Raw genomic sequence first — 65,394 nt, forward strand, 5'->3', positions numbered from 1 at the left:
GGGTGGGTAGGGAAGTGGGGGGTGCTATGGGGGACTTTTGGGATAGCATTGGAAATGTAATTGAGGAAAATATGTAATAAAAATATTAAAAAAAAGAAACTCCTACTCTTACTTGTAATATAACATTCTATACTTTTTATTTAACTCATAAATATGTAATTGTTCTTCCTATTTGCCTGAGATTTACTCTCCTGACTCAGTTCTATGTTTATGCATGGGTTCAGGTTATGGGATGTTATATTTAAGGTTCTAGGAATTACTTGACCATGTCCTTTCTTCATGTTTCATTGATTTATTATTTCATTATTAAATAGTCAATATCTCTTTATAAAAAAAAAAAGAATGGGAATGGGTGGTTAGGGAAGTGGGGGGGGGATGGGGGACTTTTGGGATAGCATTGGAAATGTAATTGAGGAAAATACGTAATAAACAAAAAAAAAAGAAAAATTAAATATCCACAAGCAAAAGAATGTGCATTCATGGAAAAAAAATAGATGCAGTGATCAGATCTTTTTTGAAATAAAGACGAAAATCTAAATGATACACTATTTACCTGGCTGGCAATTGATAGGCATAACGTTATATTTTAGGTTATGAGATTGAAGTGGTGGCATAAAGTCTTTACTTGAATCAACTTAAAATTGCTTAACGTATGTGTATGTGTCCATAAAAAAAAAGTTATGTGGGTGTATGCACAAGTCTCACAACTATGCAATCCCCAGTTGCTCTTACCTGCTTAAATGGGTTCTTTGAATGGAACACAGTTTTTCAGTCTTTCACAGTCAAGACCAAAACAAATGAAACAGCCATGGCTATTCAATTATATCTTTCCAAAGGTCCTATGGCTTTCTGCCCTTTTTCTACAAAACTGAAATATATTGAACTAAAAAAAAAAATTGAAGGAACAATTTACAGAACAGGTACCTTAGGTAATATTTATTTCTCAGTGTTACAATTCTAGAATAAAAGTAAAGCCAGCTAGTTATCATATATTGTATGAACACAGAAAATTATTGAGAAAAGGGACTGAGGAATTTGAGAGTTGCAAACAGTGTTTCTGCCCCATCGTTTATAAATGTGACAGAAGTTAATGAAATTACAAGGAAAATTAACTTATATCAGCTTTATTTGGATACATTTCCACTAAATGGAAAGCTGTTTCTGTCTTAATAGAGAAATATGTGGCTAATCATATTGCAACTTGACATTCAAAGACACACTGATATGCATGGAAAGCCTCTTCATTTCTGAGGACAAGAAGATGTGTGGCCAATGGAGGAGAAGAGCTAAGAGGGAGGGACTGAGAATAGTGGAGGGAGAGGAAGCTGTAATCAGGATTTGAAAGTTTTATAATTTTACTAATACAATGTAACATCAAAAAAGAAAGAGAATAACACTATATAACAATATCATAGCTTCAACTAAATATTTCCAAATCAGAGTTTTAATAATTTATATGAAATGGCTTTTGTTAAAAAACAAAGACATCATAAAAAAAGAAATAAAAATTTATTCACTAATTTCAGTAAGCTGGAGAACTATTCCTGTGCTCATGAGAACAGTAGAGATTTCCTTAGCACTTATTGACTCTGAAAAGAAGAACCTGTACCTTACATGATCAGCACAGTCAGCTTGATGCTGTTGGTGTGAACAAAATTGAGTAGACTGTGATGATGTGGTTATATGACCTCTGGCCATGCAGTTTGTTTATTATGCAGTAGTGTGAGCCACAGAGAGCTTCCAATATTTTCCTTCATTCCCACCAAGTATGGCAGGCAAGAGGGCTGGTCCGAGGTAATGAGAGCAAAAAAGCTATCTTTTCCCTATCTCTACCTGGTTATAACACTTGGAAGAACATGACCAGCATCTCTTCTTACAAGTACAATAGAGTTGGTCATGGCTTTGAATATTGTGTATCAGATAGCCCCTAGGACATCAGAACAGGAATGTTGGCTCTGCCACTTGATTGTTGAATCATTCAATGAGGTAGCCAGGACACAGCTGGGGAGCTCTCCCTTGGGTTATGGGTGTGGCTCAGCTACTATGCAGTCATAGATAGATCCAGAACCTTGATTTTCTCCTTTCACATATTTACTTTATAATCTGCTGGAGTATATGAAAGGTCCAGACCTGAAGATCCAAAGCTGCAGGATGGCCATGGAAGAAAGAAACTGTAGATTTATTGAGAGTGACATACATCAGTAATCTTTGGCTTACTCACACATCTAAGAAGAATATTCATAAACATACATAAATGAGAAATAAAATGAAATAAACCTTGGAAAGTTGCATGTTTTATATTGTGCCATAATTTTAATTTTTTTTTTTTGTAAATTTCAGAAACTTTCTGAGAGAAATCTTAAATGATCCTCTGAACATTCATAAAGTTCCATTTGCAACTATTACCATTTCCTCAACAGCAGTCTTTTTCTTTCTATGATTGGGGACTAATAATATGCCTGTTTACTTGTGTATTGTGGGGTGGTAAATAAATGAGTGACTGATGATGGATGATATGCAGTCTTTGATTTTTTTCAGGGGAGAGAGGAAAAAAATGTCAGACGTTTACACTTTTATCTCAGATTAGCTTAATAGGGTGGTGCTTCATTTTTTGTTGCTATGAAAAAAAATTCCAACCAAAAAGGATAGTAGAAAAAAATGCTCATTTGGTTTAGAATTTCAGGTTATAGTACCTCATGTCAAAGAAGTTAAGGAGACATGTCTTAAAAGATGTCACCTGACAAGAGCACAGAAAGATGTTTGTCCTGCCACAGTACTTTTGCCTTAGACAGAATCTCTAGTGTAGTCTGTCTTCATTCCTCTGTTATTCATCAATGATAGGATTACCTTAGTTTGTTACCAGTAACTGCAGCCAAAACAGTTGACTTTGGTTTCTGTATAATACTCCTGCCTCTTCTCCTCCATCCAGATGATCTGTAATGATATGTTTTGCCTCACACAGTCCCATTATATCATCACATCTCCCACTATTTACATAACCAACAGTAAACTTACCTAAGAAAGTGTGTGCAGAACAATGTTCATAGGATGAAATAATGAAGATAAAGCTTAAATTCCTCATCTCCCCTGTATGCCCGTGTGTCATCTTGAGACACACCATCGAACATGTATGCCATTGTGCTGTGATAGATGCTTGTAATAGATGTGTATCCAACTCCAGGGGATAGAAATGGATATTTTAAGGTTACCAGGAAATAAGTATTTTGGCTAACTGCAATAAATGATCAGGGGCATATGTTAAAAGGAAAAGTAGGTTTAAAACATTGAAGACTTAGTGAATGCCAGGGCAAATGTAACAATGTTTTCACAAGGTTACTAGAATCCAACTTGGCTATTTCAAAATGTATCTTTACAACAATTAGGGATTGCCACAGGTAAAATAGTAATGTGTCTTGCTGAGACACCCATGTCTTGAGGTATTTATAGATAATCTACCCATAGAGAAGTGACTCACTAAAGTAATATTAATTTTTATTAGAACCGTATGAGACACAGATGATATAACAGGTAGTTTCATGTGAATAATATTATTTTAACTTGTGGTTTGAATATCTTTGCCCCAAGGAGTGACACTATTAGGAGGTGTTACCTTGTTGGAGTACCTGTGGCCTTGTTAGACTAGGTGTATTACTGTGAATATGGACTTTAAGATGAGGATCCTAGCTGCTGTGAAGTGAATCGTTTGCTAGCAACCTTTAGATGAAGTAGTAGAACTCTCAGATCTTTCTGCATTATGCATACCTTGACACTGCCATGTTCCACCTTGATGATAATGAACTGAAACTCTGAACAGAATGCCTGCTCAAATTAATTGTTCTCTTTAGAGTTGTTTCATTCATGGTGTCTGTTCATAGCAGTAAAACCCTAAGATATCTATATTTTAGTAATTAGAAAATAGCTTTTCATTTTCTGTCTGACAATATATTTGTATAGATGTCTCTATGTTTTATTTTTCCATAACACCTTAGTATAATATTAACTCTAACGATAATTCAAAAGAAGATATCCTGGAATACGTGAGAGACATGAACATGGCACACAGCTCATGAATGTAGTTCATCAGAGAAATATGAGGAAATTCCTTATTATTACAAAAATTCCTGGGGGCCTTGATCTGGACCCCAGAAAATGAAATGAGCTATTTATTCTGTCAGTCATGATGAGACTTTTCTAGAAAGCAACTTGAAAAATTAATGTGTAATATGACATAGTGATGCACTCTAAACTTAACTGCAAGTAACACATTTAAAAGGAGCAGAGAAATTATAATGAGTAAAACAAGATTTAAAGGTATCAGGAAATACATATTTTGGCAAACCAGAAGAGCTATAAATGCTTAAAATGGTATCGTTAAGCAAAGTTAAAATTATAATTATATGGAAGAAACATCAATATCTCTATAGTAGCTAATGGATCTTTTTTGAAACCTGGTTTTCTTGATTTCTTGTTACAGGCAATCCATTTATAATTGGGGATATGACCCACTATTGCAGTTTCTTTATGCAGTCCAAAATGGCTTAATCAACAGATGGCATTCACATGCTAATGCATAGAGCAGAACCAATATTAGATGCTTTGTGCACACCACAAATTTTAAACATACATAAATACAATAATGTCCCTAGAATGTTACTTTTAAAACATTGTGGATTTTCAGAACAAAAGCACCAGACACCATTAAGTTAATATGATCCTGACAATATTCTTCTCAAAGATGGTAAGATCAACATCTCTTCCAGATTCCTGCCCAGTACAGGTGTTTCCTCAAAATCTTCCTCCAAGACAACTTCAAAGATGATAGACGTTGGTGTTCTAGCATCAATGATTACATCAGGTAGGCTAGTAGCTGTCTGGTCACAGATGTTCCCAAAAGGATTGAACACTGAATGAAAGAACCAGCTCTCCCAAGACTTGACCAATATCCCTATTTTCTTTGGGTCTCCAAACACATTGTTGCCTCCACACAGCAGGAAGCTTTCTGTAGAGTACAATTTTCTCATTCCTGTGAGAGGTGTGGTAGATTTTTTCCCCAGTTTTTCATCTTATAAGAAGGTTGGTTGCAGTTTGTTGATGGTCAAGGATGAAAGAAAAAGTATTAAGGAATCTCTGTCTCACTCTTGTCTCTCATTTCTCTTCTGTGTAGTGTTAGGGTGTGAACAAATGGTAATTACGTGGTAAAGGAAAAAAAGGTAGAATATTGTATCTACATTTAGAATATGAAGATGACAATAGTCTGGAATTTCTTAGGTTGGTAATGATTTTTGTAAGATCTAAGTTGTTAAATAATTTAGATAAACAACAACATATCTTTGTTATTTCCCCAAGAAAATCCTTTCCCAAGGTCAGTGATTTAGACACTGCTATTGCCCAATCCATTAGAACTTTGAAGAAGTGCCTGCTTGCTAAAAGAGGATTTATTTTTCTTTATCTCTGGGAAGATCAAGTTTTTTGCATTCTATTAATATAGAACTGGAACCCCTTCCCATGTCAAAGTCAAGCTGGCTACTACGACTTCTTTATTGTTTCCTGGAAAACAGTTTTGGCAAATTATAATTATTCTTTTCCCTTTAATTGATCGAGTGACTATTTTCGTTTCTTTTCTGTGCCTATTTTCATGTTCAGTTAAGTGGCTTGTCTCCTTATATACTATGCCCATGATTAAATGTTTAATTTGATAATAAGAAAGCTTGAATTTAAAATCCTTATTTTGAGCTTCAATACCTATAAAAGCTACTACTATAAACTGCTCATAATAAGAACTTCATGTTGAAATTAATTTACCTTATAAATGATCAAATCCTTTAGTGCATTCCAAACTACCACTGTAGTCATGCTCAGAATTGATGCACTTAATTACAGGAATAAGCCTAACATTAATCGCTGAATATGTTTTGCAGCTTAAGCTTAGGATAACTAACAATAAACATGCAATATTTTTATATTTAGATAGACTTTAGACAGCTAGGTAGTTCTCATACACTACAGAGATCTTGATAATATGGCAGTTAAGATATTTTAATTAAAAAAAAAAAGCTTTTTGTGATAGAGAGACACATCATGTCAAGACAATGCTCTGAATCTCCTCCAAGGAAGATGATGGGCAAAAGTCAATCTTTACCTTGAGTTTGCTACAAATGTGTGAAAACTGTTCACTAGAATATAAAGTCCTTTTACCTTGACTTATGGAATACAGAGTCAAAATGGTTGATAAGCAAGGTACTGGATAGGCAATTACCCACATTTCCTAGACAAGGTAGGAGATTCCTCCAAATTTGTGCTTCACAGTCAGACATTCTGGACACAGCTGCCAAAATTGATGTCTCTACTGACACATGTAAACTTTCAGTGCCTGGCACAGAAGCCATTATGTATCTGACTTTTTTATGTTAAAAAGAAGCTGCACAACTTGCTTACTCAGGTGAAAATTTTCCTTCTCAGTAATTCTATGAATTTAAAAAGTAGATTAATGATAGACATCCCCAAGTAAAGAGCTTAACATTAATCAGCAAAGTACTGATAATATTATGATAGTCATAAACCCCAAAACTAACATTTCCTTAGCTTATCTTCTAAGTATAAAATTTAAATGCACTTTTCATTGTGCTCATTTGACTTAAATCCTTTACAGAACTTTGAACTAAATAAGATAGAATGGAAACAATTCGATCAACGTTGTAAATACAAATGATCTACACATTGTAATAATATTTCTTGCCATTCTCATGTTTTCTTATTGTAAAATGTTTACAGATATTACACATAAAGTCCCTGACTCAGACCAAAAGCAGGAAATGTTGGGATTGCCTATACCAATGCATATTGTATCAACTGTCTTGAAGGGTGTTTTGCATAATTCACACTTGTTATTCACCACCAAAAGCACTGCAATATGTTAATTTTGAGTGCTTATATATGCAATGCTTTCATTTTAGCCCTTTCCTTTTTCAGTTAGTTGGACACCTGTGATGGAACCTGTGGGGATCAGCATAATTTTTTTTTCATATTAAAAGTTTCTTGCTTCATATGGTTAGCCAATTCATCCCAAGAGAATATCAACACTGAGCTCTTGGTGTTTGTAGTCTTTTATGAAGTCATAGTGCTTTTGGGTAGTGAAGAATATGAACAAAGTTATTTCCCAATTTGTTTTTCACTTGAAGAGAGGGCCTCATCAGTAGACTCCATGGGAAAAGATAGTTTAAAAATTCTCAATGGCATTCTCAATCCCTTGGAATGATTAGTGTGACTGACTGAGTCATAAACAAATTCAAAATATTTGTTCATATTCACAAAATCATAAACTGAGCATTTATGTACTGGATACTGTTCTGAATCAATCAGTTCCATGTACTAATAGGATGTTCTCCTGTATTTTTATCTTCTGTCTCTTGCAAATTCCCAAATTTATCTCTGCTATTATGTTTAATATCAGTAGATGTTATTACATAATTTCTGAAGAATTTCACCATGAAGGAGATGTTCTGCTTGGTGCCTTTTTCCCCCTGCATACTTTCTACACTGAGAAGAAAATGCCACATTCCACTCTACCATATCAATATTTGGACAATTACATACAGTACGTACAATTATTTATTTATTAAGTTTAGAATGTTCATGACTTAGAGGCTGTAGTCACTAAAATTTACTTATTGTTTATTTTTTATTATGACAAATTCACTCTTAGGGTTTCTAAAATCTTTTTATCAGTTTTATTTTCCTGGTAGATTATTTTCCTCATTCGGGGGAAAGGAAATGGAAACTTTAACTGTATTCACTTTAGTTTTCTTCTTTGGATGTTAACCATAATCTCTTATTTGCCATTCATGTTATGTCACAATGTCTGAATACTTTTCAGTGTTATGATTTCCAGGTAGAATGATTTATTCCTCATCATTACCTTGTTGTTCTTAGTAATTTGAAAAACTTGACTGTACCTGTGATATTAGATTATGTCACTAAACACAATAAGTTCTGAGTGTTTGTTGAGATACTTGAGTGAAGAGGTCATGTGTGTTACATGCAGTTGATTCCAGAGTTAACAATGTCACAAATAGTTATGAATATTTCTGTGCTCTGGAGACATTTGGTCTATCTCTTGTTTTATTATTAGTGTTTGATAATTTACTTTTTATTCTCAGCTTTCCTGTGTTCACCTGTTTACTCCAGGTGTACTTATTCTCATTTTAATGTATGTGTCTACCAAGACTTAGTGACTATGAGTTTCATCTTGGTGCTGTTTCTTAGCGTTAAATACTCCAGGTTAATGGATAGTGTCACACAGGTATTGCTGATCTGTACAAAAATATTCATGTATGTTTCTCAATAAAGTAAATAAAATGTTTTATGCAAACCAGATTTTTCCTTTCCTAAGAATACTTTCTTATATCTGTATGGATAGGCATGGAAATAGAACAATACCACTTATAAACTCCATTACAATATGTGTCAGAAATCAACATGTAGAAAATGACCAAAGGAAATACATGAAGGATTTTAGAATCTCCAAAAATGAATTTGTCAAAATAATAATTAGAAAAATATGGTGTAAAGGTTATTTATGCTCTATGATGCACTGTGGTTGTTAAAATTTTTTTTGAAGTATTAAGGCATTGAAATAAAGACAATGGAGGTGAAAAATGTTTAGATACAAATTAAATCTTAATGGTTTATTTGTTTGACAAACTTATTCTGAATTTGTAAAACATATCAAATACAGGTATATAAAAGTTGTTATTTGAATAAAATATTTCATAGCATTTCTAATTTTTAAGGGAACCACATGTTGACTAAAAAGAAATCATAATGTTTTCTCATATGCTTAGTAGATAGGGCAACTTTGGATATTGGATAGGGCCTCTTCTACATTATTATAGTTAATGCTCCTCATGAATTCACATTTCTGGTGCCTTATCTTCTCAGCAGTTCTGGTATCAATGTGTATGTGTATGTGCTTCTCTTAATATTGTGCAACAGCAAGACCTTCACTGAAAAGACTCTACTTCCTGATATGTGAGCAATTAGTCTGGTTTAGTCATAAATAAGAGGATTGATTCCTGAGAAAAACACTGTTCTTGCACAAAAATCAGAAAAACCTAAGCTAAATTAGGACACAATTCATTCACTTTTATTATAATGTATTAAGTGTATTTGTTGTATATACTGTTCCTTATGAGTATTGAATAATTTTAAGAGAAAAATGGCTTAGTTTATAGTCATATGCATGGTACAGTCTTTTCAAATTTGTTATCACATTCATTATTTGAATAAGTGTACATTCTTTTGATGTAGCCCACATTTGTAGGTGAAGGTAAAATTGTTCTTACAAATCTTCTCATCCTGGAATATGTGTGCTAAGATAAAGACTAAGTCCCCAGGTAAAGCACTAGGATCCTGCAAGGTATAAGTCATATTATTGGCCAATTTGTTCAATGCATTGGTTAATATATCCTGAATATTTTCAAGTCAAACTGAAAAATTTCTCTAGTGGTTTATGAGAGTGTATTATTTTCCTTCACAGCAAAGATAATATGGGTTTGAACATATACATCAAAATTAATTTCAAAAATATATATTCAATTTTACTCTTCATAGTTTGATAAAATTGATGTATCATAAGTTATTTAATTCTAGGCTATTTTGTTTTTAATATAGTATTTTAGTATTTTACTGGAGCTATTCACCAATGTGAATAATTTTACATATTAAAGGACAAGCCAATTTTCTAGAATATTTCTCATGCAGAAAATGCCATTCTGGATCCTTTCTACCATGTTTTCCCTCATGTATATTAGTGATAAATATGGCTGTATTCATAACTATATTGTGATTCTGATTCAGCTTTAAAATTGATGTCACTCTTTCTTTGAATTTCAGATATGAAGTTTTTCAGTTCAAAAACATAGAATGATTTTGCATGAAAACACAATTCCTTCATGGCCTTATTTTTATTTGAATTAATTATAAAAGTTCCTCCTTGGAGTTTACCCTGCTATAAACACTGGCCTTCATTCATCTAATTTCCACTTTTGATTGGCAGTAATGTCTTTTTTTGTAAGCTCTCTTTTTCTCTGTGTGTATTCTAATGAAGATATAACCTGAACAGGTATATTCAATCAAATTTAAAAATACAATGAAAAAGAGATCATAGCATATACGGCAGGCTTTGTGGCATAAGTTTGTTTCGCAAGTCTTCACTGTGGTAAAGACTGATTGTCCTTTTTGTCAGCAATGTAAGGATTATTTTACCATTAATCTTACAGGAGTGGATTGTGCAACCAACTAAAACATTCACATTACATAAGTAATAAGATATGTGCAATTTTATTTTATGTAAAATATTTACTAGGGAAAATTAAAATCTTTCCTATGGAAGAATATTTTATCTCGAGTAAACTATTTCACAGCATTCGTTAGTTACCTGCAATTGTGTGTTTGTGTGTGTGTGTGTGTTTCTTCTCTAAGTTTAAGCTCCTTCTGAGCATTTAATGAAAGTTGAGTCCATGAAATCAAAACGAGAGAAAAACTGCATAAGAATTTGCATAAATAATGAAGAGAGAAATGATACAATCATTTTATAATCTTAAGAAAATAAAGATAAAATTGTTTTATTTTCAAAATATGTTTATTATAGAGCATTTGCATTATAAGTTAGGTGTGCAAAAGAGAGGGATAAAATCTGTTTTGTTTTGTTTTTTTATGTTGCTTCTGATCATTGTTCTGTGACTGTAGATTTTGAGTTCCTCTGCTCTATTAGTAGTGATTACTACTTAATTCCTCACATGTATGGAATTATCAAAAATCATATGTCTCTTTAAAGATTTAAATGAATTTACTTGAGTATGTAATATTTATACATTAGAATATGTCATTGATTTTATTTATCAAATTAAACATCCTATTTATCAATTCTTTTCTTTTGAAATATATTATTTCATTTATATTTGTATCTGCATTTATTTAAAATTAATATTTGCTAATATTTTGTCATTTTGTTTCTGATATCAAAGAACTTTATTAATCATTCAAGTAAAAAATGAAGTTAATTTCAAAACACATGCATCCATTCACAATATAGCAGCATAGGTAATTTCCTAGATATACTCAATTAGGTACATAAAGCCATTTACCTATAGCCAGGCTGCCAGGCTGGTGATCTTCCTTTTTATGTTTCAACACCTTTATTACTTGAAATCATATTGATATTATTATGATTACCTTTTCTCTTTCTTTTGTGTGTATTTGTGTCTTTGTTTATGTGTGAATATAGAGCTTTCCATATTTTCACCCATTGATTCCATTAATTGTATTGGATTCTCAAGGTCTGGATGTTTGTGAGCTGCGTAATACTATTTCTGCAAATCAAACTTGGATTCTCTAGGAAAATGTCACCCTTAATTGCTGAGCAAGTCCTCCTCCCCACCATAAATTTTTTTCTTGAAAATCTTAATAATGATAATATATTTACACGTATTAGCAATTCAGTGCATGGATCATATTCTCTAAAGCCCTCAACAAATCCAGTATCAACCCTCTCTGCCCATATATCACATCCCCAACTTTAAATTTTGCCAGAAGCCATCATAGAACAGGGTAATAACTACCAGGTGATCTTCCTGAAATGATTTCACTTCAGATTATATGTATGATGAAGCTCCAACAAGTAATGTCTAGGAATAAATTAGTTTAGGAAAAATCCCTGCTGTAAATATGCTTTTCTAGTTATGATCAAACATACATGACAATCACTAGGTATTTGCCCACTTCTTTGATCAGATCTCTGCAGATTGAGAAAGATGTACTGTCTTGTCATGATGCTATATAGACAAATAGATGACTTTTAATTCTTTTTTTTTTTGTTAGATATTTTCTTCATTTACATTTCGAGTGATATCTGGAAAGTCCCCTATACCCTCCCCCCGCCCTGCTCCTCAACCCATCCACTCCTGCTTCCTGGCCCTGAATGATGATCCTATAAGAATTCATGAAATTATATTGTTGTTTATTAAACTTCTTTTTTATACTGGGACTCCTATTAGGTCCTTTTCTGATAGTCATAACTGCAATGAAAACCCTGACAGTCTCATACATGTCACCAGTTAATTGCTTCTCAATAGGAACCACACTTTCTACTACTCAGAGCACATTCCAAGAGGTTGTAAAACAAGTAAGCAAAGGTCATAAAAAGGGAACTATAATATATTATAGGTGCCAGAGCAGAACATAAAATATTGACTGTGTTTATCTATATAAAACTTCACTAATAACTTAGTTATGGTTTTTAGCTTTCAGTGAACCTATGGAGCTGTGACAGGTGATGAAAGCTTAGACACATAATTACTCCTAATGGATATGCATGTAAACATTCTCTGTTGTAAACGTCTATTTCAATTTATGATTTAACTTATGTGTGAACTTGTGATAAAATTTTTAACATATGATCATGTATCTTGGAAGATATATAAGTTCTAAGGACAAAGAGAAGGTTTAGAGGAACTGAACTGAGGAGACTATTTATGTACGTATGTATGTATGTATGTATGTATGTATGTATGTATGTATGTATGTGTTTATTGGACAGAACTCTTCTTAGACAAAGAGGAAAAGAAGAAAAAAATTCACTTGCATCACTTAGGATCTTTCTGCTTTTCCTGATTTTCTCAGATACCTTTCATTAGATATGATTTTCAACTTAGAAATAATCTATATAATCACTTTTCAAAGTGTCCCGTTTTCTTCCTGAGACATTTGATTAACAGACTGAAAGTTTAGTGCAGCACAGTTCCTGATGATATAGATCAAAGGCCACATCACTTCATCCCTAGGTGCCAGGCTACTGATGTAAATCTCCCAAACCAGCAGCTTTTTACCCTTAGAAAGAGCAAGAATTTTTTTCAGACATTTTAGAAGTTATGATCAGTGTTTCAATATAGTTACAGAGGTAGAAATTCTGGAGACCCTCAGACTTTAAAGCCGCATTAGAATCCTACTCTGTGCTCTGTATTTACCCGATCTAGGTTGGGAGGCTCCTGGCATCGAAATTAGTACATTGGAGCATGAACTTTGAAGAAGGTAAGTCCACACAGATAAAATTATCGATTGGACCTTGCAATCCCCTTGGCCAGGGAGTGTGTGATTATGGTAGGTGAGAAAAAGGAGTAGATATTACTTACTGGCATCAACATAAACTGATATTGGGTACCATAAGCACTGGGGTTAAGCCAAGAGCCATCAGATTTTACATGAAATTGCCTGCTGCCATCAGTAGAGGTGGATTGTAGGTTGGGTTGGTTGATTTTCATCACTGCCCAGGGTAAGCCAGAATCCATCAACTCTGGATTGTGGGCATTTTGTGTATCTCTCACAATGGAACAAAGAGAATCTACCAACAGCGAGTTCTTTAGAGATATGATTAAGAATATTCTTAAAGGAAAAAGGCATTAAGGTTAGCACTACCCAGCTGACTGATGTTCTTCATTTGTAAAACGGACAGTCATTGGTCTCCTGGAAGGAGATCTTTAGATATGGATGCATGGGAGAAAACAGGGTTAGATATTAAAAGAAATTTACAGAGAATGTGAGAGAGATTAGGTGTACCCCTTACAACATTTGCTATTTGGTCTTTACTTAGGAAGGCATTGGCAGATGACAAAAAAGCCATATGTGCTTATGAAACATTAGATTCACCTCCTTGTGAGGAGACTACTGTTTGGAACAGGACCTAAGAACAATGTTTATTCCTTGACAAAAATAAATGTCTGAGAAAAGCAGCTCAGGAGTGGGTAGTGATAAATCAAAAAAGGAAAAATCAATCTCTGAGGAGGAAACTGACACAGAAAAGAAACTAAGAAAATATCATAAACATAAGTGGCCTACCTTGCAGAATTTAAATATAATTCATTCCATAAGACTCCCTGAAAAATATAAAAGGAAACCTGAGAGGTCTATCACATTTTCTACTGGTGTGCTCCAAGTTCTGTAACAGGGTAGATTGTTAGGCTGTTTCCCAGTAAGTATGGAGAATAATACACAGAATAAGGGTCTCTTATGGGAACCCTTAAAATTGCTTGTGACTCTTCATGATTAGTTTAAAATAGATATAGCCTTCCTAAATATTGATGATTTTTTTCAGTGGATAGATATATAAGAACTTGCCTCAAATAGAGATATCTACGATGAAAAAAAAAGAGAGAGAATGGAAGAGTTAACATCTGAAATATTTATGGGAGTGAGGGAATGGTTTGAAGAAACAAATCACTAAAAAATGACAAAGAAAGGACTAGTAAAAATAGCAGCTGCAGTTCTAAAAGCTTGGAGATTCTTGCCCAATAGACACAAATATCAAAAGGCTTGCTAATATAATACAAAAGCCAGAAAAATATTTTCAGGACTCTGCTACCCTACCGCTAGAGGCTCTGAAGCATAAGATATTGTTTTAAAATATCTGGCCTTTGAGAATGCTACAATCCCTAGCCAATCTCTTCTAAAGATAATTTAAAAAATCATGAAATTTATTTAAAGCATGTGCTGAGGTTATTATAATTTCATACTTTCAAGGTGAACCCATTACAACAAACTCACAAGCCCAAAAATGGATTGGTGGCCTGAGGCTGTTGAATTACCTCTATTGTTTGAGGGGACTGAGATAGGTTCCTTACAGTTTCCCTGGTTTGAAAAGATTCCTGTGTTATTAGGTATTACATTAGCACCAGATAAGGCAATGCCATTTTTATGAAAGCAGTTTGGCACTCTTATGCCAGTGGTATCCTTTGAGACCAGAATACCCAGTTGGATTTCTGCTCTTAGTGGGGCTAGGAGCATTAACATTTATGGCACTTCCTGCCTTACTGGGGCATTATTTCCTTGTTACTTGAATAATTTTGTGAGCCAAGCCTGATTAATTAATTTAGTGGAAATGGGTCCTATAGACTCATTTGTGTGAATGCCTGGCCAATAATGAGTGGCCGTATTGGAGTAGCTGTGGCCTTGCTAGACTTGGTGTGTCCCTATGTAGGGGTGTTTTAGAACTCTGAGAAGCTCAATTGTACCCAAGGTCTTTAGTTCTGCTGCCTATGAATAAAAAATTAGAACTCTCAGCTCCTTGTCCAAGACCATTTCTGCCTGCACACTGCAGTGCTTCCCACCATGAAGAAATGGACACAAACTATGAATTGTCAGTTTTCCTTCATAAGATTTGTAATGGTCACTGGGTGCCTTCACATCCACCAAATGCATGAAAGACAGAAATTGATACTATAGAAAGGATTATTTCTTTGAAGGGCAATATTTTTATGTTTGGCGGAATATTGGCTTTGGGACTTAATTTTAGGAAAACAGTGAAATTCTTTAAGTGCTGCTTAATGAAACAACCAAAAAAGAATGTGGAAAAAGTTGTTGCTGATTGTAATTTGACCACTGTGATCCTGGCTCAAGTGGACACAGAGGAGATTAATATTAGTGTTTCCTAGAGATTGCTCTTCAGAGATCTTGGAAAAGAATGATTCTGTGTTGAGAGATGGGAGTGTAGGTGAGTGAGGTGGAGGGAAAGAGCCTGCATCAAGCCATATTTCTTCTTATGCTCTGGGCAGGCAGACACAGGCAGGCTGCCAGATGCTTTTCACTCAGTCCCAGGTGGGCATCTGGCTGTGTGAAGCCACTGGACTTCACTGACAGGGGCTAGACAAGGGGCAGCCCCCAATACAAGGGACCCCCGGTCGACACCCTCTCTCCTGGAGTTACAGGAGAGAGGCTCCCAATGCAGGTGAGAGTCCTTAGTCCAGTCCGTGGCTGGAGCACATAAAAGCCTTCTGATGGGTGGTTAGACACAGCTCATTAGAAGAAAACCTATCCCATCGTCCAAGCACAGTGGGCCTTGATGAACAGAGACAGTCTGTGGTTTTAGACAGTCTATGGTTTTAGAGCTTTATTGTAGAAAAGCAGTGGGAAAGAGAGAAGGTAAAAGAGAGAGACTGGCCATGGCCAAGAAGAGAGAAGGAGAAAAGGAGAGAGAGAGAAACAGAGAGAGAGAGAGAGAGAGAGAGAGAGAGAGAGAGAGAGAGAGAGAGAGAGAGAGAGAGAGAGAAGAAAGATTAGAGTGTAAGAAAGAGAGAGTAAAAGGGAGAGAGGGTAAGAGAGTGAGAGAAGAGAAAGAGTGAGGCGGGGCCAAGCTTATCATTGCTAGGTAACGAGGAGGAGTCTAGTGGGAGATAGTCTACGTGACTAAAAGCCATGCTTCTCCAGTGGGGGCTGTGAGGGCAGTAACTTCAATAGGAATTTTGAGTCCAGGAGACATGAGGAAAATCCTACTGTCACATGTAGGTGAATTATTACCACCGGGTACTGGGGCTCCACACCTCGTCTCAACTGGAGACCAGACTGTCTTTGCATAGCCCATTGCCCCACAATTCTACATTTTGACCTAGTAAAAAAATGACTGTGAAGCTTAAGTGTAGAGCTATAGATTTACTCCATTGGCAAAGGAAATCTCAATACAGCCTCTTATTGACAGTTGCATGTGGTCATTAATATTTAAGCATATGAAGACATAAAGAAAATTACAAAGCTGAGAACCAAAAATTCACAATGTATAGATTGAAGAGAAAAGTGTACTAAAAACAAACATTGATCTAATTCCTGTGTTCAAACACATACAGATTTTAAAGGAAAGCCTGATGCTAAATGGTATAAAGGTAGTGAAAATCTCTAGGCATAATTCTATCTAGCTATGTTTCCAATTTGTGAAAAGGAGTTTGTAGCCACAAGTCTTGTTTACAGATTGAGTTTCAATATCCAAATTTGAAAGTAAATGAAAGCAACAAAAGTAAAAAACTGGTGAAAAATTAATTTTACAAGGGAACCATTTACCTGCCCTAGCATGCAGCATAACCTCGCAGGTTCAGCCATGTAGTTATGACATTAATAATCAAAGATTGAAGGAAGAGGTTTTAAGATCTTTCTGTGAGACTAAGGACATGTGTTAAGGCCAGGATTATATTAGGAATGCCTGTGCAAGGAGGCTTAGAGAAACCATTATGTCAAACTCCAAAGGAAAAGCCTGAATTCCCTCATGAAGCTGAAGATGCAAGAGCTGTGGTCTAACAGCTCAGGAACACTGCTAACAGGGAATGGAAAAATCCCAAGAGAAAGAAGTGTCAACAGAGATGAAAGAAATTGGAACTGTAATGAACATTTTGAAATCAAACATGGGATTGCAGGTTTTGGAGTTTGTTTGGCTTGATTTTGATCTTGCTTTGATCTAGTATTTTCTAACTTTTTCTAACTATATTCTTTTTCTCAAATTTGAAATGGTATTGTAAATTCTGTGCCATTATATGATGGAAGTATGTGATGTAGTTTTTTATTTTAATTTTTTTAGGGCTATTACATTGCATGGTCGTATGAATTTTAGAATTTTAGAATAGACTTTGAAGTTTGTACTTCAAAAAAAAAACTTGAGGCTGTTTTAGATTATAGGAATTAAATTGGATTAAATGCATTTTGCAATATTTTATGGCTGTAGAACTATCATGGTCAAGGAGTGGAATTTAGTGGTTAGTACAGGAATGACCCAATAGACAATTCTGTTTGATGTTTTGACAATGTTGAATGGTACTGTTAGGATGTGTAGCCTTGTTGGAATAGGCATGGACATGTTAGAGGACAGGTTTTACTCATTGGTGGGGTTACATGTCTGAAAAAAATAAGTCTAGCCAGCGTGCCCCAGTTTCTACTTTTGCTGCCTGTGGATTAAGATGCAAAACACTCAGATAAATTTTGAAGACCATTTCTTTCTACCTGTTCCCACTAAGATGATAATAGACTAAAACCCTGAAATTGTAAGCTAGGCCAGTTAAATGTTTACCTTTACCTTTAGCCATACTCATTGTGTTACCTCACAGCAATAAAACACTCAGAAGAATTCCCTCTTAGATAGGGGTTGGATTTCTTGGTGAACTCCATTCTTCTTGCTGGTGCTTTGATTCACTTGACCATTCACAGGTAACTGCCATTTTTAACATTCAATGTGGAATCATAAATAAAACTTTCCAGTTGTCTTGAGAACACATTTTTTCCCCTGAGGTTATTGATAACTTCTGGTCCTTAATTACTTTGCACTGCTTTTGCACTAAATTTTTAACCATTGGGGAAGGAGAAAAATAAATACAATTAAACCTTAATGAAGTTTGTTTTCTGTGACCAACGCACTTTGACAGAGAAATTAAGTTATACATTCTTGTGAGTAGGGATTTGGGGCCTTTTGAAGTAAAATGTATTTTTTTCACAAAAGTTATTATTAAGTAGATGAAGAGATGTTCCAGAGAGTAGAACTCTCCAAGTGAAAGAAAATGAGTTCATAGCCCCTAAAAGATTATGAGTACATGCCTGTAATTCAGTGATTATATGGAGGGTAGGAGAGAGAAACAAGGGAATCTACAATGGTTTGCTGTGTAGAGATCTAGGCATATGTGATAAGAAAAAAAAAAATACAGCAGTTAGATATTATGGTGCAAGTCTTTATTCTCAGTACTCTAGAAAAAAAAAATGACAGGTATTTCTGAGTTCAAGACCAGTGTGATATACACAAAACCTTACAGTCAAATCATAGATGTTGTGTTGATGAGTAAATCAAGCATGCAACTGAGCACTAAGTTAATGAAATTCATAAATGCATAAATACATAAAATGAATAAAATATACTACAAAAGGTGAATAGCTAGGAATGAACCTGGGGTTGTCTTGTTTTGATTTCATATTTTCTGAGCTCCATATAACTGTAGATACTAAGAGACAAGCATGCACACAGAATCACATAAAATCACCATAAAGAGACATTATAATACAAATATAAATAGCATGGTGCTACATTCATTTAATCACATCTATTCATATACAGAAGCAGAAACAAGCTTTTCTTTATTTTATTTTATTTTTATTAGATATTTTCTTTATTTACATTTCAAATATTATCCCCTTTCCTAGTTTCCCCTCTAGTTTCCCTATCCCCTCGCCCCTCACCTTGCTCACCAACCTACCCACTCCTGATTCCCTGCCCTGGCATTCTCCTATACTGGGGCATATAACCTTCACAGAACCAAGGGCCTATCCTCCCATTTATGACCAGCTAGGCCATCTTCTGCTACATATGCAGCTGCAGCCATAAGTCCAGCTATGTGTTTTCTTTGCTTGGTGGTTTAGAGGGAGTTACAGAGACAAAGTCTGAAGCAGAGATAGAAGTAATGACAATCCAGAGACTGCCCCACCTGGGGATCTATCCCATAAACAAATACCAAAACCAGACACTCTTGTGAATGCCAACAAGAGCATAGTGACAGGAGCCTGATATAGCTGTATCCTGAGAGGATCTACCAGTGTCTGACAAATACAGAAGTGGATGCTCACAGCCATCCACTGGACAGAGCACAGGGTCTGCAATGAAGGAACTAGAGAAGGTATCTAAGGAGCTGAAGGGGTTTGCAGCCCCATAGGAGGAACAACAATATGAACTAACCAATATCTCCAGAGCTCCCTTGAAAGCAGGATTTTCTACAGTTGTTCTATGATACTAGTAATTCCATACTGCCATACTCAAAAAATAAAATTATTTCAGAGAAATTGCTAAAATGATCTCATGCAATGAAATTACCTATAAAATATTATTTAATTAAGATATTGTCTTTAAAAACTGGTTATGTTGATAATAAAGTAGTGGGTTTTCATATCTGAAGATCACAGAAAGCCAGGGATCTAGATTCCAACAGATCTGCCTTTTGGGGAAAAATGATTCCTTACTTGTTTAAAGAATGTGCAAAGAATCAAGTTATGAAATATTAATAATATATGCTTAGAGGATTTATAAATAGTGAGTAGTAGGGGAAAAGATCTTGCCTAAACTTATATTACTAATCTTGTTCATCTATTCATGGTGAAGAAATTAATTTACATGTTTTATAAATTCAAATTTGAACTATAAAATTTACTGTATTAAATATGTATGTGGTTCACATCAACATCCTTTTGTGTGTTTTTATGCCACTTACACAGGTATAACTTTAAGAACTACCAGTATATTCTGGCTCTGCTATTTGCCATTGAGGAGATCAATGGGAACCCTAATCTTTTACCCAACATATCTCTTGGATTTGATTTCTACAATGTCAGATTCACTGAGAAGGACACTCTTATGAATGCTGGTATTTGGCTCACAGCCCATGTGGAGAGAAAGGTTTTACCTAATTACAATTGTAAAAAGAGAAATTTTACTGCTGCCTTCACAGGAACATCATGGATAACATCTGCTCAAATTGGGACATTGCTTCACCTCTTTAAATTTCCACAGGTGGGAAAATTTTGATTGTGGGGACTAAGAGTCAGTTCTCTTTCTTCATAGTATAGGTATATTTAAACTGAAAGAGTGATTGATCAATTATCCACACATCAAAGCAATACAGAGACCCATAGAATTCAATCCAGCTTTCTCTTGCTTGTAAGAAAAAGGTTGATGAAGTAAATTTAACCATGTAAGGCCTTGGAAATTAGAGGTTTAACATAAATTTCTGTAAAATGTAGTAAATGGAATGTCTCTTTAAAATGTTTTCCTGATATCATCTACTGCTTTAGGAATAAAATTTTGTTTGCTATTAATATTCTTATTTTTCTTTCCACATCTCTTCAGATTACTTTTGGACCTTATGATCCGCTCTTGAGTGACCATGGTCAGTATTCTTCACTCTACCAGATTGCCCCCAAGGACACATCTCTGACACTTGCAATTGTTTCTTTAATGGTTCATTTTAGGTGGTCTTGGGTTGGTCTCATCCTTCCTGATGACCACAAAGGAAATAAAGTGCTATCAGATTTTAAACAGGAGATGGAGAGAAGAAGAATCTGCATAGCTTTTGTAAAAATGATTCCAGCTACATGGACTTCATATTTTACCAAATTCTGGCAAGATATGGAAGAGACAAATGTAATAATTATTTATGGTGACATTGATTCTCTAGAAGGTCTAGTGAGAAATATTGGGCAAAGGTTATTGACATGGAATGTTTGGGTCATGAACATTGAGTACAATATTAAATTAATTACTGATTATTTCTTCTTAGACTCATTTCATGGAAGCCTTATTTTTAAGCACAACTTTAGAGAGAATTTTGAGTTTACCAAGTTTATTCAAACAGTCAATCCTAGTAAATACCCAGAAGACATTTATCTTCCTAAGTTGTGGTATTTGTTCTTCAAGTGCTCATTTGCTGATGTTAACTGTCATGTGTTGGACAACTGTCAAAGCAATGCTTCTTTAGATATATTACCTAGTCACATATTTGATGTGGCCATGAGTGAAGAGAGCACAAGTATTTACAATGGTGTATATGCTGTGGCTCACAGCCTCCATGAGATGAGACTTCAGCAATTACAAAGGCAACCATTTGAAAATGGAGAAGGGATGGAGTTCTTTCCATGGCAGGTAATAACCTTTCTATTATATTTTATTTTCAAAACTCTAACATATGAGATTTGTAACAACACTACTAGGTATTGTAAAATTCAGTTTATGTTGTCCATAATCACAGAATATTTTGTATTTATAACCTTATGTAGAAGGCAAGGTGGATTTAAGTGTATGATGTTGCAAAATGGTGTGCAAGATACAGGGAGAAAATGTGCTTAGTCACAATTAAGTTCCTGTCATCACTATTAGTCTGTACAATCTTCTAATGGTAATAGTTGCAATTAAAAAAGCCATTGCTTTATATATTTGTTACAAGAATAATTAAAACAGGGACACTTAAGTGAAACAATGTTGTTTGGTTTATTTATCAATGATGCCTTTTAATTAATTTTTAGACATTAGCATCCTCATTTTAGACTCTGGTCCTCAGAAGATATTCTAAAATCAAGTGGGTATTGCTAGGTTTCAAAGAGTTGATCTTTTCAAAGATCAGTTGTCATTGATTTCTTTCTTGAGCTTGGTTCAAAGTTTTCACGTGAAGATGAATAATACTTATAAGCAGAATTTTATTCTCAATAATCACATTTTCACTATCCAATCATTAGTGGAATCTTCATTAATGTTGATGTTCACTTCAGAAATTATGAACAATAAGATGCATTCCAAAACTCACATTTTATTTAGCCCCTTGGACACAATGCAATATCAATTATGTTTCTCTTTCAGCTTAACACTTTTCTGAAGAATATTGAGGTGAGAGACAACAGGAGTTTTGATTGGAAACTGGCAATAGATGCCGAATATGAAATTCTTAACCTTTGGAATTTACCAAAAGGTCTTGGACTAAAAGTGAAAATAGGATCCTTTTCTGCAAGTGCACCCCAAGGTCAACAGTTGTCTTTATCTGAACAGATGATACAATGGCCAGAAATATTTTCAGAGGTGGGTTATATATTATCTAAATTCTTTGTGCTTATATTACGAACACAATTATGTTTTCTGAAATAATGATGATTGGCTTATGTTCCATTACACATTGAGGATAAAATAACATAAAGTAATACTAGTATACTGGTTTTTTTTTTCAGTTTCCTTGACAGAGCTATAGAAGTATATGGTGTTAAATTACTCCCCAATTGATAACTCATATAAGGATTAGGTTTCCTCCATTAGTCTCAAATTAGGGTTGGGACATGTAGTAAGAGGAAATTTTCATCTCCAAATGACTCATGTTCATGTGCTAGAGAAAAAGCTCTCATTTGGGATTAATATCATGAAACAATATCAAATTAATTTTGTATTCTATGTTCAAAAATCATGACCAAAAATGACTTTTATAAGAACGACTATATTTTGTTTTATGGTCTCAGAAGTATCAGTGTCTACGATGGATAGAAGCATGACAAAAATTGGTCATACTGGAGACAGGACTAAGAAACTGAAAGAAAATGATTCTATCCACATGTATTAACAGTAAATAAAATTAGAAACCTGGAAATGAGGAAATATTATAATATTTCAATTCCAAACCACTCTGTCATAATTTTATCAGCAAGTCTGAATCCCCTAAAGTTTCAACAATTTCCCATATGATGTCTTGAATAAGGAAATGAGCAGTCAAATGCTTTAACCTCTATGGAATACTTTTCTTTCAAAATACTCTAGCATGACTCCATTAGCATTCCTTAATTATCCTTTGATACTCAATATGTACTATCTCATCCAATGTTTAATGATAACGAAATAACTTACAGAACAATTTAAGGGTGCAGGGCTTTATATTTGAAAATGCATCATTTTTAAATGTAAGAGGGTGCTGATGATATAATATTCTCTGAATGCAGGAAACAATGAATACTGCAGCATTCTATCTCCTCTGCATTTATGATAGTTGTACAATAGTGACATTTCAAATTTAAGGGACCTCACCTTAGCTAAATTTATCTATATATTTCTTCCTGCAAATATACATTTGTTTGGTTCCATGATAATTTTAAATCCTCTCTTGTTGACAATCAATATTCACAATAATGGTGGAAGTTAAGATGCTCAACACAGGCATTAGAAAGTACAATAGTGTTAGAACAGATGTACACCATGGACTTCTATATCATGTGCCTAATCATTAATGTTTCACAAATTTGTTTATAACACATTAAGATTCCAGTTTTTTTTAACAGTATGATAATTCTCAGATCAAAATTTAAACACATTAACCTTCATGAGGGCATAAACTTTTATTTCTTTTTTACTTTTTTAAAAATTTCTTTGAAATTTTTTATTGGTTATTTTATTCATTTAAATTTCAAATGTTATCCCCCTTCCCATTTTCCTGTGTACATAGCCCCTATCCTGTCCCCCCTCACCATACTTCTATGAGTCCCCCACCTACCCCCATTCCTGTCTTACTTCCTTAGTATCCCCCTATTCTGGGCATTAGGCCTTCAGAACACCAAGGTCCTCCCACCCATTGATCCCTAATAAGGCCATCCTCTGCTACATATGCAGATGGAGCCATAGATCCCTCCATGATTATTCTTTGGTTGGTGGTTTAGTCCCTGGGAGCTCTGGATGGTCTGGTTGGTTGATATTGTTGTTATTCCCATGTGGTTACAAAACCCTTCAGCTCCTTCAGTCCTTCCCCTAATTCCTCCATTGAGGTCTTTATGCTCAGTCAAATGGTTGGCTGTAAGCATCCACATATGTGTTGGTAAGACTCTGGTAGAGCCTCACAGGAGACAGCTATATCAGGTTTATGTCAGCAAGCATTTCTTGGTATCAGCAGTAGTGTCTGGGTTTGATGGTAGCATAAGGGATGGATCCCCACGTGGGACAGTCTCTAGATGACCTTTCCATTAGTCTCTGTTCTACTCTTTGTCCCTGTATTTTCTTTAGATAGGAGCAATTCTATGTTAATATATTTGAGAAAGATGGGTGGCCCCTTCTCTCAATTGAGGGTCATACCTAACCTATGGATATGATATCTACAGGTTCTCTTGCCCCTTTGTGGGGAATTCCAGCTAATGTCATCCCAGTAGGATCATGGGAATCTATTGCTTTCCTGGCATCTGGGGCTTTCAGGTGGCTACCCCCAGTTTCCCATCCCAGATTACTATAATTAATCTTTTAATAACTCTAGGTTTTAATAACAATACTTTTCCCGTTAGTGCATGAACTTCAAAAACTCTATTATAATGATTTTTCTTAAAACTCTAAACATTAGAAAACATTCTTTTCATTCTTCTCAGATCCCCAAGTCTGTGTGCAGTGAGAGTTGTGTGCCCGGATTCAGGAAAGTAACCCTGGAGGGCAAGGCCATCTGCTGCTACAAGTGCACTCCTTGTGCAGACAATGAGATTTCTAATGAGACAGGTAAATGCAGATTTTATAGTTAATGTCCTATTTATCCATTTTATTCCACAATGTGCTAGCAAATCAAAAAGATTTGAGGGGAAGTCAGATATAAATTTTATATTATTTTTAAAGTAAATTAAATGTCATAATTCATCACCATCCCTTAAAAGATCTCACCACAACCATTATAAATCATTCCTGATATATATTTTTAATACAGTGCCAATATTGGTATTTGAAGATACAATATATTCCTGAGTACTTCTCCATGATGTTCATTTCACTCTGCCATTTAATACATTTTAATAAAATATCAATGTTAGTTTTTTCCAAATGTATTTCAATGATTTTTAAGAACCATCTCTTGTATCTTCATAGAGAATATTAACAGTTCATTTCTCATTTTTACTTGTTTGATAATTTCATATAATGTTTTCATCACATTCACCACTCTCACTCCTCCCAGATTTATGACTCCCTTCCATAAGTCCCAAAATTTGTAATTAAACTATCTAATACATTTCATGATACTCATCTATTAGGTACACACTTAGGTCTGTACATGTCACTTAAAGGTTGTTAACCAACTAGGTACTGTATACTAAAAAAGAAAACTAATTCTCCTCCCAGTAGCTAACAACTGCTCATACCTCAGTCTCTAGGGATGGGGTGTCTTCATAGATACCTCCAATATCTATGCTGAAATTAGGTCTAGGTTAAGCTGGCATGCATGTAACACATTTTTCATGTATTATGAATTTATTGGAACAATTTCTCTGTGCTCAAAAAATAGAGTTATTTTGTACACTGAAGGTCTTCCTAACTTTCTGTCTACTCTTGGATTAGAGTTTTACAAAACTTTTAATTGTTTTTGGTTTTGGTTTTGGTTTTGGTTTTGGCTTTGGTTTTGGTTTTGGTTTTGGTTTTGGTTTTGGTTTTGGTTTTGGTTTTGGTTTTGGTTTTGGTTTTGGTTTTGGTTTTGGTTTTGGTTTTGNTGGTTTTGGTTTTGGTTTTGGTTTTGGTTTTGGTTTTGGTTTTGGTTTTGGTTTTGGTTTTGGTTTTGGTTTTGGTTTTGGTTTTGGATTTGCTGAGAACAAACACCATGAGACAAAGGCAACTCCTAAAAGGAAAACATTTAATTGGGACTGGGTTACTAGTTCAGATTTCCAGTCATATGCTTGAAAACCTATTATTTGGTGATTTTTGATCACTATCTAATATAATAGGGTATAGTCCATAAATTCCACCAGAAAATGAGCAGAATTTCAAAACACAAGGAATTTTAAGGAGAAAAGGAAATTTATTATTTACATATAACAATTAATTATCAGAAATGGTTTTCAAAAAATTCTTCCTCTAATCTAGATAATTTTCCATATTTATGTTACAAAGGATATGTGAATCGTGAGTACTATCAGGGCCTCAGTAGGTTTTTGCAATCTAATTTAGTATTCCAGTTACTTTCAAAAGAGGTACAGCATTGTCATTAAAGGCAGAGTAATATTGTAGGAAAAGAGAACAGAGGTATTTCCTAGTACAATTTAAATCACAATTGTAACATTGTTAAGGAATTTACTATAAGTTGATGGATACCTGAAAATATAAAATACTAATCTTTAAAAAAAAAAAGTATAGCTTGAAAGTCTACATTTTTTCCCAGTGAACCTATTCCCAATTTTACATAAACTGGCTCAACAGAATGGACTGAGTGATTATTAAAATGTAAAAAGTAACAATACAGAGCTCATGGAGTTGTGAGTAGAAACTGAGGGAAAGGAAAGTATGTGATGGTAGTAATTAAAGAAAGGTTGCATCAAACCCTATTGTATGTGAACATAAATATGGAAAGAAATATGTAAGGAACAAGGTGAAGTTTATAAATCAAGAATTTTACATATCAGTGTACTAATTACATTGCCCCTGAGAAAACAAAGTACAGTCACTTCTGTGACAGTCGCTGTAGTTAGAAAAGTCTCAGCATAAAATGAATCTCCTTAGCCTAGATTCAAGGTCTCATGTTAACCTTCATTTCTAACCAGATGTAGATCAGTGTGTGAAGTGTCCAGAGGGTCATTATGCAAATACAGAGAAGAGCAAGTGCTACCAAAAATCTGTGAGCTTTCTGGCCTATGAAGACTCATTGGGGATGGCATTAGCATGCATAGCTTTGTGCTTATCTGCACTCACTGCCTTTGTTATTGGCATCTTTGTGAAACACAGAGACACTCCTGTTGTCAAGGCCAATAATAGAGCTCTGAGTTACATTTTGCTCATCACACTCACTTTCTGTTTCTTATGTTCTTTGAACTTCATTGGTCAGCCCAACATAGCTGCCTGCATCCTTCAGCAGACTACCTTTGCAGTTGCTTTCACTATGGCTCTTGCTACTGTGTTGGCCAAAGCTATTACTGTGGTCCTTGCCTTTAAGGTCAGTTTTCCAGGGAGAATGGTAAGGTGGCTAATGATATCAAGGGGTCCAAACTACATCATTCCTATCTGCACCCTGATCCAAATTCTTATTTGTGGAATATGGATGGCAACATCTCCACCATTCATTGACCAAGATGCTAATACTGAACATGGACACATCATCATTTTGTGCAACAAGGGATCAGCTGTTGCCTTTCACTCTGTCCTGGGATACCTCTGTTTCTTGGCCCTTGGGAGTTATACTATGGCCTTTTTGTCAAGAAATTTGCCTGATACATACAATGAATCCAAATTTCTGTCATTTAGTATGCTGGTGTTCTTCTGTGTCTGGGTCACCTTTCTTCCTGTTTACCACAGCACTAAAGGGAAGATCATGGTGGCTATGGAAGTATTCTCTATCTTGGCTTCCAGCACAGCACTTCTTGCCTTCATATTTGGTCCCAAGTGTTACATTATCTTGTTGAGACCAGACAAGAATTCCTTTAATCACATCAAGAAAAAAACTCACACTAGAAGGAAGATTTTTTCTAAAACATAGTTGAAAAAATAAATATAGCTTTTATGTTAACAACTTCATAAAAGGGGTCATTCATCTATCTTTATAAAATATGTTATACAGTTTTAGTGTGAAGGAAATTATATCAGGCTTTATTCCTTAATATAGCTATATTATAGTGCTATAGTAGCAAAGCCATACATTTTCTGTGTTTGAAAGCCACATTTGTGGTTCTTGCCCTGGTGCCGGCCATCTCTGATGCACACATCCACAGTCCACAGGCTGTTTCTGAGGCAGAGATGGTCAAGGCTCAGAGGCAGGGCGGGGGACCGCATAACAGCCTCTGACCTCTGGTACTGGAACAGCTGCCAGGAGACTGTTGGCAGCTTTGCGGTGATGTGTACTAGGTCAATGGCTTCTAAGAGTCCAGTTTGATTCATTTGATTCATTGGACTGGGAAACATGGGCAATCCTATGGCAAAAATATCATGTGAAACATGGCTAACCACTCATCCTTTATGGTGTGTTCCCTGATTTATGCAAATAGTTTAAAGAGGCTGGTGAATAGGTAGTGTCTTCTTTAGCAGAAGTAGTGGAAAAGCCTGACAGGATTATCACAATGCTGCTCTCCAGTATGAATTCGGTAGATTATTCTGGGGCAAATTGGGTTCTAAAAATAAAAGTAAAGAAAGGCTTATTATTAATAGATTCCAGTACTATTGATCCTTCAGTTCCAAAAGAATTGGTAAAAGAGACAGGCAGTGGTGGCAAATGCCTTTAATCCCAGAATTTAGGAGGCAGAGGCAGGTGGATTTCTGAGTTTGAGGTCAGCCTGGTCTACAGAGTGAGTTCCAGGACAGCCAGGGGTACACAGAGAAACCCTGTCTCAGAAAACTCAAAAAAAAAAAAAAAGAAAAGAAAGAAAGAAAGAAAGAACAAAAAGAAAAGAAAAGAAAAGAAAAGAAAAGAAAAGAAAAGAAAAGAAAAGAAAGGAAAAGAAGAAAAAAGAAAAAATGGCAAAAGAAGTTAAGAAAATGGAAGCTGTTTTCATGGACCTGCCTGTTTCCGATTGTGTAGGACCTGCTCAGTCTAGAAACCCTACATTTATAGTGGGAGGAGTTGAAGATGAATTTGCTGCTGCTCAATAGTTGCTGCGGTGTATGGGCTCCTATGTGGTATACTGTGGAACTGTTGGGACTGGGCAGTCTGCAAAGATATGCAACAACACGCTGTTGGCTATAAGTATGATTGGAATTGCTGAAGCTATGAACCCTGGAATCAGGTCAGGCCTTGACCCAAAACGATTGGCTAACATCCTGAGTATGAGTTCTGAATGATGCTGGTCCAGGGACACGTAGAACCCTGTACCTGGGGTTATGCATGGAGTCCCTTCTTCTAATAACTACCAAGGTAGATTTGGAACAACACTCATGGCTAAGGATCTGGGATTGGCTCAAGACTCTGCCACAGCACCAAGACCCTATTTCTCCTAGGATGCCTGGCCCATCAGACATACAGGATGATGTGTTCAAAAAGTTACTCAAAAAAAGTCTTCTCATTTGTCTTCCACTATCTAAAGGAGGAGGAGACCTTCAGACTGTGCCCTGGGGACCTGGACAGTGTTAGGAACCAAACTCTGTCCTGAACTTCCTCCAGCTCACTCTAGAAATAATGGGTTTAATAAAAATTCATCTGTCTGCTTTTACTTGTCTACATCACTCACAGCAATCCCAGGGAATTCTTATACATTTTAAATGCTGATGCTTTCATATTCCAGTTGATGGTTTCCACTAACTAGCCCAGTTGACCTTTTTAAAGTTTGAACCTTGATAACCTTCAACAAAACTGAGCACTCTGATCAGGACATTTTATATACTCAACTTTACAAATAAAACCAAATGTTTTGTCAACATGATGGAACCCACGGTACAGAGGAAAGAAATCAGTTATAGAGAGAAATTAGAGGGACATTTGCCCTGTTAACCTCTTGCTATTATTCCTTCATTCTGGGTTGCTGACTTACTGTCCAGGGCTTGATAGGTAAGAAAGTTTGTTGACACTTGTCTTCCTGTTTTGATTGTTACAATATCATAGTGCACCCTCCTGTTACAGCTTTCAGACTCAGCCAGCTTGCTTCTGTAATTTTGCTTCCTGTGCATTCTTACTAAAGAATTTAGTCCAGAACAATGACACCTTTAGAATGTCTCAGAGCCAATGATTATATTCCTTCTGATACATATTATATAATTCTAACTATAGTCATATTATTTTGGATTTTAATAAATTTCTATCTCAATTTTAAAACAAGAAAGAAAGAAAACCACAATTTCTGTGGTGATTCACCTTGACCTGATGGCTCCATTCCAGGATCATGTCAAATATTTGTGTCCTTTCTTGATATAAACTCTTTCTTTTCTTGTATTGTTTTAAGTTTATTGAACTTCATGAGTATTCTGTCTGTCTGAAATAGAAAAACATTTAGTTTTAAAATCCATTGGAATGTTTATTAATTAATCATACTAAAAACATAATTGTCATATAAGTAGTATGTAAATATATTATATATTCAATTTTCAATATACCATGTTAAAAACAATCAACATTATATATATATAGGTGTTTAATTGATTCAAAATGATCTGTTTGAATTTATGTTTTTATATTGAAATCCACCATCTGCCATAATTTAAATGAAATCTTGTATAATATAAACACATTCTAGTTCATGGCTTTATATTTTGTATACTAATTTAGTGTGAAGGTTCATTTTGTTTCCCAAAGTGTATTTTATTACCCAAAGTGAAATATGAGTCAACCAGAACAATCCACTTAGAGCCCATATTCAAAGTTTGACAAAGTTTGTGACATGTCCAGCTGGTTGAAAGTTAGCTGACTACATTCACATGCATTTAAATTTAGAAATTTACATATATACTATGTAGTATTTACTTTTCTGATGCATCAGCTCATTTGAGAATTGCTGGTGTCACAATTTGTTCATGTTGTATTTTGTTTCATTTTTAATTACAAGCTATTCACCTCATTTTTATTCATTCAATTTGCTCTCACCTAATTTTCTATACATTTGTATAAAATACTAAATAAAATCAAATATCACTTATAGCCTTCTATATTATTACTACTCATTCCTCCATGATTCATTAATATTTGGTAAAAATAATAAATATTTTACTTAAAATTGCCTTCTTTCTATCCCCACTGTTATCTGAAAGAAAAAATATAAAATTGTTAGAAAAGTACGATATGACTTTTCTCTTAGACATGGTCATTCTTTCCTCTTATCACTATATCCTAGATTATACCGTTTCAAGATTTTCTTGGTAACTTTTCTATTTGACTGATGATGAAACCATGTCTTCATTGGAAATCTATTTAGGTCTACTCAATGGGAGAAACACCATGAGACTTAGAGGTAAAAATACACCTCCCATAATACTAAAATAACATTGACACCCCCATATCTATTTTGAACAGTGAAAGTCAAAAAGCCTGCACAGCTGTTTGATAAAGATCCAATAAAGCAGACCTCCATGTTAAGATCATGATCAACTGTTTTTCAATTTTGTTCTGGATTTCCACATGTTGCAGGCCTGATGAAAGCTTTTATTATTTGTAAGTCTTGGGAATATTAGATTGATGGGAAATTTCTTAAGAACCATTTATGCCACCTTCCAAGTATAGTTTCCAAAGTTTCCCCAGGACTTTTCTAAGTATGCCACCAATGTATTCTGCTTTAAAAAAGTCATCCTTATCTGGGTCTACTTGAAGATTCCCTTGTATTGTGGAGGTTGTGACACATATAAGTATCTTACAGATCTCCCTATGATGAAATGATTTTAAGATTTGCTTGGAATATCTGCTTTTAGACTTACAAAGGAACAAAATGTGATCAGAACAATGTAAATTTTGAAATTTCAAACAAGACTGAGAGGGCTAGAGAAGGGGGAACTAGATCAAATTTCAAGCTTCTTCTTAAAATGCCTTCAGGCAATTGGATGGCATATGAGACTGGTGGTTTCATATATGGTATGTCTCTATAACAAAAAAATATACGAACAAAGTTAAAATGGCTGGCATTAAAACTTCTGCTGACAGCAGCCTGATATAGCTGTCTCCTGAGAGGCTCTGCAGGTGCCTGAAAAATACAAAAGTGGATGCTCACAGTTATCCATTGGTCAGAGCACAAGGTCCCCAATGAAGGAGCCAGAGAAATACCCAGACAGCTGAAGGGGACTGAAGCCCCATTGAAGGAACATCAATATGAACTGACCAGTACCCCACAGAGCTCATTGGAACTATACCCACAATCAAAGAAAACGCATGTTGGAACATGTGGCTCTAGCTATATATGTAGCAGAGGATGGCCTAGTCAGTCCTAAATGGGAAGAGAGGACCTTGGTCCTGTGAAGGTTCTATGTCTTAGTATAGGGGAATGCCAGGACCAGGAATGGGAGTGGGTGGGTTGGGGAGCAGGGGGAGAGGGGAGAGGTTAGGGAATTTTTCAGAGGGGAAACTAGGAAAAGGGATAACATTTGAAATGTAAATAAAGAAAATATCTAATAAAAAAAGAAAGGAAACACACGTGCGCGCACGCGCGCGCGCGCACACACACACACACACACACACACACACACACACACACAAACCTCCCTTACATAGCACTAATACTGATTAAGAAAGAATGGTGTGGTAGAATGATTAAAAAACAAAACAAAACCATCAAGTTACCATGACCTCTCCTTTTTGGAAAAGTTAGCTTGCAAAGGGCCACTGTGGTGTCTAATGACCAAGAAACAACATAAGACCAATATCAGACAAATAAAAAAAATTTACTAAGATATACACACACACACACATTGAATTATGTCAGAATTTGAAAAATGACAACAGCAGCATTGGCCTGAAAGTTTTTCTCGGGCTCAAATGACAACTGGTACTTTGGCCATTAAAGTTGATAATGCACCAGTTGGGGCATGAATGCTCCCACCCAAGCTTGGAGATTTTACTTGTATCTACTGCCCTTGAAACCTCAAAAGTTGCTAGCCTGAGAATGGGCTGTCACGTCTTGGAAAAACATGCCTCTAGATTAGTTTGTAAAATTATTTATTAGTTTATATCCCAAAAGATGCCCCTGTTGTTCTTCCTTCCCAGATTTATTCACCATATTACCCCTCTCCTTTACCTCTGAGATAGTGCTCTCCCAGCCCCAGGCATCTCCCATTCCTGGGGCATAAAGTCTCTTCAATGTTAGGCTCTTCCTCTCTCACTGAGGCCAGACAAGGCAGTCCTCTGCTAAATATGTGTTTTAGGCCTCAGACCATGCAGCGTAGGTTCCTATGTTCAAGCACAAAGTTGTTTCAGCAATAGTGTCAGGGTGTGTGCCTGCTTATAAAATGAATTCCAAATGCAAGGGAATCCAAATTTATAAAAAGAAACACTACTAATGCTTAAACTTTTGCATTAATAATAGGATACTTGAACACTTCACATTTAAAAATGGACAGGTCATACAGACAGAAACTAGAAAAAAAAATGGGACTAATAAACAAAACTTGTTAATCAAATGGGAAAAATGGATACTTTCAGAAGATTTCACCCAGACACACACACAAAAAAAAGTGCCTTCAGTTTTGCACCTCAAATAGTTTTCTCCAAATATGTCCATGTACTGAGACACAACAAAAATCTAATCAGATACAAGAAGCTTGACATAATACCTTGTATTTTATCAGAGCACCATGGATTAAAGCTGTACTTAAACAACAGAAACAATAGAAAGTCAAACAACACATATAACTGAATAATACTCTAATATAGGAAGAAATGCAGAAAGAAATTACAGACTTCTTAAATGCAATGACATTGAATGCACAGCATACCCAAACTTATGTCACACAATGAAAGCAGTGATGTGATCAAAGTTCAAAACATCAACAGCCTTCATAAAAAAAAACATTGAGAGACATATACTAGTGTTTTGCCAGGAAAATGTTAGTGATCCCCCAAAAGCAGACAGGAGCCTATCTGAAGCAACAGCAGGGTCATTATAAAATCCTAGCCAGCTCTCCCTCTAACCATCACCACATAACCCAAACACCTCCTTCATGCAGGATGATTTTGGTGGAGAGAAGAGTGCTGAAATTCTATCAGAACAAGGCTTTATAATAAGCAGCCAGCAAGGAATACATCAACATGCAAACATCTCATTGAAAAGAAACTGTGGAGTTACATAATTTGTTGGTGTTGGTAATCATATCATAAACTTAATCTTTGTTCTCTTCTGCATTGGTAGTTATTAGGCAAGGGTTGGGCTTGTGTAGATTTTTTGGGTGAATAATCTGGTGACATTGGTCTTGTTGAAGGTATAACCTGGAAACACCTGGATTAGACTGAAACTAGGCTCTGGTTTTGTTTGGGGGCAATTTGGAAACTTAAGCTAGTTACCGTCTTGTTAGTTTACCTGAGTTCAACCTTATGTCAGGTTCTCTAAATGGAGTCTGAATTTAAAAGTTTTGGCATCTCACTAGCAACTTAACAGTATACTGAAAAGCTATAGAATGAAAAGAGTTAAACAATCTCCAGAGCAAAAGATGGCAGGGAATAATCAAAATCAGGGCTGAAATAGTAAAATGGAAACAAAAAGAACAACACAGAGAATCAACCAAACAAGAGGCTGGTTCTTTGAAAATATCAACATGATATATCAATCTTTAAACTAACTAAAAGTAATTGAGAATAAATCAAAACTAACAAAATCTGAAATGAAACTGATAACAGCATTAGATGCCAAGGGAATTCTAAGAAACTTTTGGTATTACTTCAAAAACTTGTAGTTCACACACTTGGAAAATATTGAAAAAATGGACAATTTTATTGTTAGATAACTCTGATGGTTTGTATATCCTCAGTCCAGGGAGTGGTATTATTTAGGAATTTTGGCATGGTTGGAGTAGGTGTGTCATTGTGGGTGTGGGCTCTAGTACCTAGTCCTAGCTGTCTGCCAGTAATTCTGCAAGCAGTCTTCAGATCAAGATACAGAACTCTGAGTTTTGCTTGAACCATGACAACCTAGATGCCTCCATGTTCCTGCCTTAATGATAATGCACTAAAACTCTGAACCTGTAAGTCAACCCCAATTGAATGTTGTTATTATAAGAGTTGTCTTGGACTAATATCCACTTATCAGTTAGTATATACCATGCATGTTCTTTTGTGTCTGGATTACCTCACTGTGATAGTTTGTATAGAATAAGTCCAGGGAGGAGAACTAATAGAACGTGTGATCGATTGGAGTAGGTGTTTCACTGTGTGTATGAGCTATAAGACCTTCATCCTAGCTGCCTGGAAGCCAGTATATTGCTAGGATGAAGATGTATAACTCTCAGCTCCTCCTGTAACATGACAGTCTGGATGCTGTCATGTTCTGGCGTTTATGAATATGGACTTAACCTTTGAACAAGTAAGCTAAAACCCATTTAATGTTGTTTCTATAAGAGATTCCTCAAGTCATGGTTCCTGTTCATATCAGTAAAATACAAACTAAGATGTCTTGGTTTCAGGTATTGGGGTAATGCTATGATAGTCATGGCCATGCTTTTGTCTGAAAGAATTTTGAATTGGGGACTTTGGATTTGGGAAGCAGTGAAATGCTTCAAGCGAGGCTAAATGGGCTATTCAAGTAAGAATATGAAAGACCTTGTTGGTGAGATTGATTTCAATGGTGCAGACCTGGCCCAAGAGAATTCAGTGTTGAAGAATTTCAATATGTGGCTTAGTGACCGTTTTTAGACTATTTTGTTGAAGAATTTGGTTGCTTTCTGCCCTTGTCTGAGGAGTCTACTAAGAATAAGTTAAGAGATTTATATTAATTGCATTGTAAAGGAAATCTCATAAAAGTCCATCAGAAGTTTTGTTCTCTGGTTAAGTCTCATGAAGAGCACTTTAAACAAGCATAGTATGGTTAAGAAAGGAATAATATAAAGTATATGGTTCAAGTTGTAAAGGGGCAATAGGAAGTGAAATGAGGAAGAATCCTATGTTTGAGGATATTAAATTAAAGTAAGGGAGTGGTGACCTTGGGGCAAGATCCCACCAAGTTACGTTTAGGTAAGGGTAGGACATGCTTTTATTTCTAGGAGAGTGAGGAAAGCAGCTATGAGGTCAAAGTCAATCTGGGACAAAACAAGTTTTAGATGTAGGAATAGTGGTACATACCTTTAATCTCAGCAATTAGAAAATGGGCATGAGTGCATAGTCAATCTACAGAGCAAGTACAACTACAGATAAGCTTAGGCAGTGATAGAATTGGAATACATAAAGCTGTTGGTAATGTAGTATAACAAGGGGGCAAAGTCCAGCCACGGGACGCAGTAGAACTCAGCAATGTTGGTCGTTCGATTCTGTCTTTATATTAAAGAAGAGAAAAAAGACTACTGACACAATTTTTGAGTGTCAGCTGGAGCTAAGAAATTAGTGCTGATTAAGAAGAGACTAGCATCACTCAGGTGAAATCTTCTGGGAAGTATTTTCTGAGTATTCACAGAAGCGGTGTTCCAGGGATAGCCAAGGTTATACCTCATGCATCAGATGTAATTGGTAATGAGTAAGAGTCACCCAGGTTGTACTGGTTTTGAAGGCATCAAGGAGTCATGAAGAGTAGGTGAGATCTGGCATTGTGAGAAGCTGTAAAAGGCTGTTGGTGAATGTGCAACCTCAGTTGTAGTTGATGCAAAGAAAATGTCTGGATATAAAATTAACTCAAACAAATCAGTAAACTTCCTCAACTGGAAGGATAAACAGGCTGAGAAAGAACTTAGGGAAACAGCATCCTTCACAATATTCACAACTAATATAACATAACATGGTGTGACTCTAACCAAGCAAATGAAAGACCCGTATGACAAAACCTTCAAATCTCTGAAGAAAGAAATCGAAGAATATCTCAGAAGATGAAAAGATCTCCCATGATCATGGATTGGCAGGATTAATATAGTAAATATTGCCATGTTGCCGAAAACAACCTACAGATTCAATGCAATTCCCATCAAAACCTCAACTCAATTCTCCATAGAGTTGAAAGAAAGAACAATTTGCAAATTCATTTGAAATGACCAAAAACCCAGTATATCAACTTCTGGGGGAATCACCATCATTTATGTCAAGCTGGATTACACAGCAATAATGATAATAATAACTGTATGGTATTGGTACAGAAACAGGCAGGTAGATCAATGGAACAGAAATGAAAACCCAGAAACAAACCCACACACCTATGGTCACTTGATTTTTGACAAAGGGTCTAAAACCACCCAATGGAAAAAAGACAGCATTTTCAACAAATGGTGCGTGGTCAGCATATAGAAGAACACACATTGATCTATTTGTTGGTTAGTTTTATTAGATATTTTCTTTATTTACATTTTAAATGGTATTCCCTTTTCCAGGTCCCCCCAGAAGCTCTTTATCCATTCTCCTCTTTCCCTTATTTCTATGAGGGTGTTCCCCCACATATCCACCCATTCCTGCCTCTCTGTTCTGTCATTTCCCTATACTTGGGAATATAGCCTTCCCAAGGCCAAGGGCCTATCCAGCCATTGATGCAGGACAAGGCCATCCTCTGCTATATTTGAGGCTGGAGCCCTGAGTACCTCCATTTGTACTCTTTTGTGAGTGGTTTAGTTCCTAGGGGCACTGGTGGTTCTTGTTGATAGATATTGTTGTTCTTCCTATGTGGTTGCAAATCCCTTCAGCTCCTTCTGTCCTTTATCTACATTCTCCATTTGGAAGTTATCTCCTGGTACAAAGCTTAAGTTCAAGTGGATCAAGGACCTCCACATAAAACCATATAAACTGAAACTAATGGAAGAAAAAATGGGAAAGAGCATCAGACATATGGGCATATGGGAAAATATACTGAACAGAACACCAATGGCTTGTGTTCTAAGATTAACATTTGAAAACAGAACCTCATAAAATTGCAAAGCTTCTGTAACTCAAAGGACACTGTGGGGCAATGGTCTATTCACAAAGAGGCTGGTCTCCAATTGTGCTGAGAGGTAGAACACAGGTGATGGGAATTCCTACTTACATGGGACGAAAGGCATTCCCTCATATCTCCTGGAACCCTGGCTTGTGTCAAAGTTACCACCCCACAGCCCACACAGAAGTGTGGCTTTTAATCAACTACACAATGTTCCAAGCTTCTGACCTTCAAGCTAGACTCCTCCCAGTTACCCAGCAACAACAAGATAACAAGCCCACTATTAGAGGGTCTGCTTGACCCCACCTTGCTCTCTCCTTACTCTATCTCTATCTCTCTTGCCTTTCCTCTTTCTCTCTCTTTCCCCCTTCCTTCCTCTTGGCCAGGGCTGCTCTTTCTCTCTCTCTCTCTCTCTCTCTCTCTCTCTCTCTCTCTCTCTCTCCCTCCCTCCCTCTCTCTCTCCACTTTCTCTCTTTCTCCCTGCCTTTCTACAATAAAGCTCTAAAACTATAGACTGTCTCTATTCATTAAGGCCCACTGTACTTGGAAAATAGGATAGGCTTTCTCCTAATGAGCTGTGCCTAATCTCCTGTCAGAAGGCCTTCCTGTACTCCAGCCAGAGATCAAACTAAGGACTCTCACTTGCTTGGGAACCTTCTCCCCCTGCCCTCTCTTCCTGTATCTCTGGGTCCAGATGCTGCTTTGGGGCCCATATTCTGTTCTCATCTCCTCTGCTGTATCCAGTGTGGGATGCCAGAGACTGAAAACCTGGTATGAGGGCTGCCCCTTGTCCACACCCTGCCAAGTAGGGTCAGTGGCTTCACAGAGCAAGATGCCCACCCAGGGCCGAGTGGAAAGCATCCTGCAGTCTTCCAGTGCCTGCCTGCCCTGAGCAAAGGAACTCTGGCCAGACATGGCCTTACTCCCTCCCTCCTCTTCCCCAACACTCACAGCCCCACAGGGCACTGCCAATAAAACAAATCAGCAACCAACAGATTGGGAAAAGATCATTACCAACTTAACATCCCATAGAGGGCTAATATAAAATTTATACAGATAATTTTTGGAGGATGATATCTGGAGGATATCATCCTGAGTGAGGTAACCCAATCACAAAAGAACTTACTTGATATGCACTCACTGATAAGTGGATATTAGCCCAGAGACTTAGAATATCCAAGATACAATTTGCAAAATACAAGAAAATCAAGAAGAAAGAAAACCTATGCTTGGATACTTCATTCCTCCTTGGAAAAGGGAACAAAATACCCATGGAAGGAGTTACAGAGATAAAGTTTGGAGCTGAGTTAAAAGTATGGACCATCCAAAGACTGCCCCACCAGGGAATCCATCCCATAATCAGACACCAAATGCATAAACTATTGCATATGCCAGCAAAATTTTGCTGAAAGGACCCTGATATAGATGTCTCTTGTGAGGCTATGCCAGTGACTGGCAAATACAGAAGTGCATGCTCACAGTCATCTATTGGATGGAACACAGGGCCCCCAGTGGAGGAGCTAGAGAAAGTATCCAAGGAACTAAAGGGATCTGCAACCCTATAGGAGGAAAAACAATATGAACTAAACAGTATCATCAGAGCTCATGTCTCTAGCTGCATATGTAGCAGAAGATGGCCTAGTCGGCCATCATTGGGAAGAGAGGCTCCTTGGTCTTGCAAACTTTATATGGCCCAGTACAGGGGAATGCCAGGGCCAAGAATTGGGAGTGGGTGAGTAGGTGAGCAGGGTGGGAGGTGGGGAGTATTGGGGACTTTCAGGATAGAATTTGAAATGGAAATGAAGAAAATATCTAATAAAAAATTGAAAAATAGCCATGGTAAAAAAAGTTTAAAAAGAAAATTTATACAAAGAACTCAAGAAGTTAGACACCAGAGAAACAAATAACCCTATTTAAAAAAGAGGTGAAGAACTAAACAAAGAATTCTCAATGGAGGAATAGCAAATGACTGAGATGCACCTAAAGAAATGTTCAGTGTCCTTAGTCATCACGGGAATGAAAATCAAAACAACCCTGATATTACACTTCACACAAATCAAAATGACAAAGATAAAAAACCCAAGTGACAGCAGATGCTGGGTGGTGAAAGAGGAAAAGTCCTCCATTGTTAGTGGGATTGCAAGCTGGTACAACTATTCTGGAATCAGTCTGTCAGTTCCTCAGAAATTTGGATATAGTACTACCTGATGACACAGTGATACCACTCCTGGACTGTTGTGGCCGGCCAGCGGCTCACATGTGTGGGGTTTAGTCTGGAAAAGCATCTTGGAATCTGGAAGAGAAGAGGGAGCTAGGCAGACAAAAGAAAGATGAAACCAAGACAGTCATTCTGATCAAAGTTCAATTATAATGTCAGCAAACACCTTTATAAAGAAGAGGGGAGGCTCATCCCTAGACAAGTAAAGTTCTTTTGAAGTAGACAGATCAACCTTTTAGTGGGAACTAGCGAAGATAACAGTTCAGTGTAAACTCCGGAAAATCTTGGAAGAGAACAGGTTTTGGCCTCAGGCAGGTAGTGCACATCAAGGGAGCAGCACAGCAGTTGGCTCTGCTTAAGTGGAGGATGGTCACAGCCAGCCTTGCTAGGCTGGAAGGAGGTAACATTTCCCCTGTTTAAATAATATTAAACAAAACTGGACTGAGGCAAAAAAATTATTTATGCTCTATAATTCTGCCAGAATTCTTAGGGTCCAATGAAGAAACCTGTCTCAGTGGGAATCCCTAACTTTTTTCACAGTAAACCCTTATTTGGATAATACTGACCTTTCTGTTATAGTAACTTCTTTGCTGAATTCCTACTGAATTTTACGGTCATACCAAGATGTTGGAACTCTGGTGAAGACTTAACTATATCAGGATTTGATTTTAAAAAGCACTATAATAAGATAACACTAAAGGAGAGCACATGGATCCTCCTCTGCATTCTTGGATTACAGGTGGAGAACAAGGAGGACCATCTCCATAGTGCAAGGCCAATTGTCTTTTTAGGGTGGGAGGCTGTGAAGGGCTTGCCCTTCTAGCTGTACAGTCTCCAACCCCCACCCCCCCATTAATTAAGTTTAATAGGGCCACACTTAACTGAGGTGATCAAATGATTTTCTCATCTGTAGATGAGTAGGCTTTAACCATGGCTTGGGCGGAAATTGACCCAATTCCTCCCGTGGGTGCTATCACGACCCACACTTGTGGCTCTTGGTATCTTTTGGGGAGGGGATGCAGTGCCTTAGCAAGATATTTTTGGTTGTAACTGGAACTATATACCAACCTCCTTCCAAATTGGGTGTATCTCACAAGGAACCCAAAAATGGTCAAGCTGGACCTTCCCCTGCAGTAAATTTCTGCACCCAAGAGGTACCCATACTCTATTCATATGATCACGAATCAGTATGCACAGTTCTGAGTACTGTGCAGCTCCTAAAGGAGAATTGTCAACCTCAGATTTAGCAAGGCCTCAACAAGAATTATGTCACTAGTAACACCACAATTTGTGGCTTTAGGCTATAGTAGGAGCTGGAGGTCACCCTCCTCATCTCTGTTATTCCCACAGCCTAAAGAACTAAGGGGACCTTGAAATAACAGCAAGGGTGGAAAAACAGAGACCAGCTAAGGGACTAAGCCCATCTATCAGAATAAAAACCAATCTCTTCTAATATTTGAAATTTCTGCCTTTCTAGCCCTCATAGCAAACCTAAATTTAAAGTCAGACCAAAAGCCACAATATGTCTTTAGAATGAAAATAACAGCTGCCTCTACCACACTCTAGGGGGTGGGGATGCATGCCCACTGCAGTCCAGCTGAAGGTGTAGATTGACTTGCTTAAAAGACAAAGGTTGCTGATGGAAGCCTGTTATAGCTGTCTCCTAAGAGGCTCTGCCAGAGCCTAACAAATACAGAGGTGAATGCTCTCAGCAACCATTGGACTTAGCCTGGGGTCCCCAGTAGAGGAGTTAAAGGACTGAAGGAGTTGAAGGGGTTTGCAATCCCATAGGAAGAACAACAATATCAACCAACCCGACTCTCACCCCCCCCCCCACCAAGAGCTTCCATGGACTAAACCATCAACCAAAGAGTACACACACAGGGACTCAAGGCTCCATCTACATATGTAGCATAAGACAGCATGTCTGACATCTATAGGAAGAGAGGCCCTTGGTCCTGTGAAGGCTCAATTTCCCAGTGTAGGGGAATGCCAGGGTTGTGAGGTGGGACTAGGTAGGTGTGTGGGGGAGCCCTCATAGAAACAGGGGGAGAGGGGTGGGATGGGAGGGGGGTTCTGGAGGGGAAATGAGGAAAAGGGATAACATTTTAAATGAAAATAAACAAAATAGTCAATAAAAACTGAAGCAATGCTCAAGACAGCCAAAGAATAAATATGTAAAAGATGCACCTAATTGTATTTACCCACTTTTGTTATTATAATAAAATACTTGCCACTGGAAATAAAACCACAAATTTCTCTTGAAAAAAAAAAAAAGAAAGAAAGAAAGACAAAAATCTTTGACAGTGAAGAGTAACGTCACAAAGCTTCTTTTGGGGAAGTCCAGGTATTTTATTCAGTTGCAACTTAGCAAGGCTCAAGCTCAGTCTCTGGGATGGTTTTAGAATTAGTAAAGAGGCCAGAGACTCTCTGGAAGTGGGGGATGTGCTCTGAATTAACTTTGCTAGGTAATTAAGAATATAGTTATTTACAATAGGAATCTCTAATATTGGACTAAATATTCGGCCAGTCTAACATTGAGTTAGAATGACTGGTCACACTGAAAAAAAGAGAAAAATCATTATGACTCTATTAAATGACTAATCTTACTAAGTCAGCATATACAGTCTCTGATGTTCTTTTGCCATAAAGTTAAAAAGGCTTGAAGCTAGTCTAAACTGGAAAAATGGTAAGCAAGGATGGATCTAAAACATGTACTCAATTTAGTTTCCTTGTCACTTCAATCAGGGCATTGAGTCAACTTACCTGCCAGCTTGTCACACAAATTAACCATCATGCTTTTGCAGCATTCTGTGGAGAGAACCTGTTTTTCCCTTCCCTAATAATGTAGCTGTTTAGGATCAATCTATAAGTAGATCCTTTTAAGATACTATAAAGCATTTATTAAATTCTTTGACATTTAAATGTATGATTTAAATAGTGTGCATGGGAATGCACTAAATAGTATTACGGGGGTACAATTTTCCCCTTCTTTGTCTTTTAAGAAATTAAAGTTTTAAAGTTCTCAATATCTAATCATTCGAATTAATAACTTGTTGACAAAACATTTTAAATACTTGGCTGTAAAGGGGCAGTGACTAATTGCACATTTAATCATTTTTCTTAAGGAGCGGTTGTAACTAGAAAGCTTGAAAAGTTATTAAGAGTCACATGTGCATAATTTATTTATTAACTAGAAATAAGAGCATTCATTTGTAGCAAATTATTAAGTAAAAATCCTCAATAATTAACCCTATTATGTGGATTCAAGTACTAACTGAGAACACTAAAAGGAAATAATTATACATGCACAATTATTAAGAATACTAAAATATTATCTTAAGCCATAACTGTTATGAATATACAAAGAATGAGGTTATATATCTAATCTACCTTATAAGGACGACCTATAGACTGTCTGAGATATAAATCTAGCCTGGCATTGTTTTAAAATGTCTAGGCAATCTAGAACAATTAAATAAATGTCTAAAACCCACCTTCTTAAAAGGACATCATTTTTTTATGAGTTGTATACGCATAAGCAATTGTAAATTTGAGAATTAATAGCATCTGAGGGACGAACAATATTAAGCAATTGTGAACTCTGAGTTATAGCATTGACTATTAATATACAAATTAAGGTTTGATTGTTCAGCATTTTAAAACACCATCTACAGCACACTACACTGAAACATGGAGAAACTTTAGAGAAAAGCATGAGATCTAATTTACATTTACTTATGTCTTATATAGGGGTTGTTATTAAACACAATAATTGGGATGTATGCATGCATGAACTTATAGAAGTTATAAAAAGTATGTATAAAAACAATCAACTCATCTTTGGGATATTGATTGTTAATCTATTTAAAATGATGGTACATAACAGGTTAATCATTAATATTTTGTAATAACCAAATTAATTGCTGTTTGGAACAAGGAACAGACACTTAGGTTTTTAAGACACAATTTTGTTATAGGTTTTCTAAAATACACGAATATACCTTACAATTTTTATTAGTATCACAGTGGTTTTAATAGGATGATGAAACTGTGTTTTGAGGTGAGTGCTATCTCAGCTCCGACCACCTGTCTAGTCATGGCTCTGTGGTCTAGGGCCTGACACCCACAGGGTACCTGGGAGCAGGGGCGGGGCGGGGGGGAGGCATTTGCCCTAAGTCTTCTTTAGCCCTGATTGCCTGATGCCCTGGCATGTGGAGTCACTTTGAAAAGGACTCTGGATTTTAACTCGCTGTTGATCCCTGTAATTTTGAAGCAGAGAAGGCGGTGCGTGCCTGATGAGACACTGTCAAGTGGCAGCTCAGGTCCTGGCATTGGGGCAGAGCTGGCCCTATTGCCACAGCCACTTTTGTCACGACCACTGCCACCTTGACCTTCTTCTCAGGCTAGAAAACTCAAACAAGGGTGACGGAGCACCCCAGGCCTTAGTGGGAAAAATATGACTACTTTGAAAATATGGCTACTCTGGTCAGGACAGGTGGAGGCTCAGGGCAAAGGTGAATGCCTCAGTTTGCTGTAAGGCTGCCCGCCTATGGCAGCCTCTCACAGTACTATAACTCTGGGAAACTGTGTGTCTCAAGGCCCCCCCACAGCAGCCAGCAGCTAGCTGGGTCCACGTGGGCCAACAATTGTCTGGGAGGATGAGAAATATGACTTTACAATGTTTTTTCTGGCCAAGGAATTATTTTGGGCACAGCTAATATTTAATTACCAATGAATATAATTAATTACAATTATAAAAGCTTTCTTATTTTTTGTAAAATCTTTTGTAGTAAACTAAAACCCTAAGTAATAAAAAGATATTGTCTCTGAATCTTTTGGGTNAGAGCAAGGATTTAAGGTAAACTTCCCTTGAGAAGCATTAGTTAGTAAAATACTTTCCACTTAGGAAACAATATACACTGAAAGATTCAAACTCTTAGCTTCTTGTATAGAAGCAGAGACAATAAAATTTTTTCTTACATAATGTAAAGCTATATTAGCCATACCTAGAGGCAAAATTTTCCAGTGATTACCAGTTCACTAGAAGCAAACCCTTTATCATGCAAGGGGAAAAAAAAAACCCAGAAACTTTAAACCTATAATTACTTTACATGAAGTAGTCAAGCCAGATTGTAATGCCTTTATAAGTTCTACAGTCTGATTGACCTTTCTATAAACTTTGAATTAGAACTTTATTTAGAACAACATCTGGTTAGATCTGCAATTCTGTTTGTTTAGCTAAAACAAAATTCCCCTGGAGGCAGGGATAGGCAAGTTTCAAGAGTGTCCTTAGGCACCGTTTGCAAGACAAATGAAAGTCACACAAGCCCTGCTGAGGCTGCTCTGAGCTTTGTATAACTGTATGGCCACAGAGAGATGTATCAGTGCTCTCATAAGAAGATTACTCTTGTAACAATCTTAATTAACAATATATGGGTGAGTAGAAAATCTTAAATTTGCGCTCAAACTGCAAGCTGCAGTCAATGGAACACTGGCCGTTTAAACCATAATTTTCAAGTTTCTTTTGCAACGTTAGGATAATATGTACAACCTTGGGAAAGCAAAACCCAAGTTTAAAACAATGTATCATCTTTAAAATCAATATTAGAACCATTACTATCATGTGACAAAGTTTTCCTGCCAATTAATACCTATGAATACATGTAAGCTTTAATTCTTTAATAAAGAGACATTGCTTTAAATCTTATATTTAGTTTTACTTTTTAGGATAGGAACCACATTAATTATTATCTCAACTAGAAATATCTTTAGAGTCCCAGCCTCTTGGACTACCTTATGCCACGTGTTGGAAAGACATTAAACTTGAGTTATCAATTTTAAGACTAACCATCTGTAGCAATGTAACAATTATTAATATTAACCCATAACCTATGAGCTGATAGTGAAAACATGCAGAGCACATTACCAATAAAAAACCCAAACGAAGCAGTTACATTTAGACCAATTAGAGAATTTTAATTTTTCTAGCTACAATCATAGAATAAAAAGCACTTTATCATTTGCCAAACACATTAATCACGATTGTAGAGAACCCTCCAGGAAAAAAAAACAAAAATAAAAACAAAAACATTTGTCAGCTTTTTTACCCCCAAACTAAGAGGCTGTAGACTCCCCCCCCACCCCACTTTTTTTCCCTATAATGAACAGTTTTTCTAGCAGGGGCCCTCCTGCCATGTGTCTGTTTCCTCGTTGAAGCATGAGACCTCGGACATGTGGTACCCACGCAATCACCCTGGAATATCCCTATTTTTGTTGTAAAAAAAGAAGTCAGGTAAATGTAGATTGTTTCATGACCTAAGAACTATTAATGCACAAATGCAAGTTATAGGTCTTGTACAAAGAAGACTCCCCCTACTCTCAGCTCTACCTAAGGATTGGAGAATTATAGTGGTGGATGTTGAGGATTGTTTTTTTTTCATTCCATTAAGTGGAAAAGATGAACCTAGATTTTCATTTACCTTGCCTTCTATTAATTATACGGAGCCTGATTAAAGGTATCAATGGTGAGTATTGCCCCAAGGAATGGCGGGTGGCCCTGCCATATGTCAGTTATATGTGGGAAAAGCTTTGCAGCCAGTTAGAGATGGTTTCCCTTCTTTAAAGGTATGTCACTATATGAAGGATATTGTAAATTTTGGACCTAAAGAAGAAAGTATACAGCAAGCTTATGGCTTGCTTAATGAAACTTCAAAAAATAATAGATTGATTATTGCACCAGAAAAGTACAGCAGTCTAATGTTAGTCATTTTTTAGGAGCCACCATTACTTTACGGTATGTCACCCCACAAAAGATTAGTATAAGAAAAGATCATTTAAAGACATTGAATGATTTTCAAAAATTATTAGGAGATATAAATTGGATTAGACTTTGTTAAGGATCCTTACTTCGGAATTAAAACCTTTATTTCAAATTTTAGAAGAATCACATATTACCTCATTGAGACAACTAACACCTGGGGCTTCTGAAACTCTTAGGAAGGTAGAAACAGATATCCAAAAGGCACAGTTGAATTGTATAAATGAGCCCATATACTGCTGCACAAATTCAAATATTGTGTGCTACTACAGATGAATGGACCATTCTTAGATGTGCTTATTCTGGTTGTGGGCCATAGTAAGATCATGGCCAGTACCTTTACTGGTACATTCCAACTCTTCTACCTAGCCTTTGTTTTTTGCAAAGGAATGTGTTTTGGATGTGCCTTATGCACGACAAACTCCTCAAGAGCCATGGGTGTATAAGAGTACTAATTTTCATTTAAATTATACACTATGCTTTGTGCATAATGTGGATAAACCTTTTACACCCTGTATATTTTTAAAGAAAAAGATTATCGCTAATTGNGCAGATCCCATTATCCAAAATAAAGTGAGCTCTGGAGTGTTATTTAATACTTTAATGCAAATTGCTCAAGGAGCACAATCAGGCTCAAGTGACTTTAGAAATAATGTAACTTCACCTATAAACATCAGCACTATCATGATAAAGGGAAATGTGACTATTCCCAAAAGATCACGATAGCCTGTTGGCAATGCTACTGCTATACGCAACATGCCTTAGTGCCATCCAAACCTCACATTTCCTATAGTTTTTTCACCTTGTTAATCGAATGTTTTTTCTTGGAAAGAATTAGCAAAGGGTTTTGCTTTGTCACCACCATTAGATTATGCTGTAATGTATGATAAAAGAGATGCTACAGGGAAAGAAAATATTTGGCCATATTACCAATGGATTTTAAGTAATGAGGCAGGTGCTAGTACCAGTTTGTCAGCCTTTGCACTGCTGACTGGAACCTTTCATGAGATACTGAATGTTTCTGACACAGTTTCCAATATCTCTACTCATTTGGATAATGTGACATTTAATAGAGTTATTAAAAATATGACTACTTCTCCAGTAGAAGTCTGTGTCAATTCTCCATTTTTCTTTATATTGGCTGAATTTCAAAATNATACAGAATGGTTAGATTGTACAAATGTCACTTGTTTTTTGACACAATGCTGGAATGGAACTAATTTCTTAGCCTTAATGGTACATTTACCAACCTTTGTCCCTGTGCCTCTTGATGCAGATCCAGAGAAATTCCCAATCATGAGTCTTGTCCGGCAGAGGAGAGATTTTGGAATCACAGCCGCCATTGTTACTGCCATTGCAGTGTCCGCAGCATCCGCAGTTACCACAGAAAATCATATAGCCTATCAAGTCAATACTGCTGATACTATAAGTCAGATAACAGAAAAAACGTCTGAGGCATTGCTTACCCTACATAGTGTGAATTATCTTATTGCCTCAGGATTAATGTTAGTGAATCAAAGAGTAGATATTTTACAACATAATGTGGAACAGATGATGGATATCATACAAATGAGTTGTGTGTCATCAACTCTGCATATGTACATTACTCCTGTTAGGTATATTAATAATTCTTTTATTAAAAGTACAGATTTATCAAATTATCTGAAGGGGAACTGGTCGCAGAAGCTGGAAAGGTTGCAGATGAAGCTGCAGATACATATTCTGAACCTTATTGGAACCAGAGTGGAACCAGTGACCCTTGGAGACTTCACCTCTTGGCTTACTTCTGCATTTTTCTTACTTCAAAGAATGGGTGGTGGTGGCTCTGTTTGGAGCAGCCCTGTGTTGTAGATTAGTGTTCATGCTATGGCTGGTTTGCAAACTCAGATCTCAGCAGAGACGTGACAAGGTAGTGATTGTTCAAGCACTTGCTGCCATAGAGCAAGGCACCTCCCCTGAAATTTGGTTATCTATTCTCAAGAATTAGTCGGCATCTGAGTTCTCTGCTTTTGCATCCCACTGATTTGTGGATACATTGCACTGGGATGAGAGAGACTCAATGAACATTGATCAGCCCTTGTGCATTGCTGAGGTTTCCTCATTGCACGGGATAGGGTGATCATGATTTCCCCACTAATTCATTTTTTGGCTGGCCTCTTTTGTAGAGTTCACACTAGGCCATTTAACAGTTATCTTCACGCAGCACTGTGGTATCCAGAGACGGGCAACTTTCCTAGTACACAGACCAACCTAAGACAATGGGGTCCGGTGGTGATAGGGTTACCGGATAATGGGTAAGGCTGTGACATTAGAGGAACGACCTAACACAGGGGCCACAGCAGATGGACGTAACTGCAGAGGCCTAGACCAGCCTTATTTTAATAAAACATAAACGGGGAGATGTGGAGAGCCGCAATAAGATTTACCATCATAAGATGGTGCTGGCTTCCACAGTGCCTTATGCCACCTAAACAAAGAACAAGCTACATGCACATGTGCAGGAGTAAAAGCACGCCAAAGTCACAAGCCCAACCCCCGGGGTGTATGAGATCGTGGATAAGCAACCAGTCAGGCATGGACATGCCACACCAGGGGGTATTTAAGCAGCACCTTTCTGAGGCTTCTTTGTCTTCCTCATCAATATGCAATAAAGTTTGGCTGCAGAAGGATCCTTGTGTCCTGTGTGCGTTCCTGCGGGGCGAGAAAAATAGCTCGGGACAGGGTGTCTGCACCCTAATCCCACCCTCCAAGGCCACTTCTGGGATCATGGTCTAGATTTACAAGTCCCTTGTTTCCCACATTCACGCAATACTTTCCCCTGTGTTTCTAGGGCAGCAATACCCCCAAAAGTCAAGGCCCACCACGAAATCACAGAGATCAAAGAGAGGGTCCTGCCACCAGATAAACTAGGGTAGTAGACAAAGCCACATCACCAGTGGCTGAGAGCATCTGCTAGGGTTGTGGGGGCTGCTGAGGCTCAGTGCTGGAAGATATACAATAGCCATCTCACAGTTTCTCTGGCCTTGCAGAAGGGGGTTGTTTGGGTGTCTGGCTGCCATCTAGTTGGCATCAGGCACAGGTGCTGATCTGATATAAACCCAGACAGTTACTCCATCCATTTTAACAGAGGCCCAGGTGGTCAGGAACACCAGGAACAGCCCTTTTCACTTTGCTTCCAAGTTTTCAGCACAATGTCTCTTAATATATACCCAATCTCCTACTTGGTACTTGTGTGGAACCTCTGGGGTACCTATGTTATACTGGACATTAAGTTTAGGCCACATTTCCAGGTAGGAAATTGTAAGATCCTTGTCAGCCTGAAAAGTCATTCAGTGGGTAATGAGAGCCAGGGTCAAAGGAATTGGGTATCCCATGCAGGATAACAAAAGGGGTCAGATTAAAATGGTAGAGGGTGTTCAGGGCCCGGGGGTGGTCACCAACCAGTCCTAGCCAGTCTCCAAGGTCAATTTTGTCAAGGTCTCTTCTAGGGTTTTTTTTTTTTTATTTTATTTACCTGCCCTGAGTTCTGAGGATGGTACAATGGGACTTCCAATTAGTCCCCAATATCTCTGCCAATCTCTGACTTACCTTAAGAAACAAAAGCAGGACCATTGTTCAATCCAATTACATTGGGCACTCTAAATCTCTGGAAATTTTTCTTTGAATATCTTTTTAGCTACCATGGTAGCTGTTTCTTGTTTGGTGGGGAATGTCTCAACCCATCAACAGAAAATACCTACAAACACTAGAAGGTATTTGTAACCATATTTTTCTGGCTTAACTTCTGTAAAATTGACCTACCAATAAACTCCAGGATGTTCTCCCCTATTTGCTCTGTCTACTCTTAGATGCATAAGCATTTACTTGCTGGCATACCTTACACTGTTCTACTATCTGTCTGGCCCAGAACCTGAGGTCTATTATATAATCTTTAGGTCCCTTAAGTGTTTGGACAAGTATTTTATCCCCTAAATGAATCTATCGTTGCATTTTGCTTGCTTTCTGGGGAGTATAGTTCTCTCTTCTTGTGTGCATCATTGGCCTACCTTCTCTTGGCAATAGTTGGTAGGGTGGCTAGAAATCTGAGTCCTTTCTTCAACTATATATTTTATGTGAAGCCATTCCTTAGTCCAGCCCAATTTCCCAGGAAGTGTTTCTTGCAGGCCCATAACCAGGATAGGTTCTTTCATAGCCACTTCTTGAGCTACTTGATCTGCCTGGTTATTTCCATGGGACATTGAGTTTATTCCCTTCTGATGTCTTAGGCAATGAATGATGCTGACAGTTGCTGGCTTCATCAGATCCAAGAATTCTTGCTTGTTTATCCCTTCTTCCTCTGATGTGAGCAGTCCTCTCTTTGGTATACAGCCTCTTGGAAATGGGCTGTGGCAAAGGCATACCTGCTAACCGTGTAGATGTTGATCTTTGTGCCTACCCCAGGTCCAAGGCTTTGGTCAGAGCTATCAGCTCTGCCTTTTAGGCTGACATCCGGGAGGATGCGGTTCTGCCCAGACCATCTGGCGTCTCTCCACAATGGTGGCCCCAACTTGTGCTGTCCCTCTACCAGGTAGCTGCTGCCATCAGTTCACCAGGTCTCTGCAACATTAGGGAGCAGCTGATCAGACAGGTCCTTTCCCTATCCCTGGTCCTCAGCTGGAATCTGATGGGCAATCATGAACTGGTGGATTGAGGTCAGGGTTGGTTAGCAGAATGGCCAGCGGAGTTGAGTGCCCCTGGTGACAGGAAGGTCTAACTATTCGAGTTTAGAAACAGAGTCTGAAAATGAGTCATGGGGGCATTGGTCAGACATTGATCCTTGAGCTGGCAAACAATGCTCTCCAAAGCATGGGTAGCTGTCACGGTCAGATTTTGCCCCAGAGTTAATTTATCATCATCTTTAAATAAAAACCGACACCATCACCAGTAGACAAGCAGGCCACCCAGAATCTTTGACATATTGGCAATTGGTGGATTCCAGAGGCCCAGCCACTGAGTGAGCACTCCCTTGGCTATCCCCCTGTTTTTTCCTACATAAAGGTGGAAATGTCTGCTGGCATCGAGCAGTCGTAGAGCAGGGGTCTCCAGTAAAGCCTGCTTAATCGCATCAAAAGCTTGTTGCTCTTCTTTACCCCAATGGAAAGGCTGTCCATTTTTAGTCGGGATGTAGAGAGGGACAGCCAATTCAGAAAATCCTGAAATCCATAGCCAGCAGAACCTGGCGGTGCCCAGGAATTTTTTAAGCAGGTAGCCCAGATAACTTTTCTCTGGCAGATTTGGGCCTTCTTGTCTGAGATCTGTATCTCAATCCTCTCAGCATCTCTAAGAGGTGTTTAGTCCCCTCTAGACAGCGCTGCTTAGTCTTGGGTCCCAGGTTTCTTCACAGGCAGGAGTATTACAAACAGATTGGCACTCGAACCACCAGTCGAGGTCCTAGGGTGCCCTGTCCAAGGTCTCAAACAACTTATAGTCTGAGAGCCAGGACTTTGCATATTCCTTCTCTGTCTCTTTCTTTCTCTTTCTCTGCTCCTTTTTATCCTGTCTCCCTGTTATGATAGACTTTCTCAGCTACCCGCACTAAATCCCTCAATGACTTACCCTGTCTTTCTAACCTCTGACACTTTTTCCTGATATTTCTACTCACCTGGTCTATAAAAGCCATTGTCACAGTAGTTTTATGCTCTTTGCTGCTGGAGTCATAAGGTGTATATTGGTGCTCTGGTCTCTGTTTAATCTCACATACTTTGGTCAAATTTGTGAGTTATCATGGAGCCCCCTGATACCTGCCAGTGGAGTCTGGTTATGAATCTTTAGGTGCCTCTTACCTTTTGCCATATTAAAGTCCCAGTCAGGTCTGGTCAGGGAAAGCCCACTGTCTGTGACAACCTGGTCAATCAATTGTGCCCCCGAATCTGAGGGGGTATTCTTTCTGACTTCTGGCTTCATATATTATAAATAAAACAGTCTCATAGCGATTAACCAATTCTTTGGAACTAGAGTTTCGCCTTCCAGTTGTACAGTCAGCTAAAATGAAGGGTCAATATTACATAGCCTGATTGCCCTTTTCCAGGGGTCCATATGCCCTCAGTAAGAGAGCCACCATAATATCAGGGGAGGGGTGGCTCTCAGGTCTCTTCCTGTTCCTTCTTCTGGTTAAGGGAGTTGCATTGGCCTTGGTCTCATATGGGCTGAGAATTCTAGAACCAGTACTGGCTCTGGCAGGGCCATGGGTCAAGGGTAGGGAGATTTGGATGAAGAGGATCTTGGGGTAACAAGACTGCTGTTGAAGAGTCTTGGAGGATCAGAAGTTTCTCAGGTCTTGATTTCTCCTCCCACAAGCCTTTCTTCCTGATGGCCAGAACCTGTGAGGTGGATCTTTGTAAAGAAAGCTCACAGAAAACGTGAAGCTCAAGAAAAAGGAAGACCAAAGTGTGGATATTTCATTCCTTAGTAGGGGGAACAAAATACTCTCAAGGCAATACAGAGACAAAGTGTGGACCACAACTTCCTCATAAAAGCAGGGGGAGGGAGGATAGGACTCTTCCCATCTAAGACATCCAAGTTTGCCCAGTTAGAAAAACATATCCTTAACAGGCTAAAGCTTTTGCGATACCACTCACTCCAATTGTTCAGGAATAAGCTGCACATGTACTATAGATATGAAGAAAGGACAATATCTAGACCATGTTTCTTTTTTGTTTGGTGGTTCAGTCTCTGAGAGCCCCAATGTTTCATGCTATTTGACTCTATTGGTCTTCCTGTGGAGTTCCTATCCAGTTGAGGGGCTCCCCATCCTTACTCTTGTTCTTCCACTATAGTCCCAAAGCTCTGTCTACTCTTTGGCTGTGGGTTTATGCATCTGTCTGATTCACTTTCTCTGTGAAGCCTCTCACAGTTCAGTGAAGCTAGACTCCTGTCTGAATGCATGACAAAATGTCATTAACAGTACTAGCTCTTTATGCTTGTCAATGGGATGGGTATCGATTTGTGCAGGTTTCACTATTCTCTAAGTCTCTGCACCATCTCTCATTCCTATATCCTTGTAAACAAGATAAATTTGAAATCAAATATTTTGTGGGTTGTATACCATGAAAAGACCTAAATCTAAGGCCCCAAAATATTTTCAATAAAATCATAGAAGAAAACATTTCCAAGCTAAAAGAACAGATGCCTATATACTTTGACTTATAGAAGAACAATTATGTTGGACAAGAAAAGAGAAACTGCCACAAAATAATAATAAAATAATAACATCAAACCTACACAACAAGGAAAGAGTATTAAAACAGACACAGGAATAAGTCTAGGAAAAATACTAGGCAGATAAATGATAATTACACCCCATTTCTCAAAACTAGAAGACTCTCAATAGATATCTTGTAACCTCTAAAAAACCACATGAGGCATACTATAATATTATACTCAGAAAAACTTAAAGTCACAATACATAGAATAAGGTATCTTAAGACAAATACAAATTCAAACATTAACAATAAACAAATCTGGCCATACAGAAATACTAGAAAGGAAAGTCCAATCCAACAAAGAAAATGACATCCAAAAAAAAAAAAATACAGGAAATAACTAATTACATACCTGCAAATCAAGGGAGGCATACATACATACATACATACATACATACATACATACATACATACATACATACACATTCACACAAACACACACACACATTTAAATTGACAATCACAGTTCATTAAAATCTTTGACATCAATAGAATCTATTTCCCAATTAAAAGACACAGGCTAAAAGAATAGATGTGAAATAGGATCTTTCAATCAGTACATATAAGAAAGAAAGAAAGAAAGAAAGAAAAAACATTAGCAAAGATAGACATTGCATCTTGTCTATCATGAAGGGTGAAAAATAAATGAGTGATGATGAATGATGTGTAATTCTTGATTATTTTGTGAAAAAGAGAGTCAGACTTTACTCTTATCTCATATTACCTTGATAGAGTGGTGTCCAATTTTGTTGCTGTGAAGAAAATCGTTAAAACTGAGCAAGATAGGGGAAAGTTGTTGATTTGGTTTAGAATTGTGGGTTATAGTATATCATGACAAAGAAATTAAGGAGGCAGGCTCTTAATTCATCAAGTCACCAGTCAAAGGCACAGAGAGAAACTTATTCTACCTCAGTACTATTCTCTCTTGTCTTAAACAGAGTCTGTTGTATAGACTATCTTTCTCCTCTCTTACTCATCTTCCCTAGGCCTACCCTAGTTTGTTACCAATGACTTTCTAACCAGAACAATTGACTTTCATTAGTGTATAATATCCCTCTTCTCCTCAATCCAGATGTTCTGTAATGATATGACTTGCTTCAGACTGTCCCATTCTATTAGCTCATCTTCCACTATTTCCACATAATCAACTGTCAACTTTCAACAGAAAGAGTGTGCAGGACAAAGGACATATGATGAAATAATGAAGCTAAAGCTTATATTTGTCATCTTCACAGTATGTCCTTGTGTATAACATATATATATAAATGTGTTGTAATAGATGTGTAATAGATGTGTATCCAACACCAACAGATTGAAATTTAAAAGGAGATTTTAAAGTTATGAGGAAACAAGTATTTTGGCTAACTGCTATAAATGATCAGGGACCTATATTGAAATTAAAATTAGGATTAAGACTTAGTAGCCCTAATGGATACCAGGGAAGATGTAACAATAAATTCTCTGTGTTATTTGAATCCATATTGACTATTTTAAATGTATCTTTACAACTGTTAAGGATTGTCACGGTAAAAGAGCAATGTGTCTTGCTGAGACACTCAGTTCTCATGACACGGTATTTATAGATAAACAATCTCCAGTTGGCCCATAGATAAAGTGACTGCTTAAAGTACTATTATTTATTAGTAGAACCATATCATATACAGACTATATAACATATACTTTCATGTGAGTAATATTATCTACTCTTATGGTTTGGGTATCGTTGGCCCAGGGAATGACACTATTGTGAGTTGTGGCCTTGTTGGAGTAGTTGTGACCTTGCTAAAGAAGTTGTGTAACTGGGGTCATGGACTTTCAGGCACTCATTCTAGCTGCCTTGAAGTCAATCATCCCCTAGAAACTTACAGATGAAGAGATAGAACACTCCGATCCTCCTGCGTCATGTATGCCTGCACACACATACATGGTCATATAGAACAATGATCCTTAACTAAGGAAAAGTTACAGTCCTTAGAAGAGCTGGGCCAAGAGGAGCAGGAGACTGAACATATAAAAGAGTCCACCTGAACTTAGAAGACTCCAGTATTTATCACTATAAATTTCAGAAAGTTTTGTATTTTAACAGACTTAAGAGCTATAAATAAGGTAATTCAACAAATTTGTTCTCTGTAGCATGGATTATTCTAAACATTTTTATTGTCCATGTCATGGTATATCTTAGTGATTAATTCAAAAGATTGTTGGGTTTTTTTATTTTTGTTTTTATTTTTGTTTTTTGTAGTTGTTTATTTCTTTCTTTGTACTATTTCCCTCAAAGAACAAGATAAATAAAAGATACTCTCCACTGTGCCCACATTCAAACAAACAAACAAACAAACACAACAACAAAAACCCACAAATAGATATAAATGAAACATTTTTGCATAAGGAATTTTAAACATCCTTGACTTTTCCAATAATATTTAAAATGGACTTTAGAAAAAAGACTTAAGATTTATCCCAATCTATAACTTATAATGAAATTGATGTGATAGTATCGAATAATCCCAATACCTATACTTTAAAATAATTACTAACTGAAATAAAACAATTTTGCCTTCCTGGAGATTATAAATTGTTACAGAAAATGTCCAAAGTGTCGATCTTATTAAATATTTACTATGTAGGATAGGTCTTCAGAAAATTCAGTAATGTAAAGTACAGTTTAGACAAGATCAGTTACAAACTATTAATTATTACTGGGAGTTATCAGTTGGACTTGGCTCTCCATTTAATTAAATCCTCAAGAGTTAATGTTGACTTCCATGGGGATAACTTTACACATTAAACCTGAAAATGCTCTAGTTTATGTATACAGTAAAATGAAAGAATTTTTACATATTATAACATAAAACATACTATGTGAATTCTGTACAATTCTACAGATCAAATAATTGTGGAAATATCTAACTATACTTTAAATGAGATAGTAATAAAACAAGAGGAATGAGACCTCTTAAAGATGGATTATTTTATACTTTATTAACTTAAAAAATATGAATATCAGTAAGTCAGTCATAAAAACCTTGACTCCTGACAAGAAAAGTATAAAGCAGGAGACAAAGAAGAAAATGAAGCAGATGAAGATGTGCAAGTTGCCCCCTCACATGGGAACAGCTCAAAGAGAGAGAGGTGAAAATCATTTGAGTACTTTAAACCTCTTCCTGGTTATGGTATTTGTTGTATTATACATGTAACAATTGTCAAAACTTTTTTTTTTCCTGAACATCTGCAACTATTGGTGGGATTAGTGGAGGAGACATAAATGTCTCTACAGTTGCTAATGGAGCTTTTTGACCACCTCTTGTTTTCTTGATTTATTGTTACATGTCATTCAATCATAAGGCATAATTGGAGATATGACCCATTATTACAGTTTCCTTATATAGTCCAAAATGCCTTACAGAAATGGACAGATGCCTTTTGTATGCTCATACATAGAGCAGAGCTAATATTAGCTGCTTGGTACATAACACACATTTCATACTACATTAATACAAAAACATCCCTACAATGTTACTTTTAAAAGTTTGTCCATTTTCAGAGCATATTCTTCAGATACCAATAAAGTTAATATCTTTCTGAAAGATTTAGCTTGAAGATGGTAAGATCAACATTACTTTCTGAGTCTTGCTTGTTACAGTTGTTTCCTCCAAGTCTGGATAAAGACAGCTTCAAAGAGGCTAGCCCTAGGTGTTCTAGTCTCATAGACTGTATCAGGTAGGTCTGCAGTTTCCTAGTAACAGATGATCCCAAAAACTACTGTACCATGAAAGAAAGAGCCACCTTTCCCAAGACTCAGACATCATTCCAATTTTCATTATATCTCCAAGCATGTTGTTGAAGCCAGAGAACAGGAAGGTTTCTATAGAGAACAATTCTCTCTTTCCTTGGATAGATCGGGTAGATAGTTCCTGTTCTCAGTCATATAGGATTTGTTTGCAGGATGTTGTTAATGGTCAGGGAAAAAAGACAAAAATATATTCAGGTATCTCTTTCTCTCTCTCCCACCTCCCTCCTTTCTCTTCCGTCTAGTGTTATAGTATGAAATTTGGCATAAATATGTGGTGAAAAGTAAAAGAAGGGTAGAATACTGTATCTCCTTTTAGAAAAAAAAGTCACAAAAAATCTGGAATATCATAGATTATTAAGGATTTTTTGAAGATGATTACAATTTAATAAAGACCTAAATATATTAACAATAATTAATTTCATATGAATGCCAAGCTCCTTATGTGTTTGCTAATTGCTCATCACCAAGCTGTTAAATAATATAGAAAAGTAATAATATATGTTTTTTGGTCCTCCAAGAAATTTATTTCACAAGGTCAGCGATTTAAACAAATGCCCCAATCTATCAGAAGGTTGAAGAAGGTTCCTGTTTGCTAAAAAGAGAGTAATTCTCCTTATCTCTGGAAAAAGGAAGCCATATATCTTCCATTAATGTAGGACTGGTACCTCTTGCCATGTGAAGATTAATGCTGGTACTAGAACTTCTTCATGATTTCCTGGAAGATAGTTTGTCAAATTATAATTACTCTTTCCCTTTTAACCCATGGAATTATTATTTAGGCTTCTTCATTGTGCCTATTTTCATAGTCAGTTAAGTGTCCTGTTTCCTTATGGACTATCCCTGATTAAAGATTTATTTTGATAATAAAAATGCTCTATTTTAAAATTCTTAATTTACATTTCTACACGTATACAAGCTACTATATAAACCCTTAGTAATAACTAAGTAATTCATGTTGAAAGTCAGTAACCTATAAATGATCAAATCCTTTCATGCATTCAGAATGACGATTTTAGTTATGCTCAGAATTGGTGCACTTAGTTACTTGAATAAGCCTAAGATTGTCTGCAATGTGTGTTTCTCAGCTTAAGCTTAGGTGGATTAATAAGAAACAAGCAAAGTTTTTTATTCAGATAGAGTTTATATAGACATGTAGTTCTCACAGACTTAGATCTTCAGAATGGGACATTTGAGATATATTAATTAAAGAAAAAAGCTTTTTGGGATAGAGAGGTACATCATATTAAGGAAGCTCTCTGAATCTACTCAAAAGAATATGATTGGCAAAAAGCAGCCTTCACTTTGAATTTGCTAAAAATTTGTCAAAACTGTCCACTAGAATGTATAGTACCCTGTACCGTGACTGATGACAATACAACATGCAAACTCCTAGACAAGGTAGGACATTCCTCCAAACTTTTTGCTTCAATATCATCTCACTCAGAACTTCTGGGCCTGGCTGCTAGAGATTGATGTCCCCAATGCTATAGATAAACTTTGGTTGACTGTCCAAGTAGCCAGTATATCTCTGTCATTCTGTTTAACCCAAAAGCTCCTCATTCTGAATATCTTGCTTACTCAGGTAAACTTTGTCCCTCTCAGGACTTTGATAGTTTTGAAAACTAGAATAATGGTAGATTTCATAAGTCCAGAGCTTAAAATTAATCAGCAGATTTCTGATAGCATAATGAGAGTCACAAGCCCCAAATCTAACATTGTGATTGCTTGCCTTCTAAGCATAAACTTTAAATCTAATTTTAATTGTACTAATTAACTCATTAGACACAAATCCTCTACAGAACTTTGGACTCAACAAGATAGAATAGAGTGTAGAAGTACATTGCTGAAAGTGGTTAAATACAAATGAACTGGACATTCTCACAGTAATTCTTACCCTGACAGTTCTCATAAGTTTTCTTATTGTTTAAAGTTTACAGATAATAGAGATAAGGCCCCTTTCTTGGACTAAAGCAAAAAATGTTGGGATAAACTCCATCAATGCATATTGTGTACACTGGCTTGGAAGTTGTTTCCCATAATTCAAATTGTCAGTTTCCACCAAAATCTCTGTAATATATTAATTTTGACTGGATATACCTGTAATGCATTCTTTTTAGCCTTTTCCTTTTTCACTTAGTTGTCCTCCTCTGATGTAACCTGTGGGGATCAGGCTATATATTTTTTCATATTGAAAGTTTCTTGCTTTATATGGTTAACCAATTCATCCAAAGAGAAGGTCAACCCTGAGATCTTGCCGTTTGTACTCTTTGCTGAATAATAAGTAATAACCTACTTCCAAATTTGTTTTTCACTTAAATAGAGGGCCTCAGAAGAAGAGTCCAAGGAAATGATACTTTCAAAATTCCCTATGGCATTATCAATGCCTTGGAATGATTAGTATGACAGATAGAGTGTTCAGAAAATTAAAAACAAACATGTCACAAAAACAGGATCTAAGCATATATGTACTGGACACTGTGTTCTGCATCACGCAGACTTATGTAATAAAAGGATGTCCTCCTGGATTTCTATTTTCTTCCTTTCTTTTTTTGAATGCTGTTTTTAATAAATTTTTGGTAAAAGACCAACTGGGACTCTTCCTATGAAAAATTTAGGAGCAGGTCCAACCTCCTGCTTTTAGGGTTCAGGGAGACCGGAGGTTACATGTTGGTTTTCTTTTGTTTTTTGTTTTTTTTTGTTTTTGTTTGTTTTTCTTTTCTTTTCTTTTTTTTCTTTCCTTTTTAAATTAGATATTTTCTTTATACAAATTTCAAATTTCAAATGCTATCCTGAAAGTTCCATATACCCTCCCCCCACCCTGCTCCCCTACCCACACACTCCTGCTTCTTGGCTCTGGCATTCCCCTGTATTGGGGCATATAAAGATTGCAATACTGAGGGGCCTCTTTTCCCAGTGATGGCCGACTAGGCCATCTTCTGCTAAATATGCAGCTGGAGACACGAGCTCTGGGGGGATTTCTAGTTTCTATCTCTTGCAAATTCCCAAATTTTCCTCTGATTTTACAGTTAATATTAGTACTGTATTTGATGTGAAAAAGATTGAACTTGCAAATATTCAGAGGAATATAAGCTAAATTAATGATGAAATTTAGTAGCATTTATCATAGTTTTTAAGGATATTTATTGTTTAGAGTGTTCCTAATGAGTATGGAATAATTTTAAGAGAAGTAGCTTGTTTTATACTCATATTCTTGGTACAGTCTTTACAAAATTGTTATCATGTCCATTATTTCCATACTTTTGATGTTGCCCACATTTGCAGGTGAAGGTAAAACTTTTCTTACAAATGTTCTCATCCTGCTATGCTTGTGGTAAGATTAAGATCAAATCCCCAGGTCCAGAACTTGTGTCCTGAAATGCATAATTCATACTATTGGCCAATATGTTCAATCCTTTGGTTGACTTATCTTGAATCTTTTAAAGTCAAACTAACAATTTTCTCTCAAGGTTTATGAGAGTGAAATATTTTTTTTTCACATTAAGTAAAATATGGATTTCAATATTTATTTCCAAATTAATTTCATCTAATATATACATTTTTACTGTTCCTGGCTTGATAAAAAATTGATGTATCCCCAAGATTTAATTCTAGGCAAAAAATTTAATAGCCTTTATTAATTACTGGAGTTATGCACCATTCTGAACAATTTTACATATTAAAAGACAAGCCAATTTTCCAAAATATTTCTCATGTAGATAATCCCATTCTGTATTCTTTCTACCATTCTTTTCCTCATGAATATTAGCAATCGATATGGCTCCATTCCTCACTATATTGCAATTCTTTATTAGCTTTATAATTAATCTCACTCTCTCTTTGAATTTCAGCAATACAATTTTTCAGTACAAAAACATTGACTGGATTTTGAATGCAAACACAAGTACTTCCTGGCCTTATTTTTATTTGAATTAACTACAGAAGTTCTTCCTTGGTGTCTACCCTGTTGTAACTAACCACTGCTTCATTCATCCAATTTGCACTTTTCGTTGGCAATAATGTCTTTTTTGTGAGCTCTCTTTTCCTCTGTGTGTACAGAAGATATAAACCACGGAGTTATATAGTATCACATATAAAAATATAATATAAAAGTAGCTCATAGTATATGCTGCAGGCTTTGTGGCATAAGTTTGGCAAGTATTCAATGTGGTAAGGACTGATGGTCCTTTTGTCAACACTGTAATTATTGTATTTTATTAATCTTATAGAGGTGGATGTGTATATCCAACTAAAACATTCACATTTCATAACTATTGAGACAGTTTTAGAGTGATTTTATGTAAAATCTTTCTGGGGGAAAATTATAATCTTTCCTGTGGAAGAATATTACACATTGGGTAAACTATTTCACATCATTCTTTAGTTACCTATAATTGTGTGTATGGGTGCATATATGTTTGTGTGGGTATGTGTGGATATGTCTCTGTGTGTGTGTTTGCATGTTTGTGTCCGTGATTTTTAAGTTTAAATCCTCCTGGGCAATTAGTGAAAGATGACTCCATGAAATTAAAATGAGAAAGGAAGTGCATAAGAATTTGCATAGAGAAAAATGAAGGGAGAAATGACATAATCATGTTATAATCCCAGAAATAGAATTGGTAAATTTAGTGTTCATTTCCAAAATATATTGATTATAAAGCATGTTCTTTAAAAATTAGCTGTGCAAGAGAACGATCAAATCTGTTTTATTGAAGTTGCCTCTCTTCATTATAGGTTCCTCTCTGTGAGCACTCCTCAGTAATAGTGTCAGGCCTTGAGACCTTTCATTGAGCTGGATCCCACTTTGGTTCTATCCCTTGACCTTCTTTTCCTCAGGCCCTTCTCCATTTCCTTCCCTGTAATTCTTTCCGACAGGAACAATTATTGCTCAGAAGTGTGTGTGTGGGTGGGTGGGTGGCAATCATATCCCTCAACTGATGTCCTGTCTTCCAGTCTGTATAAGTTCACTCTCCCTACTATGTGGCATTTCATCTAAGGTCTCTCCCTTTGATTGCTGTGAGGCTCATACCTCCCAGATCTCTTTTGCATTTTGAAGGGTTCCCCCAACCTGAGGTTGCCTGTTTCCATTCTTTCTTCTGACCCTCAGAGATTCAGTCCATTTCCCTCACCTTTATGCAAATGATAAACAGGGTGAGAAAGAAATTAGGGAAACAACTCCCTTGACAATAGCCACAAATAATATAAAATATCTTGGGGTAGCTTTAGCAAAACAAGTGAAAGACTTGTATGACAATAACTTCAAGTTGCTCAAGAAAGAAGTCAAAGATTTCAGAAAATGGAGAGATCTCCCATGCTCATGGATTGGCTGAACTAACATAGTTAAAATGGTCATCCTACCAAAGGCAATATATATATTCAATGTAATCTCCATCAAAATCTCAACACAATTTTTGAAAGATATGGAAAGAGCAATTTTCAAATTCATTTGGAAATGAAAAACACCCAGAAAAGCAAAAATAAATCTTTTTTTATTAGAAGTTTTTTTTTCATTTACATTTCAAATACTATCCACTTTCCTAGTTTCCTCTCTGAAAATCCACTATATCCTCCCCAATCTCCCTACTTCCCAACCCACCCACTCCCACTTCTTGGCCCTGGCATTCCCCTATACTGGGGCATAGAATCTTCACAAGACCAAAGGCCTCAACTCCCATTGATTGCTGACTAGGTCATCCTCTGCTACATATGTAGCTAGAGACAAGAGCTCTGGGGCTACTGGTTAGTTCATATTGTTGTTCCTCCTATAGGGCTGCAGACACCTTCAACTCCTTTGGTAATTTCTCTAGCTCCTTCATTGGGGACCCTGTGTTCCATTCAATCCAGACACTATTGCACATACCAACAAGATTTGCTGACAGGACCCTGATATAAATATCTCCTATGAGCCTATGCCAGTGCCTAGCAAATACGGAAGTGGAAGTGAAAACAATTCATTTTTTAATAGATATTTTCTTCATTTACATTTCAAATGTTATCCCAAAAGTCCCCTATATCCTCCACCCTTCCCCTGCTCCCCTACCCATGCACTCCCACTTCTTGGCCCTGGGATTGCCCTGTACTGGGGCATATAAAGTTTGCAAGACCAAGGGGCCTCTCTTTCCAATGATGGTAGACTAGGCCATCTTCTGCTACATATGCAGCTAGAGACATGAGCTCTTGGGGTACTGATTAGTTCATAATGTTGTTCCACCTAGATGGTTGCAGACCCCTTCAGCTCTTTGGGTACTTTCTTTAGCTCCTCCATTGAGGGCCCTGTGTTCCATCCAATAGATGACTATGAGCATGCACTTCTGTATTTGCCATGCACTGGAATAGAATCACAAGATACAGCTATATCAGGGTCCTTTCAACATAAGCTTGCTGGCTCAGCTATTAAAGACAATGCATTTATTAGATTCTTAGGCAAATGGATGTATCTGGCAAAAATAAAAATTCTTATCAATAAAGAACAGATGGGGGAATCATCATCCCTGGCCTCAAGCTTTACTATAGAGAAATAGTGATTAAAAACTGCTTGGGACTAGTACAGAATCAGACATATTGATCAATGGAATAGAATTGAAGAACCAAAACCAAAACTAAATATTTAGAGACATTTGATTTTTGACAAAAAAGCCAAAAATATACAATGGAAAGAAAATAAAGCATCTTCAATATATTGTACTGGTCTGTCTGTCTACATATAGTAAAATGAAAATAGACACAATTGTTACCTGGCAGAAAGCTCAAATCCAAGTGGATCAAGTTCTTCAACATAATACCAGATACATTGAATATAATAGGAGAGTAACAGTGAAAGAGCCTTGAACTCATTGGCACAGGGAGAAATTTCTGAAACAGAACTCTAATGACTCACACTCTAAGATCAAGAATTGATAAATGGGACCTCTCTCAGATTTAGTACTCCCTGCTTTGATTGGCTCTCCAATGAAGCCATCTGAGTCCAACCATGGCCTCTATCAAGGGAGAAGCTCAGAGCCCTCACACATCTGTTAGAAGAACGACTGTTACTACAATACCTCTGCCACTCTCGAAGTCTATGTAATAACTCTGTGTTTGCTATAAAAAAGAGCTCAGGGGGATGGAGATTATTATAAGAGCTGAGGGCGAGGAACTTAGTCTGCACAGGTGAGAGTGTGCACCACAGAGGCAGACAGCTTCTGGGACAGGCGGGAGCCACAGAGCCGCTGAGACAGCACCCTTTTGGTGCCATAGACATCCGGCACCCTCCCAATCGGAGGACAGTGGTCCTCCCTGCACAGGAGCCCTTTGCCTCAGGAGCAGGGAGCACCATCTTGGTTCCGGGACTCCACCGAACTTAGGAACTTAGTCTGCACAGGTGACAGTGTGCACCAAAGAGCCAGACAGCTTCTGGGACAGGCAGGACCAGAGAGCCGCTGAGGCAGCACCCTTTTGGGGCCGCAGACATCCAGCACCCTCCCAGCCGGAGGACAGTGGTCCGCCCTGCACAGGAGCCCTCTGCCTCAGGAGCAGGGAGTGCCATCTTGGTTCCGGGACTCCGCTGAACTTAGGAACTTAGTCTGCACAGGTGAGAGTGTGC

The 65,394-nt window shown here is 36.9% G+C and overlaps 1 protein-coding gene and 1 pseudogene across 1 annotated transcript; both read left to right on the forward strand.

Annotated features, from left to right (window-relative positions):
• Nucleotides 1-7,376: 7,376 nt before the first annotated feature.
• LOC110312721 (vomeronasal type-2 receptor 116-like) lies at nucleotides 7,377-27,797 on the forward strand. Its single transcript, XM_021186562.1, is given in 6 exon segments — nucleotides 7,377-7,594; nucleotides 20,056-20,350; nucleotides 20,687-21,478; nucleotides 22,190-22,405; nucleotides 24,712-24,835; nucleotides 26,857-27,797. Coding segments are annotated over 6 exon segments (2,586 nt in total).
• A 204-nt stretch (nucleotides 27,798-28,001) lies between these two features.
• LOC110283936 lies at nucleotides 28,002-29,388 on the forward strand (annotated as a pseudogene).
• The last annotated feature ends 36,006 nt before the right edge of the window (nucleotides 29,389-65,394 follow it).

Source organism: Mus caroli, chromosome 17 (genome assembly GCF_900094665.2).
Source record: "Mus caroli chromosome 17, CAROLI_EIJ_v1.1, whole genome shotgun sequence".
NCBI lineage: Eukaryota > Metazoa > Chordata > Mammalia > Rodentia > Muridae > Mus > Mus caroli.